The following is a 72089-nucleotide window of genomic DNA, read 5'->3' as shown; positions in this document are numbered from 1 at the left end:
ATTGTTTGAATAACAAGTTAGTAGGCCAATTGGCAGATTTCTAGCAAGCAAGTACCAAATGCAGATTTTAGACAAAGTGAATAAAATAGACAGGTATGAAATGGTTAAATACAAGAATAGGAAGAATATAGAGCGGGATTTTGTTTTATTATACAATACAATCCATTAGCTAATAAAATAAATAGGAATCATTAACAGGTTTTGGGATGCCTAAAAAGGAGGATGGGGTTTTAAAAGAAATATTACCAGATAGGCCTGGTGTAGCCTTTAGAAGGCCAAGAAATACCAAGGACTGATTAGTAAAGTGTTATCTAAGGGCAGAGAGAGAAACAGATTCTTTTCATGCTCTACAAGTTTAGTGTATTAAAATGGAATAGAAAATATTTCAAGGTAATTTTACCAAATATGAAATTGTGTTCCACTAAAAATGTCATAGGCTGTAATGCCCTCGCTGGCTCTATTATGTGCAAACATGTAGTGTGCTCTAAAGGAAAGAATCAAAGAACATAAATAAAAAAAAAAATGTCCATTGAAGTATACAATTTGCAGCAGTATATGGCTGTAGTTGAATCCTACTGGAATGGAGGTGCTTTGATAAACCAAGAGAGAAATCATCATTTCTAACAACCTAAGGGGTGAAATATAAATTATAATCTAAGACTCTATTTCCAAATATGAGATATGGCTCTCAGAGAATAATAGTAGGGAAGACTAAAGGCTATGTCCCACGTAGTATTTACATGGTGTATACACATCAGAGAAACATTACTACAGAAACTACAGGTGTGGTGGATTGTACTGTATACAGGGTGCAATAAGAGAAGACATGAAAGGGATCAGGTGATAGTGCCACCTTTATTGGAACCTAGGAAGATATTTAAGGTAATTGGTTTTCTGTTATGCCAGACAGCCCCCAAAAAACATGAAATGCACATCTGGCCTTACATGGAGGATTGCAGCAGGCTGTTGGGTTGAGCTTAACTTTATTGTACTGAATTGTGTTTTTCTTACTGGGTTATGGCTAGTATAGAATGGAGAAATGCTTATTTCATGTCACTAGTTCTTTAGAAGATTACTTGATTACTTTATTCCACATATAGAGCACTTTAACAGCTATATATATAAATATATATAATCGGATCCACTTTGTATGTTTTCAGTTTTTTTTATATGAATCAATGAAGAAGTGAACTTTGAAATTCCTTGGTTTGCCTCCATCAGTCAAGGGGCTTATCCTTTCTTAAGGGTTTTTCCTTTTTCCATTCAGTTCATGATTATAACCCACCCCGTTGTTGTGCATATTTTTGCAGGAATTTTCCTTTTACAATGGCAGTGTACCAATAGCAGAAAAGAGTTATTATTTCTATATCCATAAGCCCTCTGCCTAACTCTTGTCTCTGCACACACAGCCCCATAAATCCTTTATCTTCTCCTGGACTGCTTTGCAGGGAGGCTGTGCGAGAAGAAGCAACAGGAGGATTGGCCTAGCTGCACGCGCAGGGATGGAGGCAAGCTGGGCACTTTGGAAAAGAAATGCAGATATTGGGTCAGGTTAAATTTAGTGGAAAAAACTTATTTCATGGTTTATCAGGTGAAAACTTATGGACTCAGTTCCCATAGACCTTAATATAATTTTCATGTGATAAGCAGTGAGATAAGTTTTTCTTAATTGAACTGTATCTCAAATTAAATATCATCCATGATTTTTCAAGTTTTCTCACCGAATTGAATCCTGCCCATTGTAATAATACTGTGCTCTTCCTATAATGTGCCCTTCTGGCTTTCTCTTATTCCAGCCCTGGTTTATGATACTGTAATTTATATTTATTGCAATACCACCGTGATAATACATATATGAAGCATTGTTCTCTACACTATATAACAGAAATACCATAGTTTAGAAATACTGAGAGCTGTCGTTTAGAACTAGCTGGAATGCCACATTGATCTATTATGATGCATAATCTTAAACATTGCCATTCAATCCACTGGAAACATGGTTACTTTGCACCTTTTGATACATAGCTCTGATGTGCAGATGTGTGTGTGTGTCAGCACTACCCTTAGAGAAGCAAATCTATTGACGTCCTTTGGCAGCGCAGTGGTTAAGCCTGTTTGATTTCAGTTATATTTAAATCAGTTTTGTCTTCCTGGTATGTTGCCATCTGCTTTTTATTTGCTGTGTTTAGCCCTGCGGCTGTTGGAGGGTGTCTCAAGTAGTTTTAATTCTGCTTTCAACAAGTGGATTAGCAGGTTTTTCCATTCTTGTCAATAAACTTTACGTAGAAAATTTCAACAGTGACAGACAAGAATTATTATAGTTACATAGTTAGATAGTTACGTTGGGTTGAAAAAGGACCATCAAGTTCAACTCTTCCAAGCAAACCCAGCATCCACAAACCTCTACTGACCTGTCTATACACTCAAATACAGACCCACACTGACCTATCTATCCACTCACATACAGACCCACACTGACCTATCTATCCACTCACATACAGACCCACACTGACCTATCTATCCACTCACATACAGACCCATACTGACCTATCTATCCACTCACACACAGACCCATACTGACCTATCTATCCACTCACATACAGACCCACACTGACCTATCTATCCACTCACATACAGACCCACACTGACCTATCTATCCACTCCACACTGACCTATCTATCCACTCACATACAGACCCATACTGACCTATCTATATACTCACATACAGACCCACACTGACCTATCTATCCACTCACATACAGACCCACACTGACCTATCTATCCACTCATATACAGACCCACACTGACCTATCTATCCACTCACATACAGACCCACACTGACCTATCTATCCACTCACATACAGACCCACACTGACCTATCTATCCACTCACATACAGACCCATACTGACCTATCTATCCACTCACATACAGACCCACACTGACCTATCTATCCACTCACATACAGACCCATACTGACCTATCTATCCACTCACATACAGACCCATACTGACCTATCTATCCACTCACATACAGACCCATACTGACCTATCTATCCACTCACATACAGACCCATACTGACCTATCTATCCACTCACACACATAAACTATATATACAAACATCAATACTAACTGTAGATATTAGTATCACAATAGCCTTGGATACTCTGATTGTTCAAGAACTCATCCAGGCCCCTCTTATAGGCATTAACAGAATCTGCCATTACAACATCACTAGGAAGGGCATTCCCCAACCTCACTGCCCTCACCATGAGGAACCCCCAACACTACTTTAAATTAAAGTTCCGTTCTTCTAATCTAAAGGGGGGGCCTCTGGTGCGCTGATCGTTTTTATGGGAGAACAGAGCATCCCCTATCTGCCTATAATCCCCTCTAATGTATTTGTACAGAGTAATCATGTCCCCTCGCAAGCGCCTCTTTTCCAGAGAAAATAACCCCAACCCTGACAGTCTAAACTCATAGTTTAACCCTTCCATCACCTTTACCAGTTTAGTTGTAGTCTCTGCACTCTCTCCAGCTCATTAATATCCTTCTTAAAGGGCACCTATCTCCCCTATATTGCAGCACATGCTTATTATGCACATGTGTGTGCCCCAACATGGCTGCCCGCACCAGGGGCTCCCTCCCAGTGCTGGTAGCCCAGCATTGGCAGGGGCAGTTCTTTAAAAAAAAAATATATTGTTTCCCCCAACTGGAGTGCGGGTTCTATTAGCCCAGACCTCTGGTGGGGGAAACAATATAGGGGTGATAGGTGCCCTTTAAGAACTGGAGCTCAAAACTGCACTGCATACTCAAGGTGAGGCCTTACCAGGGACCTATAAAGGGGCAAAATTATGTTTTCATCCCTTCAGTCAATGCCCCTTTTTTATACAAGACAGCACTTTATTTGCTTTAGTAGCCACAGAATGACACTGCCTGGAATAAGACAACTTGTTATCTACAAAAACCCCTAGATCCTTCTAAATTAAACTTGCACTTATATTATTTCTACCAAAGTGCACTTTTCTGAAAGCTGAATTTTAGATATGATTTCAAGCAATGCTCCTCTTGCCCTTTGTGTTGGGCAATGCAGAATGTAGTTCCGGCCTGAAATGTGCATTGAATTGCGAATCTGGGATGAACCCTTAGAAGTAACATAAGATCTACACAAACTTTGACAATATCTTACATAACAGTTGCAACCTGGTATTTAGACCAGATATTTACACTCATCCCTTTAAATCTGAAGGCCAATGACATTTCTAAGCTCCAGAGGCGGGGCGGGGGATTTCAGTGCGGCAGTGGTTGGGTGATGAGGCCTTGACTCAGGGACTTGGCAGGTCCAAGGTATACAGTCAGACACTGCTTCTATTACTATATATCACCATGCCAGCTCTCCATTATGTTCTCCCCCCCATAGATTGGGACCCGCTGCCCTGTGCTGCTCATCCAAGCAAAAATAATGATGATTAATTATTAGTGTCCTTCATTTACATAATGCTAATGTATTTCACAGTGCTTTATGGAGATTATACATCAGACCCTGCCCCACTGAAGCTTACATTCTAAGGTCCCTATCACACATAAAATAGAGAATTGTATCAGGATCCAATTAAATTGCCGGTATGCTTTTGTTTTGTGTTAGTGAGGGAAGGGACCAGAGTACCTGGAGGAAATTCACAAAGGGAGAACATACAACCTCCTTGTAGATATTGCTCTGACTGAAACTGCTAAGTACTGTGCTGCCACAGTGTCAAAGTTACCATTTATAAATACTGTGTATATTTTCCCTTGAAAAATACCGAAGGCTCCTCTGGCAATGAATGTGTCACTTGCTACAAGTGTGACACAGAAAGAAACATATCCTTTGGGTTTCTAAATGGAAATATTATCTCCTACTGCAGAGTTTCAACAGCCTTTTTCAGTCTGCCTGATGTTTGGCTTCTGGAGGTTGTGCAATAATGATAAATGACCCCTGTTTTTGTGGTTTCTGCTTCAGAAGATAAAGTACAAACTGTTAGTTTTATGGCTTTTGGAATTCCCATTGTGGCCTGACTTGGACTTAGCCCAGTGCACATAATGATATTTTACAGCATTCTAACGTATTTACATACACACCGAGGCCTGGCTGCAAAGCTTGCAATCAAAAGAGGTGGCAGAGGCACAGTAAGCTAATTTAACACTTTCCCTGTGTCCACTCTCACAACCCTTGTTGTTAGTTATTAATTAGTATTAAATGAGAAATGTAGTGAGATTGAAGGATGCACAGAATCTAGAAATTTGCTCAGGTTTCAGCAAATCCCAACCCTCCAGCAAAAACAAATTCACACTCACGGTGCCATGTAACCTAAACCTGGCACTTAATGACACATTTGTTTTCACAATTTTACCAACAGCTCACAATTTTGCATTAAATTCACTTTTAGCTAGCATGATGAACAGAGTGGAATTCTGAGACAATTTGGTCTTTATTTTTTATTGTTTTACTTTTTGCTCATCAGCTCTACCCTTTGGAATTCAGCAGCTATCTGGTTGCTAGGCTCCAATTTACCCTTACAGGTATTTGAATGAGAGACTGCAAGGTAAATAGGGAAGGGCCTAAATGTCAGTGTCAGAAACCCCTATTTTAATGCTGGGGCGGAAGAAAAGGGCAAATAATTCTAAGGATATAACAAATAAAAAATATAGACCAATTGAATAGCTGCTAAGAATAGGACATTGTATAACATACTAAAACATCAACATAAAGGAGAACCACCCCTTTAACTTTAAGAGCTGATATTGTGTTTTTTTAACCAAATTCATGGCTCTTGTAGTGCAGAAAGAGTAAATGAACCCTGTACAATATCAGTGCAACCTCCCCTGAGTGCAGAAGTTTAGTTTAGAGCAGGGGCTGAGGGGTTGGACAGGCCACCTTAGGGCAGAGCTGGATGCACAATCCCAGGTTCCCCAGTCCGTCACTGATCACACCCTGACTTTTAAAATGTTTTGTATCTAGGATGTATATAGGCCATGACTGAGGCCCAAACAGCCCCCCAGCCCAATAAACAGTGACTGTCTATGGCATCTTACAGTAGCCCCTCTGACATTTGCCTGAACCCACAGATTGCCAGTCTGGGCCTGGATGAGTAATAATTGTTCTGTACACATAAGAAATATCTTGTTGCTACGCTTAAAGAAATAAAATAGAAACCCTGCTTATACATCATGCATTTTTCCCTTTAAACACTTTAGGGTATTAATATACTGTTTGGGAATAGAAAATCCCCCATGACTAGCCATAAAGGGCCCAGTCACAGGCCGCTGCCTCCCACACGTCTCTGCTGAATACAGGATATGTCAGTGCTCGTCATTCTGCCTTGATAAGTATTTAATGGACACTGAATACCATTTTAAAAAACCACAGCTGCACATTGTTGGAGTCACCACATAAATGTCTCCAGTAATTACATTAAAGATTGTTGTTTTTTTTTCTTAAAATCCATTTTAGCTTTTTTTTTTTTTTTGAAAGCCATGTTACAGCAAAATCATTGTAAAAGCTTGAAATGATTGAATTTAGCTTCCAAAGTGGGGAAAAAAACTATATCTGACACCAGGGGCCAATCTGGAAAGCACTGGATCACCTCCTGTCCAAAGTAAAAAGTGTGGCGAGTGTAATACATCCAGGGAATGTCTGAAAATCCTATTTGGGATTTTGGGAATGAAAAGATAAGGTACTATTTAACATTGGGATCCCTGTAGACAAACCTTTAGGCTCACAGCAACACAAGACCCTATTTATTAAGAGGTATACAAAAATACAGAGATACACCACAGTGCAACATCTTAATGCCAGGCGTCACAAACTACAATATGATGTATTTATTAAGGTGTGAATTGATATTAGGCAATTGTGCAGCCCTGCATAAAAAGCAGCGGTCGCTCTGCAGCCATTTTTTACACACTGTTATTTTCTTGCCAGTTCATTGACTTAAATACATTACACTGTTTGATAAAACAATGATGCAAATGACAGCAATGTAAATGGAAAATATATGCCCAATAGAGATACTAATAGATCCATTCTTTGTAATGGATGATTGCAGACACAACTTGATAAATAGGCCCCACAGAATAGAATAAAGGTTTCTTATAACTCACAAGGGTCAACTGAGAATTTTGTAAATTACTCATTTGTGCACATTTTAAAGCTTATTTACTTAGTCCAGCTCCCTGTGCCTGGCAATGCAATGCTCGGCAACTCAGCAGTGCCAACAGGCTTAATTCACTGTGCAGAAAACTGTGAAACCCCTTTGCCTGTAGTTTGCACACAAACCCCTTCCCTTGCTGAGCTCAGCTCTGTTGGGAGGAAACAGCCGCCTGTATTTCTGTAAGCCCCCGTACCTCTTTGTGTTGGCTCCAGTCAGGGACCCAGAATAGAACTGATAATCTTACTGATACAGTGAACAATTAGAGCACATCCCCACAAACTTTTATGTACCACAATGCACAAGGGTCTTAAGGTGGCCACACACGTGGCGATTTGCGATCATGGCGATCGTACAATCAGCCACAAACCGTTCAGGGCTGAAACGGCAGATAAGGAGGTAGAAACAATAGGATTTCTACCTCCTTCTGCCGATTCAGCCCTGAAGGCAGATTTTGCTCAGGCACCTTCTATGGCGCCCGATCAAAATCTTTTAACTGGCCCGATCAGCGAGTCGACCGATATCAGCAGTTTCCTGCAATATCGGTCGACTTGCCATACACGCACCGAATATCATATGAAACAAGGTTTCGTACGATATTATCGGTGCGTGTATGGCCAGCTTTACTTTACCTTGGTGATATCTATGTAAGACAAAATGTTTTCAAAATTTTTACATTAAGGGGTATATTTATCATGCTGTGTAAAAAGTGGAGTAAAACATCACCAGTGATGTTGCTCATAGCAGCCAATTAGTAATTGGTTTTGTAACTGTTGAAATCAAATTGCTGATTGGTTGGCCTGGGCATGATAAATATAACCCTGAGTCAGGTGACCAAGTAAAGAATACAGATAGATAAAAAAAAAATGGTTGTAAATGTAACCCTTTTACAGTCTCAGGGATAACAGCACAGTAAATAAGTACTTCCCCACAGAATTCACCTCCATGAGTTCCTTATCTACTACGCTGAAGTCCCCATGGCATTTCCTCTTGCTACAATGCTGTAAACTACTGCTATCCTTGTGAAGGGTTAACCAGAAATCTAAATCATAACAAGGCAATAATACAGAAGAGCCTGTAAAAGGTATTCTTTTGATAAATTATGTTATCAGTTTTAGTTGGTGGTTAGTGATTTAAAAATGATATGATATAACCATAAGGATATTAGAATCCAGACTTCCATGACATGTATGACATGACAGCACTCACCTTATATAGTCATGAAACTCCTCTGTCACTTCTAATATGCGCTTATTTTACAGCAAGAGCACATTATATATATATATATATATATATATATATATATTTATGCCTGTTCGGTTATTATTTATAAGAAAAAATAAATTTTTATCTACAAAAACTTAAGCAGGGACTATGTGTATTATCTGTATTGGTTATTAGCACCCTGCTTGTGTCATGCAGCTTATATGGCTGGGATAGAGAGAGAGAGAGAGAGAGAGATAGATAGATAAAAAGTAAGCAGATACAAGTCTCTTCAAAAAGTTATGTTCTATACAGATTGCTTTTAAAATACAGTCATATCCTATAAGGACAGTAAAAATAGCAGCTTATATGGCTGGGATAGAGATAGACAGATAGATGTGTCTTTAAAAAAGTCACATTCTATACAGAGAGTAATGCGGCAGTTTATTCATGGCTGTGAATGAGAAACAGAGAGGAAAACATGACTTAATGATATTTTCCAAAAGCTTGTATCTTGGTGTCTCGATAATGAAATGGATCATTTACAAATCCATGGGATTTTATTTCGACCTCCATGGATAATAGTGACAATGCAGCCAGCTGAGTTATTTCATGTTACTGGCTATGTGGCTAAATGGGCACATGGCAGGCTTAATAATTTGTACTCACTGTGTGATGTCCCTTCTACAGCCAAACTGCTTCTTATGCTTTCTCTCCTAATCTTGCCAAAAAGCTCTTTGGAAACAATCTGGAAGCTAATTATTTCCTTCTTTGTTTTGTGAATACAAATGTTGATATTTATACTGGGTGTTTAGGGTAAACGCTTGCAATGGGCTTGCGTGGCTCTCTGGCTGGCGCGCGTGGCTCTGTGCCAGTCCTGTTGGATGAAAGAGAATTTCACTGGTGCTGTATCAGCAGGGGAACCTTAATGGGTCCGGTTAGGAAGAGAGAGGTTGATGCGATAGCACTGTTTACATAGATGAAGTGATTCATCAAAGGGCAGGAAGGAAGCAAAGATTGAGAAGGAGAGGGAAAGCTCTAGCTGCAGTATGGCACGATCAAGAGCAAAGATGCCCATGGTTACAAAAAACAAAAATCGGACTTATGGGAAAACAACTTAAACTTTGATAAACCTGCCCTCAGAAGTGAATAGTCCCCTGGAAGGTACTGTATATCAGGTAACACATCCCTTCCTAAACACATATGATTCAACTACATTATTTTTACATAATCACTAGAAATATAGGCCTAAGGCTGTACATGTACAGAGTGTGTACAATGTCTGTATTCAGAGCAAACAGTAATAACAGTGCAGTCACAGCTTTATTAATTAACCATGCTTTATTTATGTGGAGCTGGCACATTTACAGAGATTGCTCATCATACACATCAGTTCCTACCCCAGTAAAGCTTACAGTCACATTTACATGCACACTAGAGGAAATTAACCTGACTGTACATTTGGGGGCATATTATTGTGGCAACCGATGATGTTCCCCATAGCTACTAATCAGCAATTGAATTTGAACAGTCACCTACAAATTATAAAACAAAAGCATAGATCAGATTGGTTGCTATAGGCAACATCACCGGTGATGTTGGCTTTAGCACTAAAAGGGTAAGAACCCACGAAGCGAGTCACTCGCCCGCAATAGATCTCTGTTATCATGGGCGAGTAAGCGCTCTGAAAAGGCTTTCCTCTGGCAACAATAGAAGTCGCTGTTGGAAAGCCCTTTGCATACATAAGGGAATATTTATTAGGGTGAGAACACACGGAGCAAGTTACTCGCCCCCTGCTATCACAGACGAGCAACCACTCCAAAAAAGGGCTTTCCACCGGCAACAATAGAAGTCGCCGGTGGAAAGCCCTTTGCATCGCTTTGGAATTGCGCAAAGTTTCCTCCTTCGGATTACCGAAGAGATGCAAAGGGCTTTCCACCAGCAACTTCTATTGTTGCCTTTTTGGAGTGGTTGCTCGTCCACGATAGCAGAGATCTATCACGGGCGAGTAACTTGCTCCGTGGGTTTTTACCCTAATAAATATGCCCTTTGGAATGTGGGAGGAATCGGGAGACCTGGAACCCACACAGATACAAAAGAACAAAACCCCTTGCAATTACTGGTCACAATCAAATTCAAGACCATTGCAGCAAGTCAGCAGTGTAAACCCCTGCACCTCTGTGTACGCGTCAAGTATTTATAAGGGGCACCCCCCCATCCCCTAACTTTGGCATCCTTCCGACATGCATGTTAGGGAGAGCCAACTGAGCTGGGCACCTATGAGTGCTGCTAATACAAATAGAGTAACTGGTGCAAAACCTGTCCTTTGTTTTGCTGAAAACATTATTGCTTATAAAGCAATGAGACAATGAGCTATTGAGGATCTCAGTGTTAGAGCCCATTTATATAAGGTATGTCTGTAACAAGACACAATTGTGATGCAGCTCTTTCTCAGGAAACTTGCATGCAAATAAAGGTGACAGTTACCCTATGAAATACGATCATTATAAACTGAATACCTGACAGATTCACCAAAGGACAATGAGAAGATGATATCTGTTGGGATAATGGCTTGAACATGTTAAAGGGGATCTAAACCCCAAAAATGAAGTGTTGTTTGGTCAGAGTACTTCTCACAGATTCTTACAGCAATTTACATCCATTTTCTATTTTAAGTTCTGAGCGATTTGCAGTTTTATACTGCCAATACTGCTTTTCGCTCAACTGAGAGTCAGCAACTCTATGGTTAAATGACACGTAAACCCCCCACAAAAAAATTTAATCAGTGAACAGCCTCTTTAAATACCTGCAATTCCAGTTGTTAAAAGGTTAATAGTAAGGCTGCATCATCCTCTTAATCAGTTGGGATTCATTCTTCTCCTCTACCCTCTCCCTTAGGAAATGGCTTTGGCTCTTGGCTACTGAGCATGCTCAGTTTTTCTCTGCTCAGGTAACCAAACACACCCTCCAGTCTAGCAGGCAATGAAGAGATGGGAATGCTGGTTCCCATATAAACTCTGCTCTAGCTGGGCAGTCTGCTGGAGAAACCTCCGCTCCTGAGTTAAGCTCAACTATTACAGTGCTCAATTCATGCAGGAATTTTTTTTATCAAAGTTCTGCCCGTGTAAACCTGCATTCTTTGCATAAACTTTACAGCGCACAAGCGCTGTTTGCAGAAGTAAATGTCACTAAAGATGTGTGAGAGGGAAAATGATCCAAGGAAGTGCATAGTTGGGGTCAATGACACTGGCCAAGACAACTGGTGAGCCAAAAGCCTACCATTAGAAGTCTAAAATGGCAAAAAATCAAAGTAGACTGCAAAAGGGGGCCACTCAGAAAAGGTTTGATTTAATACATTTTTTGGATTAGATCCCCTTTACACGGGCCTATAGAAGCTGCTGCTGAGTTTGCAGTTTATCAGCCTGTGTATGGGGCCCTCAGATGTGTCTACCCAACAGATAGCTGGCCAAAAATTGGCCAGATGTCGATCAGGCAGGTTTAAAAATCCACAGTATTGATGTGATCCATGTCCCAACAGCCTATATCCTAGCAATGTGATTTGATCATTTGGTCCAAAGACCGAATGATTGGATCAAACCGATATCGGGGAAAGATCTGCTTGTTTGGCGACCTTGCCAAACAAGTGGATCATTCAGGGTATGACCACCTTAATTATAGATAATGGGCCAGATTCAATTTGATGAGAAATGCTTATCTCCTGATTCAATTCAGATTTTCCCATAGATTTTTTGTAGATAATGAATGATGGGCCAGATACAATTCAATAAGAAAAACTTAACTCACTGTTTATCACATGAAAACTCTTTTCAATCTATGGGGAAAAAAATGGACCTGAATTAGAATAGTTTTCTCCTCAAATTGAATCTTGCCTATAAGGTGTCATGTGACTTACCATCAAATAACATTTTCTCATGGAACTAAGATCTGACCCAATGTATCTGTGAGCACAATTGTACTAATAGCAAAAACACTGAAATCAAACTTGGGACTTCTGCTAAATACAATTAATTAAATGTCTTTCCATTTAATTAGAAAATGTATTTTTTTTGGTTTGACTGTCCCTTTAATCTCTGTGATGGCTCAGTGTATGTATCCTTCATGAGAGCAGTATTACAGTTTAGCCTATCATTACATAATGCTGTTATTTACTGCTTGCTTTATAGCCAGGTGCTGATTTGCATATAATTATGTCCTGTTAGAGATGGAAAGTCCTCGCGTCATCAAGCAGTAATTTAGTACTTCCTCTACAGACAAGGATTCTGGGTAATGAAACCAAAAAACAGAAGAACAATGTTCTTTATGATTACGGCTGTAGACATGCTATACCAGGATAACAGAAGATGCTCCTTTGCTCATTATGAGTAGAAAATAATCCTATATCTTATTAAAGCATTTGTACAGAAAACGTTGTGATTGCTTTTAGAACAAGCTGGAATATTCCAGGGAGTGTCTCCTGTTGTAATTACCATTTGGACTCCTTTTTGTCCCAACACGTCATTACTGGATAATTATAAGATTAATACTTTGTAGACATGAATTGCTACCTTGTGTGACAGAGGCCTGCATTGATTTATAGAAAGAAAATATTGAAGAAGTTAGGTTAACTTTTATAGTTAACTAAAAATGTTTATTTATCAAAAAAATAAGGAGAAGAAAGGTACAATCATTAAGGGGTGTCAAAATGCTAGCCCCCCCCCCAGTGATTGTAATTGCTTACCTTATACCCCGGGCTGGTGGAGAAAACTGCTCTGACCAGGGTTACCTGCAACAGGGTTAACTGCAAGACACCGATCTTCTTCCTTACTCTGTCTTCGTGCTGCTTGCACATGCACAGTTGAGTAAAAAAACGGAACTTTAACAAAAAAAGCCTGCTTTTTCACTATACTGCGTATCAGTTTGCTCCAAGATAAAGGAGAACTAAAGCTTAACTAAAGAAGTAGGGCATTATGTTTTAGGCTCCTGTACCAGCCCAAGGCAACCGCAGCCCTTTAGCAGGGAAGATCTGTGCCCCCAAATATGTCCCCAGTAGCCCCCCATCTTCTTTTCTGCTGATTCCCTGCACATACTGTGCTGCTGGTACTTACCTGAGCTTAGGGACCCACTCACAAAATACTGTATATATAGAATATAAATGTCACATTAAAAGGCTGATTAGCAAATAATGCAGATAATTAGTAAATGGCAGCTTGCAAACCGGTGCAATTTGTATCAGAATGTAATACTCAGCCCTGTAGCATTGGCTTATATGACAGAGGAACCTCATTATCTGCTTCATAATTTGCTACGACCCCTAAGCTTAGTTTCTTAACAGCTGCCCAGAGCAAATTTGCTTTCTAATGCCTCTGCCTCACTTTAGCTATTAGACTATTTGATGAATAGATTATTTAATAACCTAGTGTTGTCACTGATAATGGCATTCAAATGCCTGCAAATTAGGACTTTGCTTGTATATATAAACGTATTCATTAGACATCAAGTCGAGATCATCTAGAGGGGAATGCTAAAAACTGTAATAAAAAAGTATGGGAATTGAGGGAAGACCCCTGTCTAGTACTCACGGGTTCTTAAAAAAATCTCCAGCAGCCTATTTTTTTAATCCTGTGGGGCTCTCTAAAACTTTGGGGTCTAGTTGATTGCTTTAGTCACCTTGGCCCTTAGCTGGCTGTGGTAACATCACCTCACCTTGTACCTGTAGTGAAGTGCTTGTACACTTGAACCATACCTGCTGAAGGTCAAGATCAGTTATGCATATCCAAGTATGTTTCTCCCTAGGGCTAAAGCTGTAAACTATAACTGAAATCTGTGTTAACGTTGAGGAGTAATATGCAAACTACTAGAAGATTTTATCAGCTGCAAGCTTGAAAGGGATAATGGCAGTGTTGTAAGGATCCCTTAGTAGGTGTTTGTCAACTGAAATGCATCATTGCATGACTCTCCAAGTTCCCCATTAATTACCTGCAATTGAGAAGTGACCTGCTATAACGTATTTTCAAAATTAAAAAATCCCCCTACTTTTATGTATGTTTTAATAACTATTTTTGGTTCTGCACTTTACCAGACAGGAAAGGTGAGAGTCATAAAAAGTTGGTAATAATAATAAAGTAATAAAGTTTATGCTCACATATAGCAAATCCTTACTTTGGTGTTTAAAAAGGGTTTCTATTGTGCATGAACAAAGCAAGTAAAACAAACATTTAACTCCCCCAAACTGAGCCAAAACATCAGCTTGACTCACACAGTGGGAGAAAGGGACGGTGCCATCATGCCTCTCCCACAGGCGCTAAATGCTGAGAATAGAAATAAGAATAGAAATAAAATCAGAATAAGCCAATGATAATAAGAAGGCAGGACTCTTCTGTTGGAACACTAAAGAGGAACACAGCTATTCCAACATTGTACAAAGTAAATGTAGAAATTTCCCTACAGTAGATATTATCATGTAAAGAAAGCAAGTTTATGTTATGCCTTGTTGACTCTCAAGTGTCCATACCAAATGCACACCGCAGACCAACAGTTTTTAATCACATGGTGTTCTTGAAACCATCCACCTATATAGAAACATCATTAGTCATTTGCATTGGAAATGTTGTATTCCTGTACCTCTGTGTTAATACTCTGTGCAGAGGCTATTGATGAGGCTTCAGCCATTCACAGTTCTTTTGTTACTGAATACTGCTGCCTGAAAAGCACCCATGATCAACTTCTGAGGATCCCATTTACTTAAATGTGAAGTACTGGGCAGTTGGATGTTTTGAGTGTATCTTCTGGGGAAAAAAATCCTTACCTTTGACATTTCATCAACAACGAAATAGCTGTCAGGAAATTTTCCAGTAGACTTCCACTTTCTAGAAGAGAAAACAATAGGGGACATGGGTTAAATCTTTACTTAAAGAGTCAGATTAAGATTTCATTCTGGAGAAAAATTTCAGAGTGGCAGAAAAAGCTTTGAGAATACAGGTATGGAATCCCTTATCCGGAAACCCGTTATCCAGAAAGCTCTGAACTACGGAAAGCCTCCATTTTAATCAAATTATTCAGAATTTTAAAACTGATTTCCTTTTTCTCTGTAGTAATAAAACAGTACCTTGTAATTGATCCCAACTAAGATATAATTACCCCTTATTGGGGGCAGAACAGCCCTATTGGGTTTATTTAATGGTTAAATGATTCCCTTTTCTCTGTAATAATAAAACAGTACCTGTACTTGATCCCAACTAAGATATAATTACCCCTTATTGGGGCAGAACAGCCCTATTGGGTTTATTTCATGTTTAAATGATTCCCTTTTCTCTCTAATAATAAAACAGTACCTGTACTTGATCCCAACTAAGATATAATTACCCCTTATTGGGGGCAGAACAGCCCTATTGGGTTTATTTAATGGTTAAATGATTCCCTTTTCTCTGTAATAATAAAACAGTACCTGTACTTGATCCCAAATAAGATATAATTACCCCTTATTGGGGGCAGAACAGCTCTATTGGGTTTATTTAATGGTTAAATGATTCCCTTTTCTCTGTAATAATAAAACAGTACCTGTACTTGATCCCAACTAAGATATAATTACCCCTTATTGGGGCAGAACAGTCCTATTGGGTTTATTTAATGGTTAAATGATTCCCTTTTCTCTGTAATAATAAAACAGTACCTGTACTTGATCCCAACTAAGATATAAATAATCCTAATTGGATGCAAAACAATCCTATTGGGTTTAGTTAATGTTTTATAGATTTTTTAGTAGACTTAAGGTATGGAGATCCAAATTACGGAAAGACCCTTTATCCGGAATACCCTTGGCCCCAAGCATTCTGGATAACAGGTCCTATACCTGTATTAGAAAAGCTTTAAAAATTAAAAAATAACACAAAATTGTGAATAACACAGAATTGTACTCTGAAAGAGAAATTAAAAATTTGATAAATCGTTCCCTATATTCTTTTTTAACTACATAAATACATAAACTACAGATGTTTTTGATGTGACTTATTGTACCTCAACTATTTATTGTAGGTACCTGTCCATAATTAGTAGTGCTTTATAATTATATTAATAATTTGGTAATGAAAATAAAATGTAGCAGTTAAAATGTAGCATTTCCAATAATTTCACATTTTTATAATAATATTACTAAAAAGAATTTGCCAATAAAAACTAAATGTAAAAAAATTTGCTTTATTATTTGCAATTAAATTTTAATGTAAGCTGACATCAAATGACTGCACATTATATATTCCATGTTTTAATATATTGGTATTATTATATTCCCTTTAGTTTTTATTTTTTTTTACAGGGTTTAAATTTCATTACATACTGGCCCATATAATAATATGTTCCCAAGACATCACAGTATGTTTCCTTTGCATTAGTCAACCTTACTTTTTCACTCTGCTACTCCTATTTGTATAAAAATATACAAAATATACAGCTAGTATATTTTCCATACAATTTTTATCAAGCAGAAATGTATTTGAGCATTTAGGATCTGTGCATATAATGTTTGATAAATGTAGCTATGTACTGTATTGCAAGGAGGAATTGCTCATTGCTGGGCTGCATTGAGCACATACTGGTTGTGTTTTTATTAACTGGAATCAGTGCAGGCCTTTATATGGAATCTTCTAAAATCAATCACATGATCTGGCAAAATTAAAAGTAAGTCTAAAGGCATTCTTTTTAAGTACTTACTGCATATCTAAATTCCCAGATCCCTGCTTGCTTCTCTGAAATATGGTGCTGGCAGCCTACAGCAGTGTGAAGCCTACAGTGACATCACTGAAATCTCTCTCCCCTTCCTGTAGGTGCCAGCGGCAGCCTTCCTATTCTCTGAGCATGTGTGTAACTTGATCCTGTCTGCTGTTTTGAGCTACACATGCCCACCAGCCAATCAGAAGCGGATCTGGCAGAGGGGAGGGGGGGAGGGAATGAAACACATGTGCAGTATGAAGCAAGGAGGGAAAGGAAGGGAGAATACCTGTTTAGAGATGGCTGCCTGTTCTAGAAAATGTGAAGTAAGTGTGACTGAGTAAATATTTGATTAGGTGAGCCAAAAGTGTGGTGTTTTTACTAAACAATAGGAGGACTATTGGGCAGTATGCTTTTTAAATTTTCACTTGCATTCTCCTTTAATGCCTTTTTATGCAAGGCAGCACTTTATTTGCTTTAGTAGCCACTGAATGACATGGTCTGGAATTAGACAACTTGTTATCTACAAAAATCCCCAGATTCCCCTTCTAAATTAAGGATCCCCCAACACACTACCATGTAATATATCATTTGCATTTATGTTATTTTTACCACAGTGCAGCACTTATCACCACTGAAACTCCCGTTTTCCACTTTAGTAAAATTGCTCTGCAAAGTGGCTGCATCCTAAATGTGTACGCAGGGGGGTTTGCACCTCAACATAAGTCTATATCAGCCTCTCTATTACCCTGCTCAAGCTCAAATCTACATGAAAATGTCAATGTACATTGTACAATGCATTTAGTACAATATTTATAGTTTTTAATGAATGCTTTCACCAGGTTGTGTGACTGCATTTTACACCAAAAAATACCAGTTTTCTCTGTATATGTTATTTTCAAAGAACTGAATTCTAACCAGACGCATATCTTACTTTGGCCTTTTGAAAAAGTGAATTCCAATTAATTTGCCCCATCCATGGCTACATTTTGATTAGGCTGTGCAACAGATTTGCAGAGTGATCTTGTAAAATGTGCCTCATGAAGAAATGAACGCTTTACTACTTAAACCTTGTCATTAAATTGTTAAATTGTATTTAACCAATATTATAACCATAAGTGCCGGAGCCCAGGTACAATAAAAGAGTTAAAAGAAAAATGAATGACTCTTTGGCTAAGTTCCTTTACATGCATCCAATGTTGCTTTGAACGTATTTGCTTAATATTCAGTTTCCATAGTTTTTTCTGGTTGTACTGTAAGGAAACAAGTATTTATAGAGGCACAGCCCAAAATGAAACATGGCAGGTAACTTTCAAGTCATTACTTTCTCTGCTGCACAGCATTACAGTCTGAGTCATGATAAACTGCAGGACTAAGTCGCAATTTGCATTAATTTGCTACCTGATAATTACTTATGGCTGCCAGCTGCTCACTGGGTTCATACTTCATACCTATGTCTTTATTGCTTTATAGCACACTGCCTGCTGTTTTATTATGAATGATTAAATCCATCTATACAGGCTTTTTTTTTTCCAGAAATGATATATCTGTTTCTTAAATAAGAAATGTTGCTATTACAAAAAATCCACTAAATTGTAGTGAAAGGTAGTAAAAGTTCAGGCCCAGACTGGAGTTCAAAATAAGCCCTGGCATTTAAACTACACAGAGGCACAAACAGCCCCCCAATAAATAGTGAGTGTCTATGGCATCTTACAGCAGCCCCTCTGGCATTTGCCAGAACCCACAGATTGCCAGTCCGGGCCTGTTTGAGTAATAAATGTTTTTTTACTGTCCCCTTACAACCAATAATTTGTCTTATTGCAACAAACCAACCATGCTGTGTGTCAGCAGTACATATCTGTCAGTGACTCACATGAGTGTGCTGGCTACAGCTGCAAAGAAAAAAGTTAGGCTGAGATCACAAATAAATAGTTTAATATATAAAGTCCTGAAAGAAAAAAATAATAAACTGGATTTGTGAAAAAGTCAACTACAATTTAGTAGATTGCTTATTATAGCGATGGGTCCCCTTTAAAACCTTAACTAATCTAAATGGAGTTCCATCTTGAACATCAAATCTGACTTTGCAGTCAAATACAATGATCAGTATATAAAATATCCAGTGTCGGACTTGCCCACCAGGTGGGCCCAGGGGTCAGTGGGCCCTCTTGCTTCTATCCATTTAGCCTATTTCATGGTCATTCCCTATTTCTGTATGGGAACAAGGAAGCTTGATAGATGGAAGAATATAGTATGTAGAGAAAAGAGACTAGAAGAATAAAGAGTTTGAGGGAGTGGAGGAGGAATTAAAGTTTTGAGAATAGGCCCATAGTCCAAGGTTTTCTGATGGGCCCCTACCATCTCAGTCCGACACTGAAAATATCTGTAGGCACACAGGGCAATTCAAAGTGCCACCCCAGCAATCACTGGCATGGAGGGAGTGGAGTGTGCCCTAGGGCCAGTATCACACATTGTGCTGCACTGCCTTCTACCCTGACAAACATGGCATTGGACTGACTGAGAGTTTAGAGATGGGCTGTCAAACCTGTTCATCTGGAACTGCTGGGAACTACATTGCATTCCACAACAGCTACCTGCTGTTAGCGAGACTGTAGGGCCTAGAGTAGACCTTTGCTATGGGGCCCACTAACTACTAGTTACACCTTTAGCCACTGCTGAATGCTTGGAATGCTTTGTGTTATATTATAATTATTCTTCATGTAAAAAACTGGCATATTTCACTACACTTCATATAAAGATCAGTCTTTTGCACCAGTGAAGCTTACATACCACGGCAGACTATGGGCATAAGTAGAACTGAGATCAGCATGGACCACAAATGTCAGTATATTTGTTATTTTAGTGCTTGCTTAATGTCATCAGAAACAAGCACACTCAGGGCAGAAAAGACTTTTACCCTGACACCATATTCTCAGATGGGACACCATGGCCAAAAAAAAATAATTTTACAAATTTCACAAAGTGATACAGGTATAGGACCCGTTATCCAGAATGCTCGGGACCAAGGGTATTCCGGATAAGGGGTCTTTCCGTAATTTGGATCTCCATACCTTAAGTCTGCTAAAAAATCAATAAAACAGTAATTAACCCCAATAGGATTGTTTTGCATCCAATAAGGATTATTTATATCTTAGTTGGGATCAATTACAAGGTACTGTTTTATTACTACAGAGAAAAAGGAAATCAGTTTTAAAATTCTGAATTATTTGATTAAAATGGAGTCTATGGGAGACGGGCTTTCCATAATTCGGAGCTTTCTGGTTAACGGGTTTCCGGATAAGGGGTCCGATACCTGTACCTTGAAATTACAACAGGCTGGGCATGTACTTAGTATGAATGGCAAGACAGCCCTCCATGAAATTGTTTGTTTTTAAAATCTAGGCAGGGGGCTTTAACCTGACCTTTTAGAGGAGAAATCTACCTGTGTCTTTAGGTCCACAGAGTGTGCAGTAAAGCATGCAATTGTAAAATAATGGATTAGTACAGCATTGTGCAGTAAAGCATGCAATTGTAAAATAACGGATTAGTACATGCTGATGGTTTACAGGCACATCCATCAAACACTTGGGGGCATATTTATTATAGTTTATAGTGTAAACCAACATCACCGGTGATGTTGCCTATAGCAACCAATCAGGAATTATAATGGAACAGTCACCTACAAATTAGATAACAAAAGCAAAGATCTAATTGGTTGCTAAGGGCAACATTGCCAGTGATTACACACTAAATATGCCCCTTGCTGTGTTGAATGGAGCAACTTTATAATAACTATTGACTCCTCTGCACAGTGACATGATCAACTACATGGGCATGTGACATCATGACACCAACAAATCCAATGAGGTCACAAGTCAGGATGTAATTCTAGGAATCTGAACAACATGCACATAAGACATTCTGGTCTGTTTCAATTAGGTTTCAGACTAGCAGCAAGACTGCATTTAGGGATAATATAACAACAGTTGCAGTGCTTGCACAGGGTTAGTATTACCTTCTTGCATTACTAGCCTCTGTTAGAGCACTGCATATAAAATAAAGTAGAAATGCAGGAAAAAGGAAGAGTAATAGATATTATCACTCAACCACAAACAGATTAGAACCAACTGTACTTTGTGGTACAGCCAAAGCTTAGACTGAGATAAGTCTCAAAGGGGAACAAAGCAAAACATTTCACTGATAGCACAGAGAAAGCACAAAAAAATCAGATGAGGACAATAAACAGCAGGCAGCAGCAAGCACACATTCAAGGTTTGACCTAGAAAATAACTTAGATTCAAGGCAAGGACAGAATGTAGTGCAAGTTCAGGCAGTGCAATGCTTGGATTATGCAATAGGGAACACTGTGTAGGACTCTGTGTAAGGATTGCTTTACTTACTTACTCCCTCATCTGCACACAATATTAATATTTATATAGACCAGGTGGGCTGTTCATTATGGTATTTAGCAGTACAGGTATGGGAACTTTTGTCGAGAATGCTCGGGACCTGGGGTTTTCCGAATAAGGGACCTTTTCGTAATTTGGATCTACATACCTTAAGTCTGCTGAAAGTCATTTAAGCATTAAATAAACCTAATTGGATTGTTTTGCCTCCCATTAGGATTAATTATATCTTAGTTGCAATCAAGTACAAGGCACCGGTTTATAATTACAGAGAAAAAGGAAATCATTTTAAAAAATTAGAATACTTTGCTTATAATAAACTCTATGGGAGATGACCTTTCCATAATTCGGAACTTTCCAGATAACGGATCCCATACCTGTACTTGTTAGCAGTCCTTTGGTTCCTGTTCCTGGCATTCTATGTATTAGCCCACAACCCTTTTTGTCAGGTAATGAGCAGTTATGGGATTTATTATCTGGAATGCTTGGGACCTGCAGTTTTGCAGATGGTCTCTCCATAATTTGGCTCACCATATCTTAAATCTACTAAAAACATATACAGATTCTCTTTAGGATTGTTTTGACACCAATATGAAGTAGTTGCCATCAAGTACAAATCACAAAAGGAAGTGATTATAAAACAAACAAACATTTTTTGAAAGGACTCTATGGGACGTGACCTTTCTATATTTTGAAGCTTTCTGGATAAAGGGTTTCCAGCTAATGGATACCATAACTGTTTTGTTACTGGTACCTGGCAATATGTTGCCTATGCTTTCTGCTTTGTGTTAAGCTGTCTAGCCATGCACAGTTATGCAATTAACAGCTGTTTTTCATATATACGCATTAAAGAGTAGTACAAGGCTGTAAGAAAATAATCAGATAATTAGACCTGCAAAATAATAAGACTTTGGAAGACCTACTGGTCTGGTTAGTTGCATGCTGACTTTGTTCTTAAAGGGATTCTGTCATGGGAAAACAATTTTTTTACAAAATGCATCAGTAACTAGAGCTTCTCCATTAGAATACTAATCTGAAATCCTTCTTCTAAAGTACAAACTTATTTTTTTTTATATTTAATTTTGAAATTTAAATGTGGGGCTAGACATATTCTTAGTTTCTCAGGCGCCCTCAGCCATGTGACGTGTGCTGTGATACACTTCAGCCACACTTTACTGCTGAGCTGATATCACCCACCCCAGCCAATTAGCTGAACAATGGGAAGGTAACAAGTTAATAGCTACCTGCATTGTTAAAAATGCTCCTGTGCCCTGCCTAGTTAATAGCTACCTGCATTGCTAAAAATGCTCCTGTGCCCTGCCTAGTGGTAGATATAAGAATAGCACTCAATAGTAAAACACCAAAGTCCCGCCATGACTCCTCCAGTTACATTTAGTAGGAGAAGGGATAGCTTATCTGAAAGCAGTTGAATTGTGAAATGCCCAAGCTCTTCTAGATATTATATACCATATTTACCATATTTTGTTCACCTAACCATATCTGCCATAGACTGAGGTATTCAATTTCTAAATACTATAAACACCACCTACTTAAGGGTAACATCATATGCCGATTCAAATAGTCTTCCTTCCTTGGGATCCATGGTCTCCAGTAGGAATTTAACAGGTTAAACAGGTTATTTAAGTAGGTTTTTAACAACAGAACTTCTGATTTATTAAAATTAGAGGAACTGTAAAGGATGTGGGTTCTAAAATGTAATGCCTAAAAGTGCAAGTGATGCAATTATGGTGCTTCAATAAAAATGCTGAATATTTCTGAATAGTGTCATTCAGGCAACCACAGATGAGAAAGGGGAACTGGAAGTTACTTTTTTTTATATATTATCTGAAAATGGAAAGAGGCAAGGCAGCGAGGAACATGATTATTTGGGAAGGGTTACGTTTTAGACCCCATTAGCTTTTGTAAGTCACATCTCCATTTAGAAATAATAACGAATAACGAAGAGGAAGCGCAGGAGAGGAAAAAGCAAGTTAATATACAAAGCTGGTAAAAGAAGAAGGGAAAGGGAGACATAATAATAACATAAATATATCTGAAAACATTTAACAAAAAAATGTGGTGCCTGGAATAGTTAAGCATTTGGAAAATGGTCAGGCCCAGCCCTTAAGTGAAGACACACAGAGCTACTAGTAGCAGCTACTTGTCATGGCTACAAAAATAGACAATGCTGATCATTTACTGATAATTGTCTCTGTGTGTTTTAGCAGAGGCTATTTTCAGTATTGTCTATGGCAGGGTATATTTTCTGGCATTTAGTATGAAAAAAGGTAGGTACTGGCACTCAAAAGCAGTTATAAGCAGGGCAAGCCCTTGCAAGTTTATTTCGAATGTGCAACGTTTCGGAGCACAAAAGCCCCTTTGTCAAAAGCTCCGAAACGTTGCACATTTGCAATAAACTTGCGTGGGCTTGCCCTGCTTATAATTGCTTTCAATGCCAGTACCTACCTTTTTTCAGGCTGTTTGGGAGGGTGCCAGTCCCTCCAGCATTTGTGCACCAAGCTTCGCTATATTGGAGTGCCAGGGTGTGAGGGTAAGATTTTCCTTTTTGTTTCTGGCATTTAGTAGCCACGACAAGTAGTTGCTACTAAGTAGCTCCGTGTGTCTTTATCCCTAACATCTTACAAGGTCACAGATGTATAAAAATATAGTTCTAATAGACACTTTCCTACAGTTTCAGGGATAAGCACAGCAGTAACCATTCACCCTTAACTTTCAGCCTTCCCTTCCACTGCTTTTGACCCACAGTTTAGAAATCAATGCTCTAGGAATTTAATGACCAATGGAAGTCAAAATCACTTGAGGTTGCCAATATGCTAGATAAGTGATTTTAATTGCTCACCTGGGACCAGTGGCTAGCGCTCCTATTTCACATCATCAGGGTCAGTTGTGCAATGTGCTCTGCCACCACTTTAGATGTCTTCCAATAGATCCTCTTCATCACCCAGGGTGAGTGCATATGCAGTACAGAAATTCTTAAGTGATTACTACACTGCGCATTTGCACATGTTCATGTTATTTGTATGTAATCTGCATGTTCTTTGCATACACCCATTTATTGTACAGTGCTGTGGAATATGTTGGAGTTTTATAAATACATATTACAAGTCTTCTGGATAAGAGGTGTTTTCACAATTCGATCTCCATACCTTAAGACTACTTAAAAATGATTTAAACAGTAATTAAACCCAAAAATATTGTTTTGGCTTCAGTAAGGATGAATTATATCTTAGTTGGGTTTATGGTATGATTTTTATAGTATGGTTCTACAGGTAATGAGTTTGCGTCAGCTACAACTAGTGGTTAGGGTTGCCACCTTTTCTGGAGAAAAATACTGTCCTTCCTATATTTTTATCTTTCTTTCCTATAAACATTGGCATCAGCCATCGCTTTAACCAGCTGAGCCTGTAAAATACTGGTCAGGTAGCAATCCTACAAGTGGTTATTGAAGCAGACCTCTTCTAAAATGCCTTTAACCCTCAAGCTGCTAGTATGTTTTAGGAAATATGATGGTTGTCATCTAACATATTTTACAAGCACTTGGTTAGAGAAAGAAATAATGGAACTCACCATTTCTTGCTGGTGCAATTCTTTGTTTATTAAGCCAGTTTTACCACACAGAACAATGTTTCGGGGGGTCTACACCTGCCTTCATCAGCAGACTGCTTTCAGATAACCTATTGTTTCTTCTTCTCCCAAGTAACTGGAGAGGATCCCAAGGGACGAGTCCCAAGCCTGACTTGGATTGTTTATTATTATTTATATAGGGCCATCATTTAACGTAGAGCTTCACAGAGTAAAGGGGTACAACAAGACATACAATTCCCAATAAAATGATTTGCAGGTACATTTGGAGATTGTATGGAGACAGTAGGGGGAGGGCTCTGCTTGCAAGAGTTTACATTCTAAGAGGGAGAGCAGTTGAGACATAAGGTCAGGGTCATCAATGTGGCAGTAGAGTTCTTGTTGTTAAAGTGACAGTAAGTGCAGAGTACGAGGTGAAAACCAGTGGTTAGTGAGTGTGTAAGCAAAGAATAGGGCTGTTCAGTGGGTATTTAAGTTGCTGAGGGCTTAGATTATAGGCTTGAATGAAAAGGTACGTTTTAAGTGACCGTTTACAAGCCTGGAGACTCTGAGAGTGTCCAATCATGGGACGGGACAGAGCATTCCAAAGGATGGGTGCAGCACGTGAGAAGTCCTGGTTTTACTATTGAGTGCTATTTTAAAGGAAAAAGAAAGTCAGTCACTTGGGGGTGCCAAAATGTTAGGCACCCCCAAGTGACTTTAACCGTCTACCTTTTACCCCGGGCTGGTGCCCCTGTTCGGAGAGAACAGCACCAACCCGGGGTAGCTGCTTGTGCTTCCTCCTTTGCGATTCGCTGCGCGCGCAGTAGAGTGAAGAGCCAAACTTATATTGAAGTCGGCTTTTTCGCTCTACTGTGCATGCCCGGCCACCGGCAGTTTAGAAAGCGGTGCTGTTTTCTCCGAACAGGGGCACCAGCCCGGGGTACAAGGTAAGCGGTTAAAGTCACTTGGGGTGCCTAACATTTTGGCACCCCCAAGTGACTTTGCCTTTCCTTCTCCTTTAATATCTAATGGGAGCTGCTATCTTGCTAACTTCCGACTGTTCTGCTGATTCCGCTGCTGGGGGGGGGGGGGGTATCACTCGAACTTGAAGTTTATCAGAGCACAGGTCACATGGCTGTGGCACCCTGGGAAATAAAGAATATGGCTAGCCCCATGTGAAATTTCAAAATTAAATATTAAAAAATCTGTTTACGCTTTTGAAAAATGGATTTAAATGCTGGAGAAGCTCTAGTTATTATCATATTGTACCAACAAGACATTTACTTCCTATACTTCTCTATCATGAATACATCTATGACGCAAATATGTCCATTCTGGTACCTGAGGTATTTTTACTCTGCCTCTAGCCCCAACAGCCTATATCTGCCACAGGACAATAGGAGTTTTTCAGTCAATAACATTTGAAGGTCTCTTACTCAAAAATAGCAGCATTAATTCAGTTGCGGTACAACCTGGCCTACACTGAGCTTTTACTGATTATTAGCACCATATTAAAACAAGAGAGCTGCTGCAACACTGAGCGCTCTTATCTTCACCTTTTTACACAGAGCTCATTGGCTCCCAGCGCTCCTAAGCCAAGGCCAGGCAGTAGATGACGCAGAGAGGGGCGGACCCAACGTCACCGGCCGCTGTCACTTATTGGCATGAGTGGGTGGGGCTAAGCAAGTGACATGTAAGTTCTTTTCCTGAGGGATGACAGCTCTGCTCAACTTTTCGACGCATTTACGACAGCTTCAAGAATGGACCGTGGTGACATAGAAGCTCAGGTAACGTTGCAGGTTGACAAAGCAGCCGCGTTCCCCATGTAATATACTGGCGGAAGAGGACGAGGGATTGACGTCAGAAAATAGTCCCTCCCTCTTAGCCAGTGCTCTGCCCTGTTTTTCCCGCCTCCTGTTGCGCGTTCGCGTATCCGGCCTACTCGCTGCTCTTAGGGATCAGTGCGCGCTGCGCTCTCGCCGGTTTCTGGCTGTGTGAGGTGATTCCCTGAGCCGCGGCAACTCCTCAGCGTCCGCTGGTTTGTTGGGGGGAGGGAGGGGGGACTGTGCGAGCGGAGGAACCATCAGGAATATAGAGAGGGGGGGACAGCACCCTCTGGCCTGCTTGGTGGCTCAGCTTATCCAGTGTAAGGTGTGAATAGCAGCGAAACGGGGCTACCTCCCCCCCCAACCCGGGGACGATGAGCATCGAGATCCCGCCCGGCCTGACGGACTTACTGCAGGGTTATACGGTGGAAGTGCTGCGCCAGAAGCCGCCGGACCTGGTGGAGTTTGCGATACAGTATTTCACCCGGCTGAAGGAGAAGCAGCTCCAGGATGGCGCAGGGGCCGGCTCTTTACGGCCTCACGCCCGGGTGGTCAACTTCGACGGGGAACCCATGCAGACCGAGTCTAACGGGGACGAAGAGGAGGACGAGGAAGATGACGATGACTCCGATTTCGAACGTAAGAGGCCGCATGTGCTGTGGGCAGGGCTGGAGTTTGAGAAGACGGGGGGCCCCCGGCAATGCAGGAAGGCTGGGGGCCCCCCCCCGGCAATGCAGGAAGGCTGGGGCCCCCCCCGGCAATGCAGGAAGGCTGGGGGGCCCCCGGGCAATGCAGGAAGGCTGGGGGGCCCCCGGGCAATGCAGGAAGGCTGGGGGGCCCCCGGGCAATGCAGGAAGGCTGGGGGGCCCCCGGGCAATGCAGGAAGGCTGGGGGGCCCCCATTTGAGAGGGCAGACAAAATCACATTCATCAAAGAGCTATCCTGCCCCCCAGCTTTTGTTAATGTGCAGCTCCCTGCCTTGCTCTGCTGGGGCCGATGTGCAGCTCAACACACGGGGGCTGCAGCTTGGATAGGGTTCATGTGCTCATTTAAAGTGCCCCCCCCCCCAATACTGACAGTATGAGAAGTTATTTACACTTGTAACTGTGGGACAAATGTCTTTATCCTTAATAATAATATGTAGTTCTTGACTCTTGCAACAATGTAGCTGAAGTTCTGCCCTAGATCACTTCATTTACCTGCTACTTCTACATTGTGTCAGGTGTCAGAACCAGCAGTGCAGAGAATGGAAACAGCCAGTTTATTTACCTGCTACTTCTACATTGTGTCAGAACCAGCAGTGCAGAGAATGGAAACAGCCAGGCAGATACAGTCAGAACTCATTTACAAATAAACTTCCATAACCAACGTTAATGTATATTGGAAAGGTGCTTAGAATGACATTTCTTCCTTGATGCAAGGAACCGGTTTTGAGTGGCTCTTTCGGTTTTTTCTTCCGCATATTCCTGCCCCAAAGGTGCCCCTGTGATGCTGTAAAGTCAGATGCACTACCTGCATTGACAGAGGGCTGAGGAATTGACATCTCCTCATGTGGAGCAGGGCTTCCAATGTCTTTATTTTAGTACTTTTTGTTTCTTGCCAGTGATTTTTAAAATTACCAATTACAGAGAAACTGTAAATGATTTAAGGCGCATAAGTCATTTTTTGGTGTCTGGTCTCGCTTCATAGCCTTTAGATCTTTAAAGGGGAACTCCGGCTTCTGAACCAAAATTTGTTAAAGAGCCCCACACAATAGTCATTCCTAATATACCTGTCACTGTAATCTGTTCTTTTGAAATACAGTTTTTATATGCTGAAGTCCAGCTGCAAAACAGTTCTTCTCTTTCTGCATCATTTAAAATCCTAGCAGTGGAGGAGGGACTAAAACATTGATGTTACAAATTGTAACAACTTCTCCACAGCTTACAGACAGCATGCAGGAACTACATAACCCACAATGCATTGCACCGTGAAGTTTCTTATTGACATCACGTGTGCAGGGAATTGTGTGATTGGGAGGATGCAGGCAATTACTGTTACATTTTATTTGAGTCTCAAAGTAGTCGGCCAGATCAGGCGGGGCTTAGGGAACTGTTCCAAACCATATTATTACATTAAAAATCATGAAATGGATGCATATTTTAAAATTTGTGTATTGCAAAGTTGCTTGAAATTAGCTTTACTTTTCAAAAAGCTCAAGTTGTACTTGGGTGGAGTTCCCCTTTAATAAACTTCCCTTTCAATGATGTCCTAAAGCCCTGTAAAATAAGGGGTGATTGTATATTACTTAGAAATGGTGGCAAGTACCAAGCTCCTGTGGGCAGGACACACTGTGCACATTTCTTGTCTTTTGTTGAGTTTAAAATAAATTTCAAGCTTGCTGGGCATGTACATGTTTGAGGTCTCCCTTTAGGGCAGAGGACACTACATCAGTATAAGTAATGTACCTACTAGGCAGGCTTATAGTTGCATTGTGGGATATCTGCTAGTGATGCCTGCTGCTCATTCTGCAATAGGCATAACATTTTCTCTTACAGAAACATCACTGCTGGTTATGCTTGCTGCTCATTTTCCAATAATTGCACCCACTTTATATGGAACAGTCTTCTCTAATGTTTGTGAGGTTTCCTTCATAATTGCTTGGTTTATCTCTCTCTGTAAATAATCGATTTACAGATTGTGCTCTCTGAAACCTTGTAGATAGCGTCCCACACAGAGATTAGTCACCTGCGATAGATCTCTGCTACCGCGGGCAACTAATCTCTCCAAAATGCCTTTCCTGTGGTAACAAAGGGGATCACCACTGGAAAGGCATCACTTCCGTCTTCCAAAGTGGCGCGAAGCTTCCTCCTGCAGGCAACTTTGTGGGACTTTGGAAAATGGAAGCAATGGGTAGGCCTTTCCACCAGCTATTCCTTTTTTGCCGGTGTATTTGCAGGTATTTTGGAGAGATCAGTCGCCCACAGTAGCAGAGATCTACTGCAAGTGACTAAATCTCTCCGTGGGACATTAACCTCAGCTTTTGTCCACTTTCTGGATCTAGCTTTAGATTATAGAGGCTTGTAGGGATCTGTTTCACTAGCCAGTGAGAGAAGCTTGCTAATTGAGCCCCACTTGGACATCCTTGGCCTAGAGCTAGTTTAGACACTGATAAAGAACCCCTTCCTTTTTAAAAAAAACTGCTTAAGGTTTAAACTGCACAGTGTTTTCAATAATTTTATTTATACTGTATAATGCTGCTAGACATTTTGACTTGGTGTAAAACTGCATAAACTCTGGTGAAAACATACAATCTGGGAAAGAAAACTGCAGTTTACTTGTGTGGGACCTGGATAAAACGGTAAATTCCAGGAAAACGTAAAGGGGGTTTTCTTATGTGTTCTTCTGTCCAGTGATATTCGGTGTGTTCAGATTGAGATGTTGAACAATGGGCAGAAGTGATAAGGAGCATAGGGGTAACCAAAAAATCAACTATATATTTGCAATTTTACAGCAATACTTTTCTGTGTCGGATATGTGCGCCAACTATCTGTGTCATTGCCTTTAGATTGGCCCTATTTCCTAAACAATATACCCCAGTGGTGCCAAGTCATGCCATCTGTGTATGGTGTTACTGTGGGTAAGAATAATGGATCAGCTAGGACCTCAGTAATAGGTACCTGGTTGATAAGTAGCACAGGGAATGATAGAGCAACCCGATGCATAACAAAAATGGGAAGTAGACCTTGTGACTATTGGGAGCTTGAAGAATGTAGGGCTGTTGTTTCGATATATAGTTCAATGGCAGGCCCTCTTCCCAGAGCTTTGGGGGTATGAAATATTTTGCTGTGGGGCCCAGTAGCTTCCTGTTAAACTTCTTGTACACAACTCGCAGGCGTTATTCAGCTGGTTCTTTATTGTCTTGGATTAGTATGTCACAGAGACTAAATAAAAAGTACCAAAATATAATTAAATCTTTTACATCAGTCTGCTTTCTGTTTGATCAGGTCTCTGTCCTCACTAAACTTCAGAGCTGGAGGGAGGCAGCATAGAAAGATGGAAATAATATTAATATTTGTACTGCACCAACTTATTCCTCAGTGGCAGTGCTGTACAGCAGAAGGGCGACTACATCAAGCATACACATACTTATTGGTACAGGAGGTAATGAGGGCTGTGCTCATGAGAGTTTACAAGATACTAAATTGTAAATTTTGACTTAAAGGATAAGTAAACCTTTTATTTTAAAAATCTCTCAAAATAATCTACCTTTCTCCCTGCATGCAGATTTATTTTTTCTGTACAGCAGCTCTTTTACTAACTTCCTTGTCTAGTATGAAGCACCACCCCTTTTGCTTTCTGAGCACTCCTCTTTGCGACTATGAAGACCTCAGAGGTGCCTTGTGGGCATGCTCACTGCCTCTGCTCAAATTAAAGTTAGGTATGTGCAGTAGGCACCTGTTTAAGATCAATTTAGTCAGAGAGGGGTGCCCAAAAAGCAAAAGGGGGTGGAGCTTAATGCTAGACAAGGAAGTCGGTAAAAGTGCTGTAGTTGAACGGGCTGTAATAGAGAAACAAAATAAATCTTGATGCAGGGCCTTATTCTGGGGGCTGTACAGAAAAAAAAACAACCAAAAACAACTTGTTTAACATCCCAGCAATAGGTTCACAGGCTTGCCCAGTTCTTTCCTCAGCTACAAGCATCTGAAAAACTCCTTACTGCGGGTAAAACTCTTGTCCTTAGCAAGATTGTCTCTTAACAAATTGCTTTTTAGAAAGGGATTATTTAGTCTGTTACAATTTCTGTTAGTCACACAACATTTACTTCTGAAGCCAACTCTAATCTAGGTAATTGCTCATGTAGCTCAGTTGAACTGATGCTTGCACTCCCATACATGCCTTATGTGGGATATCGCTTTCATGGCCCACCAGCTGTTGAATGGCATGCTTGCTGCTTGCAGCAGCTGGAAGGTTGCAGGCTTGACATTCTAGCCTTATACTGAATACTTCCTGTGCTCATCCAAAGTCTGCTAGGGAAATCTGGGGCTTCTTCAGAGTTTCCCTTTCTTACGCCTCTAGTCTGGCCCAAAGGGTATTCGAAAAATGTCTCACTGTGCATATGGGCATGTTCTGGTACATTGGACTGCTGTCGTCAAGGGGGCTTGTCTATAGCAACTAACAGACACCTTTCAGCTAACATTTAGTATTTTATAGAATGACCTATTCTAAGCAACTTTTTAATTGGTCTTCATTATTTATTTGCCTTAGTTTTTGAATTATTTGCCGCCTTCTTGGCACACTTTGCAGTTTTTAAATGGGGGGGGGGTCACTGACCTCGACAGCCAAAAACTATTGCTCTGTGAGGCTACAGTTTTGTTATTGTTACTTTTTGTAATTTTCTTTACTATTCAGGCCCTTTCCTACTCATATATCAGTCTCTAATCCAAACCCATCCCTGGTTGCTAAGATTACTTGGACCCGTGCAACCATATAAATGCTGAAACTCCAAACTAGAGAGCTCCTGAACTGAAAATGAAATAACTAAAAAAAAAAAAACTACAAATACAGGCATGGGACCTGTTATGCAGAATGCTCGGGACCTGTTATGCAGAATGCTCGGGACCTGGGGTTTTTCAGATAATAGGGAATCATTTAACCATGAAATAAACCCAATAGGATTGTTCTGCCCCCAATAAGGGGTAATTATATCTTAGTTGGGATCAAGTACAGGTACTGTTTTATTATTACAGAGAAAAGGGAATCATTTAACCATGAAATAAACCCAATAGGGCTGTTCTGCCCCCAATAAGTGGTAATTATATCTTAGTTGGGATCAAGTACAGGTACTGTTTTATTATTACAGAGAAAAGGGAATCATTTAACCATTAAATAAACCCAATAGGGCTGTTCTGCCCCAATAAGGGGTAATTATATCTTAGTTGGGATCAAGTACAGGTACTGTTTTATTATTACAGAGAAAAAGGAAATCATTTTTAAAAATTTGTTTATAATGGGAGTCTAAGGGAGATGGCCTTTCCGTAATTCGAAACTTTCTGGATAACGGGTTTCCGGATAAGGGATCCCATACCTGTAATAACAAATGAAGACCAGCTGCAAATTGCCTTAGAATATTAATCTCCATCATATGTTAACTCAAAGGTGAACAACCCCTTTAAATGTAAACTTAAAGGCATATTAACTCGGATACATGTCTTATACCAGTATTTTGTGGCACTTCTTTGGAAGACTGGGATAAACCTGTTGTCGGGAACACCCCCTGCATGCCAGTATTATACCAGAATTGGGAGCAGGTTGCAGTTCTCTCCTCCCTTCACATCTGGATCTGATTTCGGAATGAAGCAGAAGTGGTGGGTATTTTAACTCAAATGCCCTCACCCAAGTGGAGTGGTCGCCGCTCACTAAAATAGATTTCAGCATGGCACTCTAAATTATGGAAAAAACCCTTATATGGCAAGCTGTGGTGCAAGGATTCTGGATAAGATTCACGTACTTGTGTTCTGGCAGGAAAAAAACTTTTGTCACTAAGCTGATTAACCCATTAAATGTCTGCAAACCTAGATTCTCTGTATTTACTAGCACAACATTCTGCGGCAAGGCCCAAAGACAGAGTTATTGTAAGTAATGATGTTATTGTAGTTTGGAAATTTCCTTTTCTGTCAACAGGCCTAATAATGCTACTGCTTCTGCTACCACAGAAGTGTTTATTACATTATTTTTTTATTATCTGGGTGAATTGAATGTCTAAGAAATTGTGTATGTGCACTTTTAAAGTGGGAACAGCACTGATGCAATTTTTTTGTAATAATAAGCTGGTTTTCTGAGAAATAATTTACAGTACCCTTTTGGCATAGTGAATGGTGGCTTCAATGAGACACCATCTTATTGTTCTTGTTATCAATTTTTAGAATGGTGTTGTCTAATGGAAATTAATTTTTATTTTCCTTTTACATTACTGGCTCAGCTTGAAGTTGTAATTCGTGGGCAGCCATGGTCTAACTAGCAGGCTGGGCACAATCTCACTATCACCACCCACTCGCCTTAAGGAGGGTCTTGTCTGACCGCTCAGGGCAGTGCCATTGTTGGTGAGTTAAAGGGCCCATAAAAGGCATACTTACATACTTATTTAGTTTTCTCTAATAAATTTCTATAATTATTTGTAAAGCACTTGAAGGATACGCAGTGCTGTACAGTCTTACAGTATATACAATTGCACACTGGGAGGACAAGTGTTATGATAAATGATAAATATGTATAAATACACAGATTGTGCCATGTGTTATGAGACATGGTAGGAAGGAAATCCCTTCCCCGTAGAGCTTACAATCTAAAGAAGCATCATGTACTGTAAAGCCTTTAAAAGCCTTGCAACAAAATACCTTTTAATGCAGCATTACATGACACATTGTGGGAGTATTAACGGTTTAATTTAACACTGTCTGTGAAATGTCAGCGGATAGTTATATGTAGAAGTGACTGAAATGCGGGGGTATGAAGAATACATTATTAATCTTTTTGAATTTAGTTGTAAACAAGAGAAACTAACTCCATTTGCAGCACATCAGGTTTTAGCAATAAGCAGTTTGAATACAAAATAAAACCACTAAATAAACAGGTTGAGCCACCTACTGTTATTTATGTTACCAAAACACACACCAAAAGAGGCCACACAGGCCAAAAGAAAGGCATGAAGGATGGGAGTAAAATTCTTCTTAGCTTAGTAAGATGAAAAAGTTCATGCTAATGTAATAAACATAGAAAGTTTTAATTTAGATTAGCTAGGTTAATTAATATTTTCTCTTTGACTTTGACCTGTGCCACTCCTAAATGTTTAACTGCAAATTTTTTTTCCATCTCTTCTTCACCTGAACCTTTATATGTCACAGACACTGATGATAATTTCTTTGTATATATATATCGGCATAGACATATTTCTAAGTATAAGTACAAATGTGGCTTTTTAGCAGAGCAAAAATATGAGCTGGTTTAAGTGCTTTATCTTGGACATATAGAACATGGAACAGATTTATACACCCTTCCACTGTAAAACTGCTGTAGCTTTTAGGCTAGTGCCACACAGGGCTGATTTTCAGCCTGCATTTTTCCGAAGAATCGACACCTATGCTGGCTCCAGCCTCCTACCTTGCCTGACCCCGGAAGCATGGCCTGGATGCAGGAGACGTGGCAGGTATTGCCTGTGAATTGCGAACTGTTACATTTATAGGCTATCTGCCACGTCTGCCTTCTCCCGGGCGGAGACGATGCTTCCAGGTGCAGGCCGAAAATCAGCCCTGTGTGGCACTAGCCTTAAGGTCCCCATACACGGGCTGATTCTTGCTGCCGATATTGGTCCCTTAGACAGATTTGGCAGCTAATCGGCCTGTGTATGGGCACTACCGACGGGCCTGCCCAACTGATATCTGGCCTGAAATCGGCCAGATATCGATCAGGCAGGTTAAAAAATCTAGCCGGATCGGGGACCGCATTGGCTCGTTGGTGTGGTCCCTGAACCGACTTTGCCTATACTCGTCATTATAATTTGATCGAATTAGCCTGGATTCTCCCGATATCGCCCACCCGTCGCCAAGCGAGCGGATCTGAAGGTGTATGGCCACATTTAAGCTTGGCCATACACGTTTAGATTTTAGTCTTCTGGCCAACATTTGGATATAACAAATCAGTGGATGCTCTGAACATAAAATAATTGGCAGACAACAGTCATGTAAAAGTGACCTCCCAGAAGTACATTGTAGATCGCCCCAGGATATTGTCGGATACACACCTAGATTTTATCATTATCCGGCTGAAATTTTTTAACCTGTCCGATCGCCGTGGTACAAAAATTAAATGTGGCCTCAAATCTCCAGAAATAGAGAACTGTCCAAAAGAACTAGACGGAGTAAAGTAAATGTTTCATTTTGGAGTTATCCTACCTGATATCAGATTTGGAAGCATGGGACAATAAAGTGTTGGCTTCTGGTGTATCCTTTCTGTGAGGAGAGGAGACAAAATTCTATAGTGATACCAAAATCAACCCCTCAACTATAGCAGTAAGTGCACACTGCTTTCTAATGTAATAGTTTTCCAGCATTTTAGCACTAAAATGGCAAAGTTCTTGGGTGTATGGGTCAGTACAGGTATGGGGGTTACTGGATAAGGATTTTTTTTGTAACTTGGATCTTCATACTTTGTCTACTGCTAAAAAAAAAAATAAATATTTTAACATTTATAAAAACCCAATGGGATTGTTTTCCCTCTAATAAGGATTTATTATATATTAATTGGGATCAAGTAGAAGGTACTTTTTTATTACTACAGAGAAAAAGGAAATTAATTTAAAACAATTACTTTATTTGATTAAAATGGAGCAAAATGGAGAGATAACTTTCCTGTAATTCGGAGCTTTCAGGATTAAAGCTTTCCAGATAACAGACCCAGTACCAGTGCAGAGATTTGTCCTCGTGCTTTTTTAGTCTGGGTCTCCATAATTTTATTAATATTATATGGCATTTCTTCTACAAAGTAAAATAGATTCTTAACCAAAACTTGGGTCACAAGGCTAATTAGGATTAGAATTTTATTCTTATGGCCTTATTAAACCAATATGCAATATAGTGTTAGGAGATGGGATATTTGGTAAACTGTTTAGCAAACAATTTACCAAATTGCTAACCTGGGACCCTGTTCTGGCCCTCCTCCTCTTGGGAAAAAAAAATTTGGGTCTCCGTTAAAAGATAAAGGCCAAGGGAAGTAATATTATCGAGGAGGTACCTATTTGTTAGGCACCCCCAGTGACTCTAACCGCTTACCTGATACCTTTATTTGCCACTATTCATCTGGAGAAAAAAAATACACCAGTCTCTGGTACTTTCCATTTCAGCCCAGAACTGAAAAGTTTGTTTTTCCAGTGAGATACCAGCTGTACTAAATTGAACTAGTGCAAGGGATCCCTGGGAAAATGAGTTGCACAGCAGCGATATATAAAGTACAATTGGCCTGTATACTATAGTTCCCGGAATATTTATTGTACTCAATGAAGCAATAGTGACATTTTTCCACTGAAAATGTCACAGCCCCTTAAACTATTGCCCCAGACCTCTGTGTCCCCCTGCAAATCCTATTATTTCTAGGCAGCAACCACTAAGGCAGGGGTCCCCAACCTTTCTTACTCGTGAGCCACAGTCAAATGTAAAAAGACTTGGGGAGCAACACAAGCACCATAAATGTTCATGGAGGAGCCAAATAAGGGCTAAGATTGGCTATTAGGGGCCTCTATGCACACTATCAGCTTACAGGGGGCTTTATTTGGTACTGAATCTTTGTTTTTATTCAACCAAAACTTGGCCCCAAGTCAGGAATTCAAAAATAACTCCCTGGTTTGGGGGCACTGAGAGCAACATCCAAGGGGTTGGGGAGCAACATGTCCCTGAGTCACTGGTTGAGGATCACTGCACTAAGGCATCAGGGACAGGACCTGCAGTATGGGTCTTTAATGGTGGCGTGTAGTGGGGCACAATTCCAAAGTAAGGTTAGTGGCAGATAGTGTGACTAGGTATGTACTATAAACCAGGACAGCAGAATAAATTTCCCCAGATATCATTCTACCTGCCCTTCCCAGTGTTTGGGACCTTGTGTTCCTGATGGCATTGTCCCTTCCTGCGGTAATGCTTTGATTAGGGATGCACTGAATTTGGTATCCAGCCTTTTTCTGCAGGATTTGGTTTTGGGCGAATCCATGTGCCTGGCTGAACTAAATCTGAATCTTTAAAATATCTTAAACATGGAAGTTGAATTTTTTTTTTACCACACGTGTTTTTTTTTAGCCTTTCCACAACCTTATTTGCAAACGGTAATTTGGATTTGGTTCGGTATTCAACCAGACCTTTTATGAAGGATTCGTAGTTTGGCCAAATCCCAAAATATTGGATTTGGTGCATCCCTAGTTTTAAAGGGGTGGTTCGCCTTTAAGTTCACTATTAGTATGTTATAGAATGGCTAATTCTAAGCAACTTTTTAATTGGTCTTTATTCTTCTAACTCTTTGCAGCTTTCAAATGAGGGTCACTGACCCCACAAGCCAAAAAACTATTGCTTAGTAAAGCTAGAGTTTTATTATTGTTAATTTTTATAAATTTCCATTCAGGCCCTCTCCTGTTCTTATACCAATCCCTCATTGCATTTTATGCAAGTCCGTGTGAACAAATCTCAACTTGGCACATGCAATTGCATGCAGTGTTAATTAAAAAAAAAAAACGGAATCGGGGTTTAGACTCCATGACTTATAATTCAAATATGTCAGGCTTGGCAAATCTACAGTTTGTACAAGTTCTAGCACCCATGGTCAAACTGCTTTCTGTGAACTATGAATAGAAATAGATTACTTCTGCCTTGTATAATGCTTACACACTTGCCATTTTAACCCTTTAATTTAACCGGTTCAGAGTAAAAAAAAAAAACCATTATACAGGTATGGGACCTATTATCCAGAATTCTCAGGACCTGGGGTTTTCTGGATAAGGGGCCATTCTGTAATTTGGATCTCCATGCCTTAGATCTGCTAAAAAAAAAACCAGTAATTAAACCCAATAGGATTGTTTTGGCTCCAATAAGGATTAATTATGTCTTAGTTGGGATCAATTACATGTACTGTTTTATTATTACAGAGAAAAGGGAATCATTTAACCATTAAATAAACCCAATAGGGCTGTTCTGCCCCAATAAGGGGTAATTATGTCTTAGTTGGGATCAATTACATGTACTGTTTTATTATTACAGAGAAAAGGGAATAATTTAACCATTAAATAAACCCAATAGGGCTGTTCTGCCCCCAATAAGGGGTAATTATATCTTAGTTGGGATCAAGTACAGGTACTGTTTTATTATTACAGAGAAAAGGGAATCATTTAACCATTAAATAAACTCAATAGGATTGTTCTGCCCCCAATAAGGGGTAATTATATATCAGTTGGGATCAAGTACAGGTACTTTTTTATTATTACAGAGAAAAAGGAAACCATTTTTAAAAATGTTGATTATTTGATTAAAATGGAGTATATGGGAGATGACCTTTCCTTAATTTGGAACTTTCTGGATAATGGGTTTCCAGCTAATGGGTCAGATACCTGTATTTTTAGGGCTTTTAAAGTGCCGTCATACCCATGGCTTATAGACCCATTTTTCTTTAAGTCCAGCATGCTTTCAAAAGAACAGCAAGGTAAAACTTGGATACAGTGCAAAAAAAAAAAAAAAAATATATATATATGTGTGTGTGTGTGTGTGTAATAATATGGTGCCAGTGTTGTATATTATACAGACTTCATGTTCCGTGTAATGATACTGAGATGGCTTTTAGGAAGCTAATTGTATCATGCAGCCATGGGCTACATTCAGATCGATATTTGTAGAGCAAACAGGGCAGTTGCCTTCCAGAGATTTTTATGCTGCTAAGACTGTGTCCTCGGTGTCAGAGAATTGAGGCAGCCCCAGCAGGAGTGCGGAGAGAAAGTTAACCCTTTATCTATGAAACTTTCGAAAGTTTTTAATATTTAGACAGTGTGTTTAAAATGAACCAATGAGCAACCTACATTAACAATAATTTTGTGACCATTCCCTCTCTAATGCTGTAAATGCCACAGATATAGAATTTATCATCTATGGATAAAGCGGCTGTAGGTAACTGTATACCCCCATTTTCATCAAATGCTGAATGAATAGGGTTTGTGCTGAACAAAATTTTTGCTTTTTGTTTTCATTAAGAAATATTTTGATTCTGTTGTTAAAGAATACAAAACTAGATTCACTTCAGTACTTCCTGTCACGTCTGGTCCCGCAGAACTTTAAAGGAGCTGATAAAACTAATTACCAGTCCATTGAGAAGCCCCTAACAATGAGCTGCCCAAAAGCTGCAGCTTAGATAAGGGAGAGGTTTGTTTGTTTATAGGTAGACAGTGAGCTGAACAAATTGACCTGTGTATAAATGAAGGGGAAGGGAGGTAAATTCAGTAGCCCATGTTCAAAATAGTGCTTTGTAATGGTAAAACATAGGAAAATATGAAGTTTAATTCAACACCAGTCCTATTTAATGTGACTTTTTTTTGCAAAGTTTTTAGGTAAATACTGTCGCTTTAAGTACCACAAACTGTAGAATATACAGTCTGCGGTACTCGTGGTGGATCAGCGACTTTTACAGAAACCGATCTGCTTCATTCCCCACACCCCTATGCAATGAACAAAGGGGGAAACATCATAAAGGCTTAGATCTGCCCATTGATCAACTTCCGCCCCCCCCCCCCCCCACAGTTCATTTTGGTCGATTAAAGCCGAATGGATTGCTTTCAGCAGACACAGAGCAACACATGCATAGACACTCACGAAAATCAATTAAACTGAGAAAAAAATTATCTGATCTGGTGTGTGTTCTACAGAGAACTTTTTTACGTGTTGCCCCTGTGTGGCATGCCAGGCCCCAGCACTATTGCCAGAGTTCCTGTGCTTATGTGCTTTCATCATACCACTGTGCATATGAATAGCATCAGGCACCATTTCAGGGCTTACACTTACTTCCCATGATTTTACTTTGCATGTTAACAAATGTAAGAAGCGGTGCATGATTGAAGTGGTTTGGGGTTGGTTAGTGCTTGCCTCGCTAAAGAGCAGCACAACATTTTCATTTTGTGTGTGTTACATTTCCAGTGCAGTTGGTAAGAGTTTCACACTTACTGTGCATGTATTATGTAAGGGGAACTAAAGACCTACGTTTCAGTATGCTCTTTTACTATTTGTATTTTTAGTTTTGTTGTGTTATAATATTTGCAGTTTTGCTCTGTTAATCTGCTCTTTCATTCTGATCTGCACCTTGAGACATATGTATGATGGCATTGTAATACCTCTCAGTATTCATAACTCTGTATGGGTTCTTCCTACTTTTCCTTACCTGGATATATGGATTATTGGTAGTGCTGGGCGGTATACCGGTAAAAACCGATCACCGGTTTTTTTTTTGAAACCGATATGAATTTTCGACATACCCCCATACCGGTGTGCTGAATACTTTCGGGTGCGCACGTGACGTCAGCGCGCACGTGACGTCAGCGCGCACGTGACGTCAGCGCGCACGTGACGTCAGCGCGCACACTCTACAAAAGCACCATCGCTAGGACGCATTCAGAGTCGGATACCAATGTGAGCTGTCGGGGGGTGCCTGGCCAGTAATTATATTTTATGTGAAGGGGATGGGTGGGGGTGGGTGGGTTATACATATGTGAAGGGGATGGGGTTGTGTTTGGGGGGTTATATTTATGTGAAGGGGATGGGGGGGTGTTTGGGGTGGGGGTGGGTGGGTTATACTTATGTGAAGGGGATGGGGTTGTGTTTGGGGGGGGTGGGATGGGGTGGGGTGGGGGGTTATATTTATGTGAAGGGGATGGGGGGGTGTTTGGGGTGGGGGTGGGTGGGTTATACTTATGTGAAGGGGATGGGGTTGTGTTTGGGGGGGGTGGGATGGGGTGGGGTGGGGGGTTATATTTATGTGAAGGGGATGGGGGGGTGTTTGGGGTGGGGTGGGGGGTGTGTGTGCGGATGGGGGGGTGTTTGGGGTGGGGGGGTGCGTGCGGATGGGGGGGTGGGGGGGTGAGTGCGGATGGGGGGGTGTTTGGGGTGGGGTGGGGTGGGGGGGTGCGTGCGGATGGGGGGGTGGGGGGGCTGCTTGCGGATGGGGGAGTGTTTGGGGTGGCGGGGGGGGTGCGGGTGGCGGGTGTTTGGGGTGGTCACCTAATCATGCATGGGGAAAAAAAAATACCGTCAAATACCGTGATACCGATATAATTTTGAAAAATACCGTGATATCAATTTTTGGTCATACCGCCCAGCACTAATTATTGGCCATATTTTGGGCAGAAGTCAAATCCAGAGATGTGCTTCTTATATAGGCAGTTTGTCTAAAGCTTGGCATACACGCACCAATAAAACTTGGCCATTCAAGCTGGAAAAAAAGGAGAAAAGGCCCAGGTTTACATAGTAAATAACAGATAAGCTCTGTAGAATACAATAGCAATCTACACAGCTTATCTGTTATGCTATCTGCTATGTAACCTGTGCCGTAACTTAACTTTGAATGGCTGCCTCCGTGGCTGCACAGCAGCTTATTTGTATAAACTATAGTTGGATATGAAGCAAGCACACAACTTCTACCAGCGCAGGACAATAGAATATTTTTATACTCTTTAATTTTTTGGTGTTACTGTTCCTTTAAATTGCTACATCTGGCTACAGGTGAATGCAGTTGGTTCACAGGCCGATTTTTCATCTGAAATAAGTGTTTCCTTTAAAGGAGAAGGAAGGCTAAGTTACTTGGGGGTGCCAAAATGTTAGGGACCCCCAAGTGACTTTAAGGCAAACTGGATTACTTTTGAGGGAATCCAATCATTTGTCATTTACTGTAATCCCCATCCGAATCCAGGATTCGGTCTTTTTCGGCAGGGTATGGATTCAGACGAATCCTAATTAGCACATGCTTATTAGGATTGGGAAGGTTAATGTCACCGCATAAAAACGAAGTGTAAAATTTTTCACCAACGTTTAACCCTTCCAAATCCTAATTAGGATATAATAATTAGGTTTGGATTCGGTTCAGTATTGGGCCAAATCCCTTAACATGGATTCGGGGGTTTGTCCGAACCCGAAAAACTGGGTTCAGTGCATCCCTATCCCTTACCCAGCAGCTCCTGTTTGCCTCCCCATTAGCAGCTGTTGGGTGTGCCATGGAACTAGTTTATTCGCAATATATACACATACTCTTATTTCATGTAACCGTAACTTAGCTGGGGTAACCTTAAAGCCCAGTTATCTGACATGGGGTCTGTAGGCTGTTTTTATTCAATATTGCCTAAATGTATAATGAACTAATTATTATATAATTCTCACCCCCACCCCCCATTATTATGTTTATGAAAAGGTATTGCTTACAAAGTTTGACTAGCCCTGCCCTAATTAATGACATATCCTGGTTCATTTGGTCACTGAGCAAATTTACACAATACCCAGTCAATTATTTGCCATTATTATTTAACTTGCAACTGATTGAACAAATCTAATTATTGATGAAAGATAATTTATTTACTGTCACTGTTTACCGTTGCAAATGTGCCTGGTATAAAGGTCCCCATACACCTTCAGATCCGCTAGCTTGGCGATGTTGCCAAGCGAGCAGATCTTCTCCCGATATCCCCCACCTACGGGTGGGCGATATCGGGAGAATCCAGGCTAATTTGGTCGTTTGGCCCGATGCGGTCCCCGTTCCAACTAAATTTTTTAACCTGCCTGATCGATATCTGGCTGATTTCAGGCCAGATATCGGTCGGGCAGGCCCGTCGGTAGTATCCATACACAGGCCGATTAGCTGCCGAATCTGTCTGAGGGACCAATATCGGCAGCTACAATCGGCCCGTGTATGGCCACCTTAAGCCCTGTCATGTCACTGAACCTTCATAGAAGTTTGCGGAACGAAAGCAAAAGGAAAATATACAGCTATAAAACTTTAGTTCAGCAAAAATAAGGTGCAGAAATGTATAAGTGGCCTTGTAATGTAAGGAGTCTCTTCTGTGCAGGATAAAGTTCTTAAAATTGTGGTTCTGATAATGAAAAAAATCTGCTTATTAAACTCTTGAAATTAAAAAAAAAAAAAAAAAAAATACAGCCATACGTATAATGTTTAAAGCTTTTCTAATTTTCCTCTTTTTTTTTTTTCAGCGCCCGTTATAAATAGATACAGTAGAAGAGTATCAGGTGAGTACTTTTTTGACTAATTTTTGTTTTTAATTTACTTTGCTTTTCATATCGTAAAGAAAACTATGCCCCAGCATGTTGTGGTGTAACCATCATATTATAAATTTCAAAAGCTTTTTGTATCTTGCTTGGCTTACCAATTATGGGGTCAACATCTTGGACTTTACATGCAGAGAAACAATCTAATTGAGTTAAATATGGCGGCATAAGAGCAAAATGAACCAAAGGAATTGTTATACGTTAACAGGTTCCCATTAATATGAATCAAGAGGTTTATGGCTCAGGTAAGAACGTAGTCTAATGGCACAGCCACACGTGGCATATTGTCTGCTTGTATTTTGTAGGAAGATGGAGAGAAACAGATCTGCCCCTAAACGCTCCTGTGTGTAGCTCCGCTGATAAACATAATTTAGCTCAAAAATGCACACTTTCTGGGCCCATCTTCACTCCATATAGCTGCCGACACAGTGGAGCTATACATAGGAGCAGATCCACTTATCTCTGCCTGCCTAAAAATCATGGGAAAAGGAAGTTTTTTAGGTGGCTTTTGGCTCCAAAATGGGCACAGGTGCCACACATTGTAATCTTCTGCCGTTCCCACTGGATATAAACTAATATGCTTGTGTCCGTAGCACACTGCATCTGTAGGGTCACACCCCTGCGTGGCTCTGAAAGTTATTTCAAGGCTAATATATAAAAAAAAATATTTTGCTTTGTAGCTCAGTTTGAGATAACTGCTCATGACCTTCCATTCCAGCAGTTTGCTGATAAATATGAAAATGAGGCAGTGTATTTGTGAATGGCTTAGTAAATCTTTCATGATAAATAGGCTCGAGCAGGGCCCTAGTTACCTCTTGTATCAGTCAATATTTGAATGTAATCTGTATACACCCTTTTATTGTGTACTGCTGTGGAAATTCTTTATAAATATCTGCTGGCCCCGTGTAAATTCGTTACTCTATTTTAGGTGTGTGCAGCAGTGAAGCCGCTTTATCTAAACTTCCTCTGTAACATTCCCAGTTGCGGTTTGGCTGCTGCCCGTGCCTACATTAGGGTTATGAGTTTGCATAGGATGAGCAGAGCATAACACTCTATACTCATTTTGTTACAGAAGGATAAACAAACCTTTTTAAACACCCTCTCTTCTGTAACCGCGACTTCACTCTCAACTGGCTGTGGAAAAAGCAACATAAAAACAAGGATTTACTTATTGTTTATCTTCAAATATTTGCAGTATACTTTAAATGAAAGTAACTGATTTGCAGCAACACATGCATAGTCAGAGAAAAAATGGCTTGGGCTTATTGTCTTCGTTTCTGTGTGAAAAAAGGCTAGTCATATAGCCGAAACGTTAGTCTTCTCAATAAACACCAAATTAATTCATTCTCTCTCGCTCTCTCGCTCTCTCGCTCTCTCGCTCTCGCTCTCTCTCGCTCTCTCTCTCTCTCTCTCTCTTGAAATTATTTATCCCAATGGATAATTAGGTCTGATTAATTTAATAATTGGACTTCTATAAAAGTATGGGCTGTTATTTGCAACAGCTACACACACACACACATATTTATAAATCATTAAGTGCCATCAAATCTCATTCAGCTCCTGTTGATCATATGAATAGTTTTTAGCAAAAATAGTAAATGGAGGGCACACTGGTAAAAAGCAATAAAGAATAAGGTAAGGTACAAAAGAACCCCAAAATACCCCCATATAGGTAAATCAGAATACAAATAAGTCAAAAAGGGTCTTGCACTGAAAGAAATAATTGAAACAGGTGGTACCTGTATTATCATATAATATATATAATAATATATTAATAGTTCTTTATCTATATCACAAACAGCACAATATTGTACATACATTAGCACATTCAAATACATATAATACATACCACCATAAGCACAAGAAGAATAAAACAGTAAGGGAGCGGATACCCTGGCCAAAATGAGAATGCCCCGACGGTTTGGCAGAAAGCCTTTCTCAGTTGTTTTTTTAAAGGAGACATATCCTATAAAATTATGAATGTACCAGTGAATTATACTCCTCTTAATATAGAAGGATTTAGCTTAAATAAAAGTTGTCTGGCTAGGCTGACCTGATAGGGAACTGAAGCCTGTTTTTGCTTGTGTGACTGCAGGGCTGGGCTTCTGGCTAGAACCATTAGGACACTCCTACCTTATTTGAAACAGGGAAGAGAACTGATAGGATCTATAGGGAGCTCCAATAAAGGGGCCATTTTTGCAGACAGTATTCAATTTTAGCCCACACTATGGTATTAATTAAGCCAATGAGCTAAGATAATTTAACAGTTTAAAACTTGAGAGGAGGTACAATAACAGGGTTCCACGACCAGATACAATTATGCATACATGGTTATAAATTTGTTATATTTAAACATGTTAAGTTTGGCAGAAGATAAGAATTTTACATTCAAGCTATTCTTTATGTATGATTCCGTGAAGTCTTTTCTGTGCTATTTGGGGAAATTAAAAGTGGGGAAAAACTAACCACCTGTTGGTTAGTTTCCAGTTGTAAACCACTTAAGGAACGTATCAGCAGAAATAAGGGCTGGGCTGATGTTCTCCTGGTTAGAAAAACATTAGAAACTTATAAGATTTCTCAAGTCTTTCCTAACCAGGAGAACATCAGCCCAGCCCTGTGTCTTTCTCGACAACATTGTAGTTGGAAATTAACCAGCAGGTGGCGCAGTTGTGACCATTTATAGTGACAGTACTTTATTCCTTAATATCTTGGAATTAAAAAAACAAAATGAATGTACATTGTAAAAGTGCACTCATCAATATTACATTCAGTAATTTTAAAGGTTTACTTATCCTTTTGAAGCGGAAATCAATTCCACCCATGTCACCTCTGCACTAGGACAAAACAGTGGTTAATTAGTAGCTGCATGAATGGTTGAAGTGGGGGCCCCAGTGATGTAGGACTTTTATTGCTATGCCGCCTGTTGAAAGGTGCTGTGGGAAGTACGCACTGCGAGCATTAGTGCCTGAAGCGCCGCGCTTATCCGGGACATTGTATTTACCTGTAAATGTTAGCTGTTCAAGGGAGATAAGTATCTGCGGCTAAATACAGTTTGCTCATTCAGTGGCCACTATTTCTTGACATTTCCTGCAGTCATACTCTCATATAGATGTCCCTACAGCTAATACGTTAAAGGAACAGTAACACCAAAATTTTTTTTTTTTTTTAAAGTAGTTAGAATGTAATGTACTGTCGCCCTGCACTGGTACAGCTGGGGTGTTTGCTTCAGAAACCCTGCTATAGTTTATATAAGCAAAGCTTGCTGTGTAGCCCTGGGGGCAGCCATGCAGAAAAAAGGAGAAAATGCACAGGGTACATAACAGATTTGATCTGTTATCTGCTAAGCAACCTGTGCATTTTCCCCTTTGACTGGCTGCCCCCGGGGCTACACGGCAGGGTGTTTATATAAACTAAAGTAGTCTTTCCGAGTCACACACCAGTTGTACCAATGCAGGGCAACAGTACATTATACTGTAAATACTTTTATACACTTATTTTTTGGTGTTACTGTTCCTTTAAGACTCAGAACTTGGGCAGTATTCTCTACATGTTTTGATATATTCACTGCCCTCCTACCATGTGTTTATGGGTTAGGGTTGATTTTATATTATGGGCATGGCCAATAAACATTACTTCTATATGACTGGGTTCTACTTGTGATCATTGTGTATGCAGATATGGTGAGGTTTAGTCTACTTAGTTTTGTGGGTTTGCATGCTAATAGATTGGGGCACCCACCTGACCCCAAATACAAATGATTATATATAAGTGCTCTCCCCTAGCTAGTGTGTTGATTACACCCATAATACTTGTTTTTTCACCATTGTGTTTTAGTTGCTGTTTTGACCTAAAATTTCATCTAAGCACCTAGTGAAAACTGAATAATAGTTGCCCACATTTGCTCCATTTTGAACTTATATAAAATAGGGGCAATAGCTTTAGCACTTGCGGGATGTTTGTATTTTATTAATTAATATCCTTTACTGCTTTACTATTCATTTTTGAAAAAAAAAAGTCACATTTGAGTAGCCTGACACCCCCCTCTAGTGGTTGAAGTGGCTCAAAAAGGCAAATAGATATTATGCAGTGCATGTATTCCGATAAATGAATTTCTCTTATTTATATGAACGATACCTAGTGGTCATTAAAACCTGTTTTGATTCATAAATTCAGTGCTTGTTTTGTGTGTGTGTTTATATAAATATATTTATAATATATGTATTGGTCTGTGTTTAAATATTTCTTTTTTTCTTGTTAACTAGTATGTGCGGAAGCCTATAATCCTGATGAAGAGGATGAAGATACAGAACCAAGGGTAAATTCAGTTAGCAAATATAGAATGTATTGTCACTGATGACTCAATGAATGAAATAATCTATGTGATTATTTGGGATTAGGAGATTGGTTAGAGTTGTAACAGGCTGGTGCATAACAAGTTTGCTGTATGTTTCATAAATTTAAGAGCTACTGGTATGGGATCTCTTATTTGGAAAGCCAGTATTCAGAAAGGTTTCGATTTTAATAATCTTTCATTTTTAACTTTTAGAATAAAACCATACCTTGTACTTGATGGCAACTAAACTACATAAATCCATATTGGTGCCAATTCAGTTCTGTTTGCTTTGTTTAATATTTTAAATATATTTAGTAGCTTTATGGTACATTGATCCAAATTACAGCAAAACCTTTATCTGGAAACTTCTAGGTCCCAACCATTCTGCACGATAAAACCCATACCATGTATTATTGCATCAAACCTACCCTTTAGGCCAGCCATGCTGTATATTATCTATTAGGGGTGGTTGTGTATGGTTCCCATGGTAGGTTATTGCAATTGACATAAAGTCTTTAAACCATTATTTTTTTTTTCCTTATTGTTCTGTAGGCATCATGCTTCTCACCATTATAATAGGATGCAGCTGTCAATGATTAAAGGCACACACAGATTGCTGCAACTATATTACAGCTATATTACAACATTGTGTGTGCCTTAGCCCATTTGTACACACTAGGAGCAAATAGAAGAGGCATGTTTTCTCTTTTAATATTTCTTTGCCATGGGCACATAGGTACCACTGGCCACACACCCTGCAGATTTTGTAGAATACGATGATTTTCAGTTAAGTGGAGGTGAGGAGGAATGATGGAAAAAAGCAGGCCTAGAAACAGTAATGCCATTAATAAAGCTGAGCTAGCACTCTATTACAAATATCCAAGCTCTTAACATTTCCATGGAATAAACACAGACGTCTGTGGGGGAGGTTGAATTTTTTTTTAAAGTGATAGTTATAATTTGTCTCTAATTCCACTTGCTTTTTATTTTACTTCTAAGGTTGTCCGCCCCAAAACAGATGAACAGAGATGTAGATTACAGGAAGCATGCAAAGATATTCTACTTTTTAAAAACCTTGACCAGGTAAGCTGCTCCTTAGTTTTTGGCTAACGGTTCTACAGCATGTATAAATCGCCTGTTGTTAAGCTTAGAAACAAATAATTGTTAAACATGCAGTAATGTTAAACAAGCAGATTGGTTCGATTTTGATGTTAAGCTGGCCATACACGCACCAATTTAATCATACAAAATTATGTTTCGTCCTATTTTCGAACCGTGTGGGATACAAATTATTGACCCGATAATTTTCGTACAATGACGATCAGTTCACGATCGGACAGGTTAGAAAATTTCGGTTGGATAATGATAAAATCTGTGCAGCGATATCCTTGGGGGGCCTACAGTGCATTTCCGGGAGGTCACTTCCATATAATTGTTGCCTGCCAATTATTTTATGTTCAGAACATCCTCCCACTTTAGTTTTAATACTTTATCCAACAATTTCAGTCTGAATGTTAGTTTCAGATTGTTGCATTTAAACATATGATCAATATCTGAACATTTGTTGGAGGAAGACTAAAATCTGATCGTGTGTGGCCAGCTTTACTTGGCTGTGGCCAAAGCTCATTGTCAGGGGCTTTAGACAGAAAAGCGATGGAATACTGCCTGCCAAAACACACAAATCGGGCTGCTGGGTTTATATTGATAAAGACAAGTCAAGAATTGACAGGTTGACATGATTTCCATGGATAAAAATTTTAGTCAGTTCAGCTTGTCCAACAATGTGATGTTTTGGCCTTTCAGTCAGATAATGTTAAAGATTTGAATTCCTTAAGCTGGCCATACAGGCAGATTTTAGCTGCCAATTCAGCCCCTTTAGAACGAGTCCTCAGCTTATCTGCCCATGTATGGACCCTATCCAAAGGCCTGTCCACAAATCAGCCATGTATCTGTTGGACAGGTGTAAAAAAATATCATGGAGGGCCACATCAGCTAGTTGATAGCCATTGGACAGTAGGAAGCCCTGGATGTGCCAGTTTGTTAGGTACTTCCTAATGACTAAAATTGCTGTCCGTTTACCCCAGGACAGCAATCGTTAAAACAGAGTCCTGGCATTGTTTCCTGAAGAGCACCACACTGCTGTGCCTAGGCTGGCTGAATATATAGTGTAGTACTTAACTGTACTACACGTGCCCAGCTTAATCCAGCACTAAAGTTCTGGGAGAAGGAAAATTATGGCAGTGGGGCACTCTTTAGGAAGTATTGGTGTGTTTTTTTTGTTTTTTAATAGTAACTGTCACCCCTCCAGTATGTTTTGTTGTTTCATTGCATATTTTTACCAGTATTGCATTATTGCTTTTATAAAGCAAAATGTTTAAATATACAACTAAATCATAACAGTGTGGCAATCTGAGATTTGATGTGCACAAATGTGAAATTTGTTTATATTTTGTGTGAGAAAAAATAACCCTTTCCTCTACCATTACATGAATTTAGGAGCAGCTCTCTCAGGTTCTTGATGCAATGTTCGAGATGAGAGTGAAACCTCAGGAACATGTTATTGACCAGGGAGATGATGGAGATAACTTCTATGTTGTTGAAAGGTGAATATGCTTTTAATATGGTTTGAATCGCTGGAGGAGGCTGTAATACATTTGTGTAAATTGCATAATCCGGGATATCAAACAGTTGTTTATATTTAAAAAATATAAGAAATGTTTGAAAAACTTGGGATAAACAGCTTTAAAGGAGAAGAAAAGGTTACGAACTAAGTAAGCTGTATCAGAAAGGTCTATGTAAATACAGCCATAAGAACTCACAGAAACGCTGCACTGAGTCCTCTATCAAAAGAAACAAAGGATTTCTTGTCTCCTTTTTTGTAAACATGTTCTTTGGTTTTAGACTTCCATTCTCAGAAAAATCCTGAACATAAAATATATATAGCTTTATAAATTTCCAGTTGTTTTAAAGTTATTTGTAAATTGAATTGCTATTAAAAGCAGTTTCTAACTATTTATATTTTCTGCACTTCTGCCTTTGAATCCTGAAACAATGTTGCAAGCTAGCGGGTAGCCGATTAAAAGAATTGGAAGAGACCTGACTCCTGTTACATTGGTTTTTAGAGTCAAACTAAGGACAGAAAGAGACAAACTTAGCTTTTGACTTTTATTACAGTTGCAGATAACTTAAAAACCATTTAAACATGTAATGAAAAATACTGGAAAGTTGCTTAGAATTACACTTTTTTTCCAATATGTAAAACCTACTTAAAAGTGGAAATTTTTCCCTTTTTAAGGTAGTATTTTTGTAGTCCTGTTGACTACTTATGTCATAAATATTGATCTCTCATTTAACTTCTCCCCTGCTGGATGCCTTTCCATGCTATGTTTAGCCAGGCCATGACAGTTACCTGATATCTAAATCTATATAGTGCCTTATATTTGACAAGACAAGTTTTAGTGTCTTGAATGTTAACGAGGTCCAAATCTACACGTATAAAAAGGAAATGATGTCGGTTTACTGTTTTAGTAACCATGCAATCTTTTCTTTCCCTGATCTCCAACAGAGGACAGTATGACATATTTGTAGAGAGAGATGGTCAGTCAAGATGTGTGGGCAGATATGATAATCATGGAAGCTTTGGTGAACTAGCACTGATGTACAACACTCCTAGAGCTGCAACCATCGTTGCCACATCAGAAGGGGCTCTTTGGGGGCTGGTGAGTCAGTTGAAATTATTATACCGAATGTGGCTTAGATTTTATTTTCTAATGTTAAAGCAGTAGTTTAGAATAAATCACATTATTGGCTTTTAAGGTTGCCACTGTGTTTATTTGTATAAGTTAAAGGAATACTGGGAAAACCCATCAGTTAATAGAGCTTCTCCAGCAGAATCCTGCATTGAAATCTCTTTTTCAAAAACACAAACAGATGTTTTTATATTTAATTTTGAAATGTCACATGGGGCTAGCCATATTAATTTCCCAGGGTGCCACAGCCATGTGACCTGTGCTCTGATAAACTTCAGTCACACTTTACAGCTGCGCTGAATGTTGGAGTGATATCCCCCCCAGCATCTGATCAGCAGAACAATGGGAAGGGAGCAAGATAGCAGCTCCCAGTAGGTATCAGAATAGCACTCAATAGTAAGAAATCCAAGTCCGGCTTGGGACTCCTCCAGTTACATGGGAGTAGGAGAAACAATAGGTTAGCTGAAAGCAGTTCTAATGTGTAGCGCTGGCTCCTTCTGAAAGCTCAGGCTCAGGCACACTTTACTGCTGCGCTGCAAGTTGGAGTGATATCCCCCCCAGCAGCCGATCAGCAGAACAATGGGAAGGGAGCAAGATAGCAGCTCCCAGTAGGTATCAGAATTGCACTCAATAGTAAGAAATCCAAGTCCAGCTTGGGACTCCTCCAGTTATATGGGAGTAAGAGAAACAATAGGTTATCTGAAAGCAGTAGGAGGGGAAAAGCCAATCACAGGCCTGCAGTCACACAAGCAAAGTCAGGCTTCGGTTCCCTGTCAGGTCAGCCTAGCTGCTAATGGGTTTCTGTTCTATAGTGCGGAGTGCTGCCAACCCCCCCCCCCCTTCCCCCACAGCCTGGGAAAGGAGGCAACAGGAAGTGGAACAGATGGGTGGGATTAGTAGGGTATTTGGAGAAATTTTCAATAATTCAGCTTGAAACACTAATTTTTAAAGCACATTACTTCTTTATTTACATGAGTACAATTTCTTGGCACAATATTGTTTTTTACACAATATGTCACCTTTAACATGTAACCTTCTGACCGTTTAGGATGCCATTCAATGGAAAATATCTTTCTAACATGGAATCTATTTTCATTTTAGGACAGAGTAACCTTCAGACGTATTATTTTGAAAAACAATGCCAAGAAGCGAAAAACTTATGAAATATTTATTGAATCTGTACCTGTTCTCAAGTTCTTAGAGGTGAGAAATCCAGATTTATTTTTGTTTTCATTATTTTTACCACTTAATGTACAGCATTGCGTAATATTACACTCTGCAGTTAGTTTGTGGGAGATGAAACTAATTTTAAATGATTTCAGTATATAGAGAGTAACTGATTACTTTTTATTTTCTAGCTTTCTGAGCGCATGAAAATTGTTGATGTAATTGCTGCAAGAGTGTATAAAGATGGAGATCGCATCATTGCACAGGTAACAGGCTTTTGTAAAATGAATAAATAAAATAAACATAAGCTACTAGGGGCAACTCCTTGCAGATATTGCCTTGCCTGGGATTGAAGTAAAGAACACAGTGCTGCAAGGCAAAAAGTGCTTTCCACTGAACCACCTTGGTAATTTATTTGGGTTATCTGTGTGGGTCCAGCTTTAGGGAAATATCATAAACTAAGCCATATAGACTTTTTTCCCCCCCTTTTTCCACTGCTTCCTTCGCTATTTTTAACTTTCATTCTGCATTAAATAAAAGGGATTGCTTTTTAGAGCACTTGCTTATATAATATTCAGTAGGTATTGCAGACTGTGAATAATTACAAGATCTATATTTCACTTCCATTAGGGTGATAAAGCTGACTGCTTTTTTATTGTGGAATCGGGAGAGGTAAAAATCATGATGAAAAGTAAGGTAAGTGTGTGTTTATTTTTAGCTGAATTGCTAAGACAGGCAATACATACAGACTTGTATGTATTGCGCCATGGCTGCCCAGTCACAGACCCCACATAACATGTCCTGACCCTGCCACTCTGCTAATAACAGAACCTTGTCCCCAGTGTGGCTCCTTATATTGTATTACTTACTATGCAATCTGGTTATTTCAGAAATGACATAGAATTTATAATTCTTTATATTTATAAAGTTTCTTAAACTTTTTTCAAATGTAATTTGCCAGATAGTTCCTCTCTAACCTTTTTTTTCCAAGGGAACCGGCTTACATGCCTTTGCAAGGCAAAGTATTGTCTGTTACTGGAAGTAATTTCACTTATTTTAAAGGGGGATCATGAATACCCACCCTAAATATTGTCCTGAATCATAAGTTATACTTCCCTATTTAAAGTATGACTGTTTCAAAGTGTTTCCTTATTTAGAAAACTTTAGGAAGACATATCAGTAGTGGCTTGTTAATCATTTGTATGTGTTTGCCTTTACACCACCTCATTGTTGTCTAATATTATCTTAATGAAGTTTGCTCTATTTCTTTGTAGTCGCTATAAGCAAAATGGGTATAAAAACGTTTGGTAAATAGATATGAATCAGCATCAGCTAAAATGCTTGTGAATTTATTTGGAACATTGCTAATGTCTTTATCTGTTACAGACAAAAACAGGTCAAGAAAGTAACCAGGAAGTAGAGATAGCACGTTGTAAAAGTGGACAGTATTTTGGAGAACTAGCTCTCGTTACCAACAAGCCAAGAGCAGCTTCGGCCTACGCTGTGGGGGACGTAAAGTGCTTAAGTAAATATTGACTCCTTCGCTTTAAACCCACATCTTTATTAGTGTTGTGAATCTTTTATAATTTATGAGCAAAACAATTGGGGCTATTTAGATATATTTAATGCAATTAAAATGTTTATAAAATAGCCAGTGTTGTAAATGTAACCCTCTCAAGTTGAATTTCACACAAGGCAAATTGCCAGCAGCAATTAAGAATAAAAGGGCAGCTCAGAAATGGCCATAAAATATCAATTACAATGAAGAATATATTTAAAAGGGATACTGACACTGTCTTGAAGTTTCCTTGTCTTTCCAGCTACTAACTGTATGTGCTGGGCCACTTTATCAAATATTGTAATATTTATTCATCAATTTATTGGAATCTCTGTCAGGAGCATTGACAAATTTTATTCAACTAAATGACAATCTGCATGGGCACATTTTGGTGCTTCTCTGTTGGCAGAGAATATGACCCTTGTGCCATTGGCCAAAGTTGTCTTTTCAGTCTGTAGTCACTTAAGAATCTGTTCCCAGGAGCTCCTAAAGTCAGGGTCGGACTGGGGGGCATGCATAAGTGAAACGCGTCAGGGGAGGACCGGGGGAGCAGCAACAGGCATCTGGTCGGGCCCACTGGGTTTTTTCCCGGCGGCCCAGTCCGACCCTGCCTAGAGTCATAAAGAATATTGTTCTTCAAAGGCTTTAGTACCCATTCATAAAACACAAGTAAGAGCATAAATCTGTTGATCTCTCTAGTATTAATGCAGCAAGCCAACATTAGATGGTGTCTTGGTAACTAGAGAAGAATAAGGTTACCAGGCCTGATAAGCTAAAATCAAATGTTTTATTTCTGTTTAAAAAATGTTTCCCCCTTTTATCTTTTTTTAGTTATGGATGTGCAGGCATTTGAACGATTGCTGGGCCCCTGCATGGACATTATGAAGAGAAATATCACACATTATGAGGAGCAGTTGGTTGCATTGTTTGGTTCCAGCATGGACCTTAGGGATCCAGGAAAATAGGCACAGTTACCTCATTGCCTTCTCTGTTCAAGACACAGAAAAAAGCTTCCTGTCAGCAACACAACAAACAAGGGACAAAGAGCACTGTGGAACAGCTACTGCTGTTGTCTTGAGCACTTTTTCTTTTTCACCCCCCTCTTTATTTTTTAAACAGAGAGTAAAGCTTCAGCAGCAGAGACCATGGTAGAAATCCAGTCTGGGCCATTTTGCTGCTGAGATCCCATTATTAGACCTCATAGAAATACGTGCCTTTCTTTTTCCTCCCCTGGTTAAGAATGGCATAATAGCCCTCGTTGCGATACATTTTGTAAGTGCCTACTCCACAGCCCAGTGTCTGAGCATAACAAGTAGAATTAAAAAACAAAAAAAACATTTTTGTTATTTACTAAACATGGCTGCCATTTTTTCTAGTCAAAACAATGAGGTTGATCGGCAATAAGGTTTAATTTTACTTGGAAACTGTTCTTGGGTTCAGCACTGCAGCCTATTAATTGCAGTGCTGAACTGCCGATATTTACGAATCATTTTAGTCATGTGGCGCCCTCTGCAGCTTGCCTTGGGAAAATGGTGTTTAGCCTATGCAACCTGTTCTATAGCTAACCATTTAGTCACAGCAGTTTTGTTCCGTGTTTGAGAGATTCTGCCATATATAAGAACTTGGAAAATGTTGCATTTTAATAGCTCTTCGGATAGCCACAAAGATGTTTCAACAATAATAGGTCTGAGTATTAATTTGTAAAATGTTTTCGCATAGCTGGGCTTCCCTCCCTCACCCCCACAGTTGGCCTGCTCAGTCGGAACTCTCGCTCCCTTAGCCGTTCCGTATGATTTAGGTTCACCTAGTAGCAAAAATGTTATGAGACAAAAAAAAAAATAAATCCTGTATAGTCATTTTAGAACATTTTTTATCTTTGTATCTAAGAAGAGAATGTTAACACAAGTTCCTATTGTGGCTCCTATGGATTTCCTTTTTTTTTTTTCCCCCCCAATAGGATATTTTGTTATTGAAATCAGTCAAGCACCATTCCTAAAATATTATTCAAATACAAATGACATCCACACTGATAAACTCTATATATCTATATAGTCTTTCTCACACACACTTTGCACTCCCATTTTTATTCAGGAGCAACATTTTAATGCCTTTTTTCCCCCTTTTTACCCCCCTCGAATGTATGTTAAGAACAATGGCAAGACTTTCTGCAGCTTGAGTGGAGCGTTCCTTACGTTAGGAGAAAGTAATACAGTATGTCGTGCAACATGAACCAAAATGATTATTGTATTCAATGAAGCGTTTGTAGCGTTTCTCAAGCACTCCAAGAAACCTCCGAACATAAAATTCTAAGTTACTTGTCGTGTTGGTGGAGTCTTTCGTATTGTTCATTTAAATATACCACTTTTATTTCATGGAACTCTGTGAGACTCACAACGAGCAAATTCAAAGATTTGTATTTATAAAAGTAAAGTGTACTACTAAAAAAAAAAAAAAAAGTATTTTGCCCTAAATTAAATATAGTGGATTTGTTTGTTTTTTTTTCATTTTATGGAAATTTTTTTATAATAAAGGCAAAATAAACTTCCCAGAGTTTCATGCAAGAAAAAAAAGTTGTTTAAACTGTCCATCTTGATATTAAAAAGAAATGTCATTCGTTTTATGACAAATGAACTCTTAAGTGGTGTATATTTGGCGGAGCCTCCTCTAACGGTTATTTAAAAATTAAAATTTTTTTTTTGTGATAGCTAAATTTAAGGGAGAAGGAGATTTAAGGGGGTAGTTCACTTTTAAGTTAACTTGTCCTATTCCTAGCAACTTTTCAGTTGGGCTTCATTTATTTATTAGGTGTAGTTGTGGAATTCTTTGCAGCCTTCTTCTGACTCCTTCCAGTTTTCATATTGGGGTCACTGACCCCGGCGGCCAAAAAACTGTTATTTTTTTATTACTTATTATTCTATCCAGTCCCTTTTGTTGTTATTATCCAGTATCTCATTCAAACCAGATTGGTGCTGAAATCTCAAACTGGGAGTTGAAGTTGAGTTGAACAAGAAGCAAAATAATAAAAAAATGAAGACCAATGGCAATTTGTGTCAATATATCACACTCTACATCATACTAAAAGTTAATTTTAAGCTGAACAACCCCTTTAAAGTCCAGTTTTATGGTTCTCCCTGGTTTATACGTAGCTGCATTTTCCCCCAGCAAACACTGGGAGTGCTTATTGAACTTCCTGCTTCCTGTTTCTCTCAAAGTACTTGAAAAATAAGAAATTCCAATTCCACAGATCTGAGAGCTGTTATACAATTTTCTATCGTATGACTAAAGCCGTTTTAACGGTCTGTCTGCCCTTTGTCAAAATTGTAACTGCATCGAATGACTCTAAAGTCTAGTTTGCATGTTTTCTTGCCCAGAAGCGGTGTCGATGCAGCATGCAGGGCGCCCTTAGCATGTTTTTCACTCCGGCACGCCTGCCCAAGTACACGATTGTTCGATATAACCAATGATACAGAATGAAGTCACTGGCGTCCATATTTGTCTGCCATTCTCTGTATCAGCAGAATATCCGTCCGGTTCTTGGGTTTGAACACACTCCAGTGCTTTATTCAAGTCTTTTCAACCTATTCGGAGGATGAGTTTACTCAATCACCTCAGTAAAAGAAATCTTTCAGTGAGTAAACACTCCCACTTTTTTTATTTATTGAATGCTGCACTCGGGCAGTGGTGAGACAGCAGCATAGTAATCGTATTTATCATTGTGCTCGTTTGTACTGCTGTCTCTTTAAATGCTTGGAACATTTCAGCATGGGCGATCTGCGTTTGTAGATACTGGAGGATGCCATTTGTTTGTTACACTGGGCAGCATAATGGGAAAGTACAGCCGACATGATAGTGAGAGCTCAGCAGCAAAGTGAGTAAAGGGGTAAAAAAAAATCAATTTCACCTGCTTATTATGCTGTCGTTGACTATTTTTTTGTTTGTTTTTTACTCTTTCACTCAGCTGTCATAAGCATCATGGCCAAATGCAGTTCTGTTTTTACGTTACAGCACAGCATTCACCAAAATGCAAAATAAAAATTCTCAAATATTTAGAATTCTGCACTGTCAAAAGGAAATCTTTAAGTCACCGGTCTCCTGTTGAACTGAAGTTGATCCATTACCCATTTTTGGCAATAGTCAGGTTTGTTCCCTCTCTCGCCCACGACAATTCTAACTGATTTGTTGCCAGTGAATCCCACGTGAGTGTGCCACTTCAGCCATGTGTTTGGTTTGGGCCTTCCTTTTCCTCCATGCTACAGGGCTATCGTTAGGAACGCCGGAGAGACAGCCAATCTCCTTCTGTCCTTAGTCAAGTATTTTACTCTATTCGCTTATACCAACAAAAAGTGTAATTCTGCCTAAAAGAAGCTACCTCAAGGTATAAAGTGCTTGGCAGAGTTACCACCAGTCATCCACCTGTGACAGATACCCCCCCATCACTTCTATTGTTTCACTTCTTTTCCCATTGAAATCCCCATTGTCTCGCACTCTCAAACAGTATTTTCCTGCAGTTATTGGGAGAAAGAAAACAGTATTGGATCTCATTGCAACATTATGTATCAACTCCTTCCAATGGGTTTCTGATATTTAAGCTTACATTTTATTAATAAATGCGGAAATTCTTATCTAGTCCTATTGTATATACCTTTATTGAGTCTTTGTTTGTTTTTCCTGGTAAGATATTTGAATTGCTTGATTTGTAAATGTTTCTAGTACTATACTAACCCTAAGGGTGCAGTCACATGTTGTGGATGATTGAGTTCCCTAGGCATGCTGGGTAAAGCAGATCTGCTCTCCAAAGCTCTGTGTAGGTTCACCCAACTGTAACTGGGTCCGCCTGTGTGCAGCTATAGAAGGAAATGCATGTTTGTGTGTTTTTCAGGCCAAAGCTCCCTCAATGTAGCTGAAAGCGAATCATACACCATGTGACTGTTCCCTAAGGGCGAGACACTTATGGGCTGAATTGCAAGTTTTTATTGTGTTTAAAATATACAAGATGGAAAAGACACTGTTCATCCTCATTAGTTATCCTTTTGTCCAATCCTGGCCAAAATGAGAAACTGCTGGAATCCTCCGCTATTTAAAATGTAGAAACATTTTAAAGGTGCCCATACATGTCAAGAGCTGCTCGTTGGCAAAGCAGCAAATCTTTCTCTGACATTTGGACGATTTTTGGCCAGATATTGGTCAATAGGCCCATCTGAGGGCCCCATATATGAGCCAATAAGCTGCCAACTAAAGGTGGCCATACACCTTCAGATCCACTCCACCCCACATATGGGTGGGCAATATCGGGAGAATCCAGGCTAATTCTATCGTTTGTCCCTGGGGCCAAACAATCAAATTATAACAATGGGTATAGGCAAAGTCAACGAGCTGATGTGGTCCCCGATCCGACTAGATTTTTTAACCTGCCCGATCGATATCTGGCCGATTTCAGGCCAGATAACGGTCGGGCTGGCCTGTCGGTAGTGCCCATACACGGGCCAATTAGCTGCCGAATCGGTCTAAGGGACCAGAATTGCCCGTGTATGGGGCACCTTTAGACTGTCAGCAGCTTATATCGGCCCGTGTATGGTCACCTTTAGCTCGTAACAAGAATTCGTAGAAATTCACTACTCTGACATATTTATCAAAGGTTTAAAAAAGACAACTTAAAAAAAAAAAAAAAATATATATATATCCAAAATACTATAAACATGAAGCTGGTGTGGGATAATTCATTGATTTGAGATAATGGAGGATTTTGTTACAACTAGGAGAGCAAACTTTAACATGAAAGTATTCAACCCCCTGGAACTATTCACATCCTGTGATTGGAATTTAATAGATTGAAAAGAGAACATTTAAACACTCAAATTACCGCAAAATAATTTTCTAGATTTCAAGATATTGGTAGTTTGTGCACTGCTAATAGAATAGAAATAAAAACAGCGCCATCTGCTGGTCTGTTCTGCTAGCCCCACTCTCCTGATGGTCCTGAGTGTCTGCTTTCTGCCATATTGTTCTCTGGTCCGAGACCAAAATCTCTTCCTGCTTGCTGTTCTTCCGTCCCTTTTGCAAGCTCCAGGCAGGTTCTGCTAACGGTTTTTCTGCTATGGCTTTCCTGCCAACATTCGGAGATAAAGCCAAGCTTTGTGGAGCATTCAGGGTTTAGTTGTCCCATGGGCAGTGTTGTACACCTCCACTATGGGACCTCCCCAACTCATTGGCCTCTTGGTTGCACTTTGAACTACTGTCCTTTCCCCAGTTGCTGAGTTTTGGTGAATGACCTGTAGGCAGAGTCATAGTTGTGTTATTTTTATGCTTTTAACAATTTTTCCCTCAGGGATGATTGATCTGAGCAGTTCTATTCTACTTTATTCTTGGTTTCACAACCCTCTTTTATGTATTTTGTCAGTTATTCCATGGAAAGAGACATCCACCATATGATGAAAGCATATGGAAGTTTTTGTCCTGCACCTATTCAACCTGCATAAGGGGGCACAGTGGCCTCGGTGTTCCCACTGTTGGGCAACCCCACCATTACCATCCAGACATCTTGTAGTGGGAAGGATCAAGCTCAAATCAAGGGTCTCTATAGCAAGTGTAACTGGGAAGGCACTCACTCTCCACCTAGCAAGCTGCTGGTGATGCACTGGAAATCTAGGAACACCTGAAGATTACTAAATAGAATTGCTATCGGTTTTCCTCTGGCCTACAGCTATAGTTTGGTAGGGGGGGTTCAGTCAGAGTCGTGTGTTCTGCCTTAAAGGAACAGTAACACTAAAAAAATGAAAGAGCTTTAAAGTAATAAAAATATAATGCACTGTTGCCCTGCACTGGTAAAACTGGTGTGTTTGCTACAGTAACACTACTATACTTTATATAATAAGCTGCTGTGTAGCCATGGGGGCAGCAAGGCACAGGTTACATAGCAGATAACAGATAAGCTCTGTAGAATACAATAGTGTTTTATCTGTTATCTGCTATGTGCCTGTGCCTTTTCTCCTTTGAATGGCTGCCTCCATGGCTACATAGCAGTTTATTTATATAAATTATAGTAACATAGTAACATAGTAAGTTGGGTTGAAAAAAGACATACGTCCATCAAGTTCAACCATAATGCCTATACCTAACCTGCCTAACTACAAGTTGATCCAGAGGAAGGCAAAAAACCCCATCTGAAGCCTCTCTAATTTGCCTCAGAGGGGAAAAAATTCCTTCCTGACTCCAAGATGGCAATCGGACCAGTCCCTGTATCAACTTGTACTAAGAGCTATCTCCCATAACCGTGTATTCCCTCACTTGCTAAGAATCCATCCAGCCCCTTCTTAAAGCTATATAATGTATCAGCCAGTACGACTGATTCGGGGAGGGAATTCCACAACTTCACAGCTCTCACTGTAAAAAATCCTTTCCGAATATTTAAATGGAACCTCCCTTCTTCTAAACGGAGTGGGTGCCCTCGTGTCCGTTGGAAGGACCTACTGGTAAATAAAACATTAGAGAGGTTATTATATGATCCCCTTATATATTTATACATAGTTATCATGTCACCTCTTAAGCGCCTCTTCTCCAGTGTAAACAGACCCAACTTGGCCAGTCTTTCTTCAGTAGACTTTCTGAAGTAAACACACAACTTTTACCAGTGCAGGGCAGTAGCACATTATATTTTAGTTACTTTTATACACTTTCATTTTTTGGTGTTACTGTTCCCTTAAGGCCCAAGTTTTGCTTTCTCTCCAGAAGTGGTGGGGATGTTGGAGACTGGGTAATCTCTGTTAATCCAGGATTAACAGAGATTGTACACCAAACATAAGGTGTTGTTTAAGGTCTTCACAGTAAATTCCATGCTAAGTTGCCACTGTTCCATCTCTTCCAGATGCCCTGCCTGTGCCTTAGGGAGGTGATTTTTTGAAAGCCTCCTCTGTTACCTTTGCATGAACAGCGGAGAACCAAAAAGGCTTGACTGGGCCTAAACCACTTAAGTCTTCATGGTATCTGCAGGCTTACAGAGTCTGGAGATGATCCTACAGTGAATCAGTAGCTTCCAGCATCCAGTTAGGTGCACTAGACTTACATAGTTCTGGTACACCACAAAAGGAAGAACAACAAGAAGGCCTAGTGAACTCAGGAGTATGATGTAAGATTGAGGTCTTTTTGGAACCACTAAGCTTGAACCAAAGACCCTGCCAAGAAAGTGAAGTTCTTGAACTGAAACCTTAAACCTGCAAGGGAAACAAGGAATCCAAAGAAGGAGAAAAGCACTACTCTAAGCTGCATAGAAAGTAGGAAATCATTTTTCAGTTGCAGTAAGTGACCAGCAGGTGGTGCTGCTGCTACAGAATTCATTATATCTGCAGTTCAAAATTTAAATCACTCCAAAACAAAAAAATTATATACATTTCCAAAGTACTCTGAGCAATTATCTTTTTAATGGTTTGCTTATCCTGTAAGCTGTATTCCCCCTTGGGTATTGCGGAAGAAGAAGAAATTTAAATTCTGCTGATAGATGGAGGCTTACACAATTGTTATTTTGCTTTAAATCTCCATCTTTGTCTAGCCCAGACTTATAATGAGAATTTCACTCTGTTCCTCTTGCCTTTAATCAGCAGCCAAAAGCTATTTCCTGTGTTCTCTGTTCCCCACACTATAATCCTTTTTGATGTTTGGACTCCGTATCTTCTAAATCAACCCAAACTGCCCTTTCCCAGTACACTTGAAGTTCCTTTCCCACCAAAGGCACCCCCAGTTAACCACATGCAAGGGTGTGTGCAGATTTCTCTGCCGATCTGTGCTAATGTACTATAGCAGAAGAACTGCCAAGAGCTTCAGAATTACAATAACATTCTACTATGGGTTTGATGGACTGGACAATGTTTGGGCATATACTGGGTTTAGAGAGAGTTACATGCACTAACATACCTCTCAATGTTTGAGTCCCCCTCCCCCAAAGCAGGGCAATTTAGAACATGACCCTAGTGTACCCCCAATCTGACAAAAAGAAATCTAAATCTTGCAAGTGCAAGATTTCTATTGTTGGATATAAGCAGTTTTAGACTACTTGTACCAGATATATGGCTGGACCTTTATCTGTTCCCTGCAAGGGGGGGACCTAGCAAGAGAATGGCCACCTTCTTTCTGTAATGTAACCCACAAGACAATAGGAGCCAGCAATAATACTGGGTACCAGACGACAGACTAGGAGCAGTGCAATGGCGCTGTATTCTCATGGGTGAACAGCAGATGGCAGCGGTAGAGTGTAGTTTCTACACTCGCTTTGTGCAATTTCTGTTCTCTACTTTCTGGTGGGGGGGGGGGGGGAACAACAAGAATGATGTTATTATTCTCTTGTATGGGTGGGCTGTGTGGGCATAGCTGCCTGGAGCTTAAAGTAAACACATAAAAATGAATTGATGAAAGTGATATTCTAAGCATTATGCAATATATATTTCCCCCCACCCCCAAGATATTAAGGTGGGCAGCATCAAGGGCACTGCTGCCATGGGGCGAGTTGAGAAGAGTGGTTTCTGGTAATGTAAAGTGCTATTCTGCTCTCTGCACTAGCTGTGTGGCATTCACCCCTCAAATGCCCCTGTACTCTCTGCCAGGGCTCCATTATGGGTTTGCCTAGTTAAGGGTATAAGTGGCTGCATATTTGTACATCCCAGGTGCCTGGCTTTGTATTTATTGACATTAAATCTCATCTGCCACTTAGCTGCCCAGATTGCCAGTTTGCCCAGATCCTGCTGCAATGTGCGAATTAAAACGCCGGAATAGGCAGGGTCGGTTTGGGGACCGCATCAACGAGACGATGCGGTCCCCGATACGACTAAATTTTTTTACTTGCCTGATCGATATCTGGCTGATTTTAGGCCCAATGTAGGTCGGGCAGGCCTGTCGTTTGTGCCCCTACATGGGCCAATAAGCTGCCGAATCGGTCTAAGGGACCTATATTGGCAGCTCCAATCGGCCCATGTATGGCCACCTTAAGACCAACGCAGACCTTAGTTTATAAAGCAGTCGTTTGTGGGGAACGGTATCCAATGTACTGCTTCCTACTAATCCTATCGTAAAAAGCAATAAGCAATCCAATTGGTCTTACATGACCTGTCCTTCATAAAGCCATGCTTATTACTGCCCGTAATGCCATTCTCCAGAACAACATTTTGAATGTGATCTGTCAAATGGGGTTGTTCACCTACAACTACAACCAGTAGAAAATTTAGGATTAACCATTCTATAACATGCTGAAAGGTACGCCACCCATTTAATAAGCTTTCAAATAACTTGCCCACCACAGATGTCAGACTTACTAGCCTATAATTGCCAGACTGAAATTCATTGACTTAAAGCCAGAAGATCCTTGGGTTCCAGACACCCCTTTTTTTACTCCAACATTTGGTTATAACCCCATTTAGCATAGAATAAGGTTCCAAGTACATAAAGACATCACGTCTCAATTGTCCTTCAAGCTGGTCCCCTCCATCCATGAATTGGGCCCCCATACAAAAGGCCTTTATATTACAGACATATTAGATATTTCCATTCTGCGGAGTAACAGGAGGCCGATTCAGTCCCTAAACAAAGCAAATACAATATATGTGGTTGCCTTGATGTTACAGAGAGACAATAAACCCCATTATAGGACTAAAGCCCTGATCTTTAATATCTTACTACCTTTATTACCTACATACAAGTGCCAATGTGTTTAACTGTGCTTTATTGGAAAGAACAGCAAACCTTGTGCTCTGTAAGGACATGAACTTCCTGCAGGGAAACGTACACAGTGTCCGTGCCCGGTCTGTACCTGATAGACACGCCATTATTTTATATCATCCTGCAGTTGGTCGGTACTTCCCGCTGTCCTTGTTATTGATCTCATATCCTGCTTGTGGGATCAGTGATATAACATGGATTAGTTAGTGAATGAGCGAGTAAAGCGAGTAATCCTCGTACAATATTGGCCATTGTAGGTTATCTGTAGGGACAGTACTGCAGCTAATGCTGAGCTTTGGCTGGATTAGTGACATTGCTAATTATTGTGTCCTCTTTGAACTCAACATTCAGAGGCAAAGGCAGGATTTTCTTTTGGGAGATTCTACTTCCAATTGTTGTTAAGTACTGTCACAATATAAACGTCATTTTATTGAGCCCCCTCTTTAGGCCATCACTTGGCCATGTTCCCTTTAGTGCACAACAAGGTTACAGATATATAGACACATTGGGGTAACAGTCACCCTGCTATAGTTCCAGGGGTACCCAGGGCACAAATAAGCACTCACCCCAAATCTCCCCCTAACTGGCCTTCAGGCTGGGCCCCCTTACCCCAATGTTTCTATATATCTGTAACCTTGTTATGGGCTAAGGGGGCCCAGCCTGAAGGCCAGTTAGGGGGGGATTTGGGGTGAGTGCTTATTTGTGCCCTGGGTACCCCTGGAACTATAGCGGGGTGACTGTTACCCCAATGTTTCTATTTATCTGTAACCTTGTTATGGGCTAAGGGGGCCCAGCCTGAAGGCCAGTTAGGGGGAGATTTGGGGTGAGTGCTTATTTGTGCCCTGAGAACCCCTGGAACTACAGCAGGGTGACTGTTACCCCAATGTTTCTATATATCTGTAACCTTGTTATGGGCTAAGGGGGCCCAGACTGAAGGCCAGTTAGGGGGGATTTGGGGTGAGTGCTTATTTGTGCCCTGGGTACCCCTGGAACTATAGCAGGGTGACTGTTACCCCAATGTTTCTATATATCTGTAACCTTGTTATGGGCTAACAGTCACCCCGCTATAGTTCCAGGGGTACCCAGGGCACAAATAAGCACTCACCCCAAATCCCCCCTAACTGGCCTTCAGTCTGGGCCCCCTTAGCCCATAACAAGGTTACAGATATATAGAAACATTGGGGTAACAGTCACCCTGCTATAGTTCCAGGGGTACCCAGGGCACAAATGAGCACTCACCCCAAATCCCCCCCTAACTGGCCTTCAGGCTGGGCCCCCTTAGCCCATAACAAGGTTACAGATATATAGAAACATTGGGGTAACCCTGCTATGTTCCAGCAATATAGCACCCACCATCCATGCCCATTCTCCTGTTTGACTGAAATCAGAGTTGATCCATATACCCCGAGTTCCCAAGCTTTGCTGCATAGGAGTCATTCCTGCCATATGTCACACCTGGCATTTTCTTCATCGGGAGAAAAAATGGCAGCAGAGAATCACATTTTCAGTCTGTCGGTGCTTACATGGTGGAATTCAGCCAGAAAACGCTGAAATGTATATGCTCTAGGTACCGGCCATGCACCTAATTCCCTTTATCACCTCTTTACTTACCACGTACACCCCAGAAACAACTCCCCCTACAGTTGCAGTTTGTAACTACGTCATTTGGCCACCATGCACCACCAGTACTGGTACGTGGCACCACTGGGCCCAGATTCTGTTGGTACTGTACTGGGGTCAGACAGATCCTGCTTTTAGTAGCAATTACACTTACAAATAACTTCATTGAACATTTATTGTGAATGTAAATTGAAACATTGCTCAGAATTCCATCTTCCTTCATCAGGCAGCATTTTACAGTTGGGGTTACAACCTTAAGCTGGCCATACACGCACCGATAATATCGTACGAAACCTCGTATTCGGTGCGTGTATGGCAAGTCGGTGGGTCGACTGATATCGCAGGAAGCTGCTGATATCTGTCGACTCGCCGATCGGGCGGGTTAAAAGATTTTTATCGGGCGCCATAGAAGGCACCTGAGCAAAATCTGCCTTCAGCGCTGAAATCCTATTGTTTCTACCTCCTTATCTGCCGTTTAAGCCCTGAACGTTAGTGGCCGATTGAACGATCTTTCATGCAACCGATGGTCACATGAAAGACCGGAAATCGCCACGTGTGTGGCCACCTTTAGGGTGAAGACACGGAGCTACTAGTAGCAGCTACTTGTCGTGGCTACTAAAAAAGACAATGCTGATCATTTACTGATAATTGTCTCTACGTGTGTTTTAGCAGAGGCAATTCTAAGTATTGTCTATGGCAAGGTATTTTCTTGAGTTTAGTAGCCGTATCAAGTAGCTGCTACTAGTAGCTCTGTGTGTCTTCACCCTTAGAGTGCAGAAACTGTAGCTAAACTTTGTCCCCCAAACTCAGGCAGTTCCTGTAGTGTTATCTATATCTATGGGAGCGGTGTGTGCTAAGGTGCCCGACTCACACATGAATGGAGCCATTCTCTAGTTCTAGCCCTTGGCACACAAGCTCTGCCTCTGAGCACACATGACTCCACCAAGTTACACAAGGCTATCTGCATTCTATTCCGGGGCTATAGTGCGGCGCTGGGCTACGCTTACAGTTTGAATGTAAATATTTTGCAGAAACCTAGCACTTGTGGGTGTGAGTGCACAATGACTGGGCAGATCTGCAGGAAGAAAGCCCTTGATACGTGAGACTTCCCAGCACAAAACAATGATCTGGCAAACTCTGCTATCAGCCTGGGCTTTGCACTGTGAGCGAGAGAGATAAGCCCCCTGGGTTGTTTCCCCCCGCTGAAGAGAACCCAGTGAACTTGGGAATGGTTTCAATGATTGAAAGCATTTTTTATTAGATCAGATGTAGAGCACATTATGCCTGTCCTTCCACCCCCATGGGGCTTCCCTTGCAGCGTATTGATAGCTGTGGGTATGTAACAGGTGGCACCGTTGTGCTATGGAAGCCCAGCCAACCTGTTCTATGTTAAAGGGGAACTCCGACCATCAAACCAGAATTTGTTAAAGCTCCACACAAAAACATAAACCCTAATATACCCATCACTGTAATCTGTTCCTTCAAAAAGTAGGAATAAATACCATTTTTATATGCTGAAATCCAGCTGCAAAACTGTTCTTCTCTTTCTGCATCATTTGAAATCCTGGTAGGGGAGGAGGGACTAAAACACTGATGTTAAGGTGGCCATACACGGGCCGATAGTAGCTGCCGATATTGGTCCCTTGGACAGGGGCAGGAACGTGGGGCCTGGCTGTCCGATATCTGGCCTGAAACTGGCCAGATATTGATCAGGCAGGTTAAAAGATTTAGTCGGAATCGGGGACCCCGAACTGACTTCCCCATTGCCACCAATATAATTCGATCGTTTGGCCCCAGGGCCAAACAATCGAATTAGCCTACATTTTCCCTGATATCGCCCACCCGTAGGTAGGGATATCTGGAGAAGATCCGCTCGCTTGGTGACCTTGCTAAGCGAGCGGACCTTCACGTGTATGGGCACCTTTACAAATTGTAACAACTTCTCCACAGCTTACAAACAGCATGTAGGAACTACATAACCCACAATGCATTGCACTGTAATGTTCCTTTCCTTATTGACTGCACGTGTGCAGGGAATTGTGGGATTGGGAGGATGCAGGCTGAAGGCTGGGGACAGGCGACTACTGTTACATTTTATTTGAGTCACAAAGTAGCCAGCCAGATCAGCAGGGGAACAGGGGGCGGGGCTTAGGGAATCGTTCCAAACCATATTATTACATTAAAAAATCATGAAAAGGCTGCATACTTTTTAATTGATGTATTTTGCAAAGTTGTTTGAAATTATATTTACTTTTTAAAGAGTTTAAGTTATATTTCCCCTCACTGACTATATGATAGATCCATGGCAAGTGTAGCCTCAGCCCATATACTCACATTCATTCTACTCTCATGCAATAAACGACTGTAATTGTGCAGGTATTGGGGTATTTACTACAGATGGAAGGGGGGTTTTCTTCTCTAGCCGCCACCTTCTATCTGCTTCCAAGCACTAAGCAGCTGCCTCCCAAGCACTGTATATTGGTACCTCCAATGCATGTAGGGGGCCATATCCACTTCAGGGGATGGACAGTTCTACTGACTATTGAGAGGCGAAGTGGTTCTGTGGGTCTGTTTGCTCTTTAAGGTTGGTGAGTGTTAGTTCAGCAACAGCTGAAGGGCTGCAGGTTTTACATTTTTGACCATCGAACTGGTCTCAAAGTAAGGTAATGACGGCAGTAGAGAAGCCCCGGGACATCACTGCTGACGTCCCACAAAGCTTTATTGTGATAATGCCTGGCCCCCAGCAAGGTGCATTTACCCAGTGAGAGGTGGCTCTTACCTTAACACCACAATCCTAAGCAGCTTTTTCAGATGAACCTGGTTAGTGGGGTTGTCCCTTCATTTACAGTTTATATAACATTATGCTTAAGGGATACAGTCATCACACCATTAATGGCCACAGGGGAGGCCACCCACAGGGCATATCACCCTTATTGCCACCAACCCCCCCCCCCCCCGCTGTGTGCAACGTGCAACATTACCTCAACCAGCACTCCGCACCATAATTGTGCATCAGCATTGCTTCACTGGGGAGATTCTGCGTTTTGTTACTTCTGGAACTGGAGCAATGCAGGTAGAAGAGGTACATGCCCAGTGCCCCCCTATAGTTGCTAGGCCCGGACTGGCAATCTGTGGGTTCTGGCAAATGCCAGAGGGGCTGCTCTAAGATGCCATAGACACTCACTATTGGGCTGGTGGGGGCTGCCCCCCAAAAATGGGCAGGCAATGGAGTGGGGCATGGAAAAGACAGGCTTCTGAAGGCAGTAGAGGTCTGACCTACAAGCAGGAATTGGGGGCGGATACATTGCCAGTAAATTTGTAATACCTGCCCTGGCCATGGCTGGTATTTTACTGGCTAGGATGGTAAAATTCCAGTTAAGTGGCAACCCTACAGTAAAGTGGCGTAACTGTAGAGGAAGCAGAAGCTGCAGCCACAGGGGGCCCGGCTCTGTTTCCTCTATACAGGGGGCCCGGCTCTGTTTCCTCTATACAGGGGGCCCGGCTCTGTTTCCTCTATACAGGGGCCCCGGCTCTGTTTCCTCTATACAGGGGGCCCGGCTCTGTTTCCTCTATACTGGGGGCTCGGCTCTGTTTCCTCTATGCAGGGGGCCCGGCTCTGTTTCCTCTATACAGGGGGCCCGGCTCTGTTTCCTCTATACAGGGGGCCCGGCTCTGTTTCCTCTATACAGGGGGCCCGGCTCTGTTTCCTCTATACAGGGGGCCCGGCTCTGTTTCCTCTATGCAGGGGCCCTGGCTCTGTTTCCTCTATACAGGGGGCCCGGCTCTGTTTCCTCTATACTGGGGGCCCGGCTCTGTTTCCTCTATGCAGGGGGCCCGGCTCTGTTTCCTCTATACAGGGGGCCCGGCTCTGTTTCCTCTATACAGGGGGCCCGGCTCTGTTTCCTCTATACAGGGGGCCCGGCTCTGTTTCCTCTATACAGGGGGCCCGGCTCTGTTTCCTCTATACAGGGGCCCCGGCTCTGTTTCCTCTATACAGGGGGCCCGGCTCTGTTTCCTCTATACAGGGGGCCCGGCTCTGTTTCCTCTATACAGGGGGCCCGGCTCTGTTTCCTCTATACAGGGGGCCCGGCTCTGTTTCCTCTATACAGGGGGCCCGGCTCTGTTTCCTCTATACAGGGGGCCCGGCTCTGTTTCCTCTATACAGGGGGCCCGGCTCTGTTTCCTCTATACAGGGGCCCCGGCTCTGTTTCCTCTATACAGGGGGCCCGGCTCTGTTTCCTCTATACAGGGGGCCCGGCTCTGTTTCCTCTATACAGGGGGCCCGGCTCTGTTTCCTCTATACAGGGGGCCCGGCTCTGTTTCCTCTATACAGGGGGCCCGGCTCTGTTTCCTCTATACAGGGGGCCCGGCTCTGTTTCCTCTATACAGGGGGCCTACAAGGGTGGGTGTGGATGATACATGTGAAATTATGGGTGACCAGGATTTTGGGTGCATCAGGGGTAACCTGTTATTTATTGTGGATGGGGGCCCAAACAAAATATTTTGCAGTGAGGGGGGCCCAGGCCCACCACTATCCCTGTAGCAGCTTTTTCTGCATTCCACCACTAGGGAGCGCAAGAGTTGACTGAGCCCTTTCCTCTCAATGTGGCCTGTACCCACAGCACCCACAGCACCCACAGCACCCACAGCACCCACAGCCCTGGATACAGGCCACATAGAGAAGAATGGGCTTGTTTAACCCACTGTACTTAATTCTATAACATTACAATCAGGCACAGGGGGGCGAGGGCATTCTGTCCTGTTTTAGCCAGATAGCAGCAGCGGTGCCCTGTGTGCAATTACCTATATTATTTACAGTACATTAAAGCCGGTTATCCGGCAATATAAACAAAATGCGAGTGTCAGTGAGAGACATTCCTGCATATCTTTGAGAGAAAAGCAATAGAAATAGAGTTTACTTTTGGGGAAGGTTGGGCAAAACAAAGTAGCGCAAAGGGCTAATGGCAACCTCTCACGAAAGCCTTTTGTATTCTGACTGTGCCATTGTTTGTCTTCATTGTTCCCTTATTATTATAGGAAACGGTGAGAACTTTAATTACAAGAATAATTGGCTCATGTAGTAAAAACAGAAACACCAGTCTGGGATTTCATCATTTCTCAGTGGAAAATGCCAGGCAAATGAGTTGGATCTTCAAAGGCTGCCGTGACTCCAGGCTCAGTTTCGGCGCGTTGCTAGGCGCCCATGGCAATGGATGCAGTTAGTCTCGGTTCTGGAAAT

General features: G+C 40.7%; 1 protein-coding gene across 1 annotated transcript; it reads left to right on the top strand.

Annotated features, from left to right (window-relative positions):
• The first annotated feature begins 26985 nt into the window (after positions 1–26985).
• prkar2a (protein kinase, cAMP-dependent, regulatory subunit type II alpha) lies at positions 26986–59158 on the top strand. The gene is made up of 11 exons (XM_002933058.5): positions 26986–27547; positions 43651–43686; positions 47988–48040; positions 49058–49141; positions 50555–50661; positions 51624–51777; positions 52909–53010; positions 53166–53240; positions 53605–53670; positions 54361–54499; positions 55364–59158. Exons 1-11 carry the CDS (start codon positions 27283–27285, stop codon positions 55495–55497), a joined length of 1215 nt encoding a protein of 404 aa, XP_002933104.1. The 5' UTR covers positions 26986–27282; the 3' UTR covers positions 55498–59158.
• The last annotated feature ends 12931 nt before the right edge of the window (positions 59159–72089 follow it).

Source organism: Xenopus tropicalis, chromosome 4, assembly GCF_000004195.4.
Source record: "Xenopus tropicalis strain Nigerian chromosome 4, UCB_Xtro_10.0, whole genome shotgun sequence".
In the NCBI taxonomy this organism is placed as follows: domain Eukaryota; kingdom Metazoa; phylum Chordata; class Amphibia; order Anura; family Pipidae; genus Xenopus; species Xenopus tropicalis.
The sequence above is the reverse complement of the archived record's forward strand: the minus strand, read 5'-3'. Positions and strand labels throughout refer to the sequence as shown.

Excerpts from the sequence above, each read along its gene's own strand:
- prkar2a (XM_002933058.5), top strand. The coding sequence starts at position 27,283 with ATGAGCATCGAGATCCCGCCCGGCCTGACGGACTTACTGCAGGGTTAT. Across the intron at positions 43,687-47,987 it reads ATACAGTAGAAGAGTATCAG|TATGTGCGGAAGCCTATAAT; the intron begins GTGAGTACTTTT and ends CTTGTTAACTAG. Across the intron at positions 53,241-53,604 it reads GAGATCGCATCATTGCACAG|GGTGATAAAGCTGACTGCTT; the intron begins GTAACAGGCTTT and ends CACTTCCATTAG.